A 70949-nucleotide genomic window follows, 5' to 3' on the forward strand; every position below is an offset into this window, starting at 1 on the left:
TACAGAGAAACCCTGTCTCGAAAACCAAAAAAAAAAAAAAAAAAAAAAAAAAATAAAAAAAAAAAACCAAAAAAAAAAAACAAAAACAAAAACCTGTATTTATTTATGTGTATGCGTGGATACACTTGCAGAGGTCAGAGGACAACTTGCTGGAGCCTCTATTCTTCCACCACGTGAGTCCAAAGGATGGAACTTGGGTTATCAGGGTTATAGGCTAGCATCTTTACTCGCCAAGCCATCTCTTTGGCATTTAAATTTAATTTTTAACCTTTGTTTAACCTTTGAGCCCGGTTGTAAGTTACAGCCTTTGGAAAATATAATTTCAAAATCTGCAAAATTGACTGTGGATGTAGCTCAGTTGAACTCTGGGTTCAATCCCACACACTGCATAAACCAGGTATGGTGGTGATATCTGCAATTCTTCTAGCACTTCGGAGATGAAGTCAGGAGGACAAGGAGTTTAAGATCATCTGTGGTTACATAGCAATTTTGAGGCCGGCCTAAGACACATAAGACACTGCCTCATATAAAGGAAAACCCCACAAAACATATATATAGCTATTATTGAGATGTTTTAGCGCCTGAACTTCAGATATAAGTACACACTTTCTTAATTTTTTTCTTTTTAATAAATCCAAGTTTGCTTCATACTGACTCATTCTGAAAATCTCTAGTTAAAACAAAAACAAAAACAAGCAAACAATCCAACAAAATACAATACCACCAAAAAAATCCAACCCAGTTTCACCTGAGTGAGGGCTGCAAGAGAACTCAATAGGCTACAAGGTGACTTGCCTGGGCTGTGTGTCTCCCATTGCTTCTGACAGTGAGCTTGCCAGACAGTCCCCCCCACCCCAAACTTACCATTGCAATGGTAGACAGAACCAGAGTGCTGTTCTGTGGGCAGGGCAGTGTGAGAATGAGGGTAGAGCCTCTTCCTCGAGGAGCTAAAGGAGAGTGAGGAATCCTAGGTGTGTGAGTTTAGAACTAATTTTGTGCCCCAGAATCCCTTGAGGCTGTTGGATGATAATTTGGGGAAGAGGGTCAAAGGTGCCATTTAAAAGACAACCCGTGGGATTCCCTGTAGTGAAAGTACAGGAAGCCGCTGGGGATCCTGGTAACCTGGCTCAGATCCCAGATCTGAGTGCAGAGGGAAGCTCTGGGAACCACAAGTGCCAGCAAGTCATGGTGGGGTAACTAGCCTCACATTCCAGGCCCAGCCTGGGTGGAACTTTTCTGTGGAAATAAAGGAGGTGCTGGCTATCCTACATGTGGCTGAATCAGCCAGCGGGACGAATAGTGATTCTGGGGGCCAAGACTAAGTAGAGGACCACACGAGGACCAGCCAGCCATCACCTGCTGACACAGGAACAGGATGCAAGCTGTTTGCAAGAGCGACATCTTTTATTAAAGAGGAGTGTGCTCTCACTCCAGAGCCAACCAGTTCTAGACTTTTTTTTTTTAATAACTTACTCTACTCATTTTCTCTTTATGTTAAGAAATATAGCCGGTCAGTGGTGGTGCACGCTTTTAATCCCAGCACTCAGGAGGCAGAGGCAGACAGATCTCTGAGTTCGAGGCCAGCCTGGTCTTCAGGAGAGTTCTAGGACAGCCAGGGCTATACAGAGAAACCCTGTCTTGAAAAGCAAAAAAATAAAAGAAAGGAAGGAAGGGAGGGAGGGAGGGAGGGAGGGAGGGAAGGACGAAGAAAGAAAGGAAAGAAGGAAGGAAGACAACAGAAAGGATTTAACTTCTTCAAAAAAAGTCATTATATTTTTAAATTATGTATAGGTGTGTGTGGTAGTTTGAATGAAAATGGCCCCCATAGGCTCATAGGGAGTGGCATTATTTGAAAGAATTAGGATGTGTGGTCTTGTTGGGGAAGTGTATCCCTGGGGGTAGCCTTCTCTGTCTCTGCCAATCCAGATGTAGCCAGCTACTTCTCCAGCATTAATTCTGCCTGCATGCCAGCATGCTTCTTAACATGATGATAATGGACTAAGCCTCCAAAAGTCAAACCTAATAATTAAATATTTTCTTTAATAAGTGTTGCCATGCTTATGGTGTCTCTTCACAGCAACAAAATGTGTGTGTGTGTGTGTGTGTGTGTGTGTGTGTGTGTGTATGTGAGTGTGGGTATGTGTATATGAATGTAGGTGCCCTCAGAGGTTAGAGGTGTCAGATACCCTGGCGCCTTGAAGGGACCAGATCCTCACCCAGCTCCCTGCTTTAGCAGTCATGACAGGCTACAGAAAAGACCTTGCAAGACAAAGGCCCTGATTCAGCACATGTGCTTAGTTTCTGGCCTTCTGACCTTGCCTTCTGACTAGTCACTAGGAGGTCAGATACCCTCCACGTGGCAAGGAACCAATCAGAAGTCAGCTGGCAAGATCTGGACATGCTTTACAGTGCTTTACTGTAAAAGTGGTGTTGGCGTGCAGAGCATAGCAACTGCTCTGGGAGGGCCTATAGACCATAGAACCAGTTGACCAATCGACACAGGACAGGTTGCCCAAGCCTGGAAGTGCACCAATCCTGAGACTGTTGCATACCCCTAGACACTCCCTTGCACACCCCAATAAATTCCATGCCTCGTGGTTTCTCTGGGCCCTTCTCACTCCATCTGCTGTGATGAACGGATTAGGGGCCTGAGTTAAAACAGTTAAGCAATAAAAGACTTTTTGCTTTTGCATTGAAATGGGTCTCTTGCTGATTTAGGGGTGCTGGGAATCAAACCTGGGTCCTCTGAAAGAGCAGCAAGTCTCTTAACTGCTGAGCCATCTCTACAACCCCAGAGGTGTGACTTCTTACTATATGAAGATAGCACATTCCTCTTTGGTGTTTACTATGTGCCAGATGGATTTGACATGTTTTATTTGTAACAATTCTTTTGATCCTCGGATTTGTTTGTTTGTTTGTTTTTTCAAGATAGGGTTTCTCTTTATACCCTGGCTGTCCTTGAACTAGCTCTGTGGACCAGGCTGGCCTGGAACTCACAGAGGTACACCCAAGTTCTGGTGGATTAAAGGTGTGCCTCCTTTCAGAGGAGCCCTTAGAGGCCCAGAAGTGAGGCTCTTGAGACTGCAGTGTGTGCTCCAGCATTCTTGGCAGCAAGGAGGAACCCAGGCTCCCCTCCCACGTGTCTCTGTCAACATACAATATCACGTATCTTCTCTCCTTCTGTGCACTCACAGGCTTTATCCCCCTCAACTGTATCTTTTCTTTCAGCTAAAGCTGCCTTAGGCCTCAGGACCTGTTCCCAAGTTCCTTGGTGTCCCTGCCCCCTCCTACTGCTCAGCTTTCAAAGCCTGAAAAACAGAAGAGCTCAATTTACGATTGTGAACCGGTGCAGAAAGTGAGACGCTGGCCAGTTTAGGGTCCATCTGCTCTTGGGTCTGGTGTCCATGTCACTTGTCCAGCAGGTCGGGCCAACTTAAAGTTTGAAATCACAAGGTATAAAGCATGGTTGTCAGGGATGAGAAGACATAACCACACCTTCTAATACACTCAGCCATGGCACCACCTGGTAGGCACACATAGTTCCTGTCCAACCATTGTGTCTTCCGCTTCCCTGCCAATCCCATTCCTTGTCTTCTGAGAAGGGCTGTTATCCTGTTTTCCTCCCAAGGGTCTAACTACTAAGACAGTGAAAACAGAATCTCCAGCCACTGCTTTGGAGAGAGTGGGCTGGGACTGTAGATCGACAGTAGAACCCTGCCAAGCTTGTACAAGGCCCTGCATTCAGCATCTTTAGCAGTGAGATATCCAAGATGCCCAACTCCAGTGTGCCTCTGTCAACACATTCACATATGTCGCATGCCCACCACCAAAGAGCAACAACAAAAAGTCCCATCTAGGTCTTACAGCTGAACTGGTTTTCTGTAAGCTCACTGTGAGACTTGGATGGCTTTTTGATTCTTCTTCTCTCTTTCCTAGTCCATAAGGTAGGGCTCTGAATACTCCCTACCAACTTACAGACCAGGAAGACATTCCACAGGCTCTGTCTCTCTCTTCCTTGCCAGATGAGCTCCAGCTGTGTACAGATACTTAGTGGTCTTTCACTGCCCCAGGGGGCGTAGCCATGTGTCCTAGTCAACCACAGTCATTCCATTCCTGTTACCAGTGATGGCCTTGGCTCAACAAAGAGCATGTGAAGTTGCCTTGGGTTGTGGATCAGCAGAAATGAGGGTGTGAGCGCGCGCGTGTGTGCGTGTGTGCGTGTGTGCGTGTGTGCGTGTGTGCGTGTGTGCGTGTGTGCGTGTGTGCGTGTGTGCGTGTGTGCGTGTGTGTGTGTGTGTGTGTATTTTCTGGAAAGAATTTTGCCTTGCTAAAGACATCTGGGAGGAGAAACTCCCTCCTTTTACTCTGGGATGAGGGACACAGTGCAACCTCTGAAGGGAACAGGCTTGTCCTTTGAGAGTTACAGGAAAGCATATTTTGTTCCAAGTTAAAACAGATGGCTTTTATCCATGGCCATTTCAAAAAAGATGAGGGTCCTTTGTCAGGGATTCCAGCCCTGGGCTGGGAAAAGAACATTAAAAGGAGGAGAAAGTTGTGTTCTGCCACGAGTCGGTAGAATTGTGTGATGGCTTTCTTCTAGATTTGGCCCCATGTTAGGAGAAGCTGGTCTAGATCACAGTAAGAGCAGCCAACTTTGTGTTCTTTCCTTACTGTTGAGGCATCTGGAGGCTTTAGTGTGGCTGCCCTGCCCTCTGCTGGCTTGAGAAGAATGTTAGTTAAGTGGAGTTCTGGAAGGGATGCCATCTCATTTGTGTTGTTAGTAGCCCAAGTTAGCCTCAAATTCGGAGTCGTCCTGCCTCAGCTTTTCAAGTGCTATACCTCTGTGCCATCTCCAGCCTGCTTGTTTATTAGCTTTCTCTCTCTCTCTCTCTCTCTCTCTCTCTCTCTCTCTCTCTCTCGCTCGCTCTCTCTCGCTCTCTCTCTCGCTCTCTCTCGCTCTCTCTCGCTCTCTCTCTCGCTCTCGCGCTCTCTCTCGCTCCTCGCTCTCTCGCTCTCTCGCTCTCTCGCTCTCTCGCTCTCTCGCTCTCTCGCTCTCTCGCTCTCTCGCTCTCTCGCTCTCTCGCTCATTTGTTTTTTGAGACAGGGTTTCTCTGTGTAACAGCCCTGGCTGTCTTGAGAACTAGCTCTGTAGACCAGTCTGACCTAGAACTCATAAAGATCCACCTGCCTCTGCCTCCCAAGGCATGAACCATCACTGCCCAGCTTGTTTGAGTTTCTATATCCCTGTATGGGTTGTGTGGTTGTTTGAATGTAATTGGCCCCATGAGCTCATAGGGAGTGGCACTTGTTGGAAAATGTGTGGCCTTGATGGAGGAAGTGTGTCACTGTGGAGGTGGGCTTTGAGGTCTCATATGTGCTCAAGCCTCACCCAGTGTCTCAGTTCATTTCCTGTTGTCTGTGCCAGATGTAGAATTCCCAGCACCATATCAGCCTGTACGCTGCCATGGTCCACCAATCTGATAATGGACTGAGCCTCTGAACTGTGAGCCACCCAATTAAATGTTATCCTTTATAGCTGGTGATGGTACATGACTTTAATCCCAGCACTCAGGAGGCAAAGGCAGGCAGATCTCTGAGTCCCAGGACAGCCAGTGCTACACAGAGAAACCCTATCTAGAGAAAAAAAAAAAAAGTTGCTGTGGTCATGGCGACTCTTCGAAGCAATAGAAACCTTAACCTGGACAGATGGAGAGATATTAAAGGCATACATCATTGTGTAACTTTTAATCAAAATTTCCAGACAATCTGATCTGTAATAATTGATAAAGTTTATCATGTTATTAGCACAAGCTTAGAAAGCAGAAAAGAACTTACTCGTTGGGGAGTAGAAAGGACATAAAGTTGATGAATTACATGTATTTGGGATACTTATATAAACAATTAGTTTCGGAGAAGAGAAAAATCCCCTTAACTAGGTAGACTGAAGTTTCAGGGCTGAAGCCCTGTGGTGTACATGTTTAGTGAAAGGCCCAGAGCATGTCTGAACATACCCACCTATCCAGCTTCTTCTATTGCTTGACCCTTGCCCTATATTCTCAATCACAGGGAGGGTAGTTGGTTAAGAATTAAGACAAGCACGGCTTTGGTGGGCTTTGGTGGCAAATGCCTTTAATCCCAGCACTCGGGAGGCAGAAGCAGGCAGATCTCTGTGAGTTCGAGACCAGCCTGGTCTACAAAAGTTAGTTCCAGGACAGCCTCCAAAGCCACAGAGAAACCCTGTCTCAAAAAAAAAAAATAGAATTAAGATGTACTCACAGCTATGTCAAGACACCCACAGACTTTCCTAAATATCTTGAACTAACACCCTGTAATCAAAAGTTGTAAATCTCAAAATGCACTCCTTTCAAGACCTAATTTTTACAATCTCAAGATTGTAAAAAAAAACTCCTTTGACTCCCCACCCTGTATTTGTTTTTTTGTTTGTTTGCTACAAAAGAAAGCTTCTGGCCTCTTCTTGGGGTCACAGTGAAGATCCCAACCTGCTTGTGGCCCTAACTAGTTAGAAGTTCTGGTAACCCATGGTGATGGGATAAAATTGCTTCTGTTCATCTAACTTTGGTGGCCTCATCTTCAATATTTGCTTGATTCCCAGACCCAATATTTAGTATGCATGAGGCCATGGATTCAGCCTCCAGAACCACAGGTTGGAATGGGTGCGTGAAGACTACAGTCATTACACATGCTAGCAAACATCACAGTTTATTCTGCTATTAGAGGGGAAACATGGATGGGGAAGGTAAGGGTATTGGCTGTCAATCAAAAAGCCTCTGTGGCTTTAGAGGCTGTCCTGGAACTAGCTCTTGTAGACCGGGCTGGTCTCAACTCACGGAGCTCCGCCTGCCTCTGCCTCCCCGAGTGCTGGGATTAAAGGCATGAGCCACCACCACCAGGCTCCTCTAGTTTTTCAAGACAGGGTTGGCAAACCTTGAATTTAGAGACCTGCCTGCTGCTGCCTCCCCAGTTCTAGGATCAAAGGTGCAGGCCACTGTTCCTGATGTACTCTCCTTTCTCAACGGTGGTGTCTGACCTGACGGTGTGAATGTATAGACTTTAGCCACAGCTGAAGATAACAAGCTCTGACTCGCAACAATTTGGTCCTACCAGAGACTTTCCCAAGCAGCAAACACTGCAGGTAGAATATAATTCCTGCTCTCTCCCACTCCCCCTTCCCCCTTCCTTGCTGCCTTCCTTTTCTCTCTCTCTCTCTCTCTCTCTCTCTCTCTCTCTCTCTCTCTCTCTCTCTCTCTCTCTCTCTCTCTGGAGACTGTCCTGGAACTAGCTCTGGAGACCAGGCTGGTCTCAAACTCATAGAGGTCCACCTGCCTCGGGATTAAAGGTGTGTGCCACCACTGCCTGACCACAGCAACTCTTACAAATAAAAACATTTAATTGGAGTGGCTTGCGGTTTCAGAGATTTAGTTCATTATCATCATTGTGGGAGGCATGCAGGCAGACATGGTGCTGGAGAAGGAGCTGATGGTTCTACATCTTGATCTGCAGGCAACAGGAAGTGAATTGTCTCACTGAGCTTGACTTGAGCAAAAGAAACCTCAAAGCCTTCCCCCACAGTGACAAACTTCCTCCTCCAAGGCCACACCTCCTAATTGTGCCATTCCCTTTGGGGGCCATCTCTTCCTTCCTTCCATCCTTCATTCTTTCCTTCCTTCCTTCCTTCCTTCCTTCCTTCCTTCCTTCCTTCCTTCCTTCCTTTTCTTTTTTGTTTGTTTATGTGAGACAGGGTTTCTCTGTGAAACATTTCTACCTGTCCTGGAAATCATTTTGTAGACAAGACTGGCCTCAAACTTACAGAGATCTACCTAGCTCTCTGATTCTTCCCAAGTGCTAGGATTAAAGGCATACACCACTACCACCACCACCACCACCACCACCAGGCAAACATTGTTTGTGTGTGTGTGTGTGTGTGTGTGTGTGATGTGTGTTGTTGTGTTGTGTTGTGTTTTCTAGACAGGGTTTCTCTGTGTAGCCTTGGCTGTCCTCGAACTCACAGATAACCACCTGTCTCTGCCTCCCAAGTGCTGGGATTAGGGGTGTGTGCCACTACTGCTAGGCTGCCATTTTCTTTGAAACCATTGCCACATTCCACTCCCTGGCATCCAAAGGCTTGTAGCCATATCATAATGCAAAAATGCATCCAGTTCAACTTCAAAAGTCCCCCTAGTCTACAACAGTCTCAAACTTATTTAAAAGTCTAAATTTCAAAGTCTTTTCTGAGAGTCATGCAATCTCTTAACTGTAATCGCCTGTAAAATAAAAAAAAAACACAGATCATATACTTCCAACATATAACAGCACAAGATATATATTACCATTCCAGCATAGAGAAGGGAGTATAGTTAGGAAATAGTGGACCAAAGCAAGACTAAAAACCACCTTGGGAAACTCTAAACTCTATATCATATGTCTGATATCAAAACTCTCTTCAGATCTCCAACTCTGTTCAGCTCTGTTGACTGCAACACACTTGGGCTGTTTCCACTCCCTGTTTGCAGTTTTCCTTGGCAGGTATTCCAGGGCTCTGTCATCTTCAGCATCTTGAGGTTTCCAAGGAAATCCAGGCTTCACATTCACAGCTTCATGCAATGGACTTTCTAGGCCTCCATTCAGGGTCACCCCTGACACATGCCTGACCTTAGTCATGGAAGAAGATTCCATAATGTCTTTTTTTTTTAATCCTTGACTCTAAAGCCAGAACCATGTGGCCAAAGATGCCAAGTTCTGCTGCTTGCTGGGGCTAGAAAATGGTCCCCTGGTTCAATTGCATCCTCACCAGCTTTGTTTTTGATGGTTTCCTTCACTGACTAAATTTGGCTGTTCTGGAATTAGCTCTGTAGAGCAGGCTGGCCTCAATCTCAGATATCTGCCAGCCTCTGCGGATGGAGTGCTAGGATTAAAGGCTTGCTCCACCACACCAGACTCTAAGCTTTTATTTAATTTCTTTTCACACATTGGTAATTTAGCTGAGTGGGATCCTTTATCCCATTTCTTTATCTGCTTATCTCCTTGAACACAGCACTTAGCTCCATTCCACTTCCTGGTGCTCCTTTGCTCCTCAAATTCTTCTAATCTTGTATTTTTCGTTGCTCAGCTTGCTCCTTTTCATTACAAATCTTCATTAGAATTACCACTAATAACAGAGTCTATACTAGGCTGTTTTGAGATTTTTCTCTGCCAATGGAATTAATCCAAAACTCTTCAATCTAACTTCAGCAGACTTTTCAGACAAGGGCAAAAAGCAGCCACATTCTTCACCAAATTATGCCCCAAACATTGCTAGGTTACATATTGAAATTCTTTATCCCTGAAACCTTTTGAGCCAGGCTCCCACATTTCAAATCACACTCAGCACCACTGTTTCTCATGTTCCTACTGGGATGGCCTATTAAACAGCAATGAAAGCATCCCACTGCTTTCCTAACCCAAAGTAACAAAATCCAAATTCCTACAAACAAAAACTTGGTTTGGCCTATCACAGCAATTCCCCAGTCTCTGGTGCCAACTTCTGTCTTAGGGTTTCTATTGCTGTGAAGAAACACCATAACTATGGCAACTGTTATATGGGAAAACATTTAATTGGGGCTAGCTTAGAGTTTCAGAAGTTTAGTCCCTTATCATCATGGTGGGCTGGGTGCTGGCAGAAATGGTGCTGAAGGAAGGGCTGAGAGTTTTACATCTTGATCTGTAGGCAACAAAAAAGAACTGTCTCACTGGATGTGGCTTGAGCATATATGAGACCTCAAAGCCCACCTCCACAATGACACACTACCTCCAACAAGGCCACATCTCCTATTAGTGCCACTCCTTTTGGGGGCATTTTCTGTCAGACCACCACACCCCCATACCTACTCCTGAACTATAATAGTTTTTATCTTCCCCATGTCCAATGTAGACCTCTTAACCCCCCCCCCCCCTTAGGAAGAGGCAGCCCAGGTACACGAATAATAAATGCTTGCTCCAATTAATTTGACCATGATGATTTGGGTTGGTGGTCTTTCTCCTCCCATCTTTGGGATTAACAGTTCTGATGAGGTTGTTTCTCCTGGACCAGCACTTACCTTCCATAACAGAAGGTGACCAAACATAGGGTGGTTTTCCAGAGGATGAAATTTTGCCCATGATGCTCTTGGATCTCTGCCGGCTCAAACTGTCAGTGCCACATAGCATCCAGGTAGTTGCAAGATCCTATTCTTCCAAAGGTGTCTGCCCTGATACTCAATGCTCATAAACCTCCTCTTGCCAGTCAGCTTTGCCAGACTCTGGTGTGTTATGTGATATTTTGATCACGTTCTGACAATAAAGTTTGCTTCAAGTCAGAGGGCAGAGCTAGCCACTAGCTGAACAAAATTAACCATGGAGGTCTTAAAGGACTAAGGGCAGATAAGAGACAGGAAGTAGTAAGGCAGGGCTGAGAGGATCTCAGCCTTTTGGATTGAGGAACAGAAGAGAGGAGGTCACTGGTTGGCTTCTCCATTGCTCCTCTGATCATTCAGATTCTTACCCTGATATCTGACTCCTGATTTTTTTTATTGATAAAGAATAATTAGATAAATACTTCACTGGTTAGCTTCATTTCAGAGAGGAGCCCATCCCAGTGTGTCCATTAAAGGAAATGTCAGGCCTCCCCTCATCCATGAAGATCAGCTATGTTATCTGATCATATATTAGCCTGAAGAGAGACAGCCCTTCCATGATTTCAGAGAAATTGTGAAGGATTGTCTCCTCAAGGTCAGAATTAAAGGTTGAGCTTCTCCCTAGTATGTATAACACAATAAATAAATGACCCAGAGACAGATATTGGTGTTCAAACTTCAAGCTGAATATCAGAAATGCAAAGTATCAGGCCACTAGCTCTTACCACTACCTCAGGCAGAATGGGCTGATCCTGCTACCTCTCTTCAGCGTGGCTGGAGAATCTGAGACTGAATATCTTCCTATCCATAACGTGGCTGGAGAATGAATCCCTGATACTACTGAAGATCCTGCTCTCTCTTTTATACCCCTCTAGTGCTGGGATTAAAGGCGTGTGATCCCAGGTGCTGAGATCATCTTTGTGTGAGCTGTTTCTCTTTAGGACTGGATCAATCTTGTGTAGATCTGGGTGGCCTTGGACTCACAGAGATCTGTCTACCTCTCAATCCTGTGTCCTAGGATTAAAGGTGTGTACCACCACCTCTTTGCTTCTGGTTGCTGGGATTAAAGGTGTGTGCCTGGCTTCTATGACTTGTGGCTGACTTTGCTTTTTGAATCCTCAGGCAAGCTTTAATAAATCATAAATAATGTGTCACCACAGATATGGAACTTTCTACTCATGGTAAGTGAGCCTATAATGGGGTAAACGGTCCCATACATCTAGAGATGCAATGTAGCAATACACAGAAAAAGGAACTGCCCTGGTGGTGCACACCTTTAATTCCAGCACTTGAGATGCAGAGGCTGGGAGATCTTGGAGTTTGAGGCCAGCCTGGTCTACAGAGGGAGTTTCAGGACAGTCTGGGATACACAGAGAAACCAACAAACTCAGCAGTGGCTCCTAATGGTGCATACTTGGCCTGTTTACCTCTGCCCAGGAAACAGTTGCACACTGGTATTCTTGGCCCCTCACTTAGATGTTCTCCCAGGAAGTGATGCCCAGCAACATTTATATCACTTAGATTCAAGAAATAAGAGAACTCCTATACTTTTACCAGTCCTTCTAGGAGAGGCCCCTGCCAGGATCCATGCCCACCTGTGCCTCTGCCATAGGCATCCAACAAATTCAAGACAGCCAGCTCTCTGCCATACTAATCAGTCAAAAGTAGCACAAGAGAATGCCAAAGTTATTTAAAACGATTAAGGCTAGAGGTACAAAGGAGTGCCAATGGAGCACAGTATAGACAGCATGGGGACCCTGGCTGGCTCCATTTATGGGATCTCATGATAATATTAAGACTTCTATCAGGGCCATGCATCTTGAACACCCTGTTGGCATTCATCAAACTAGGCTGAAAACAATAAACCTACAGATGATATTACAGGAGTACCAACCCATTTTTTCAAGAGAGATTCGTAAGAGGAGGGAATGAAGTAGAATAGGGTAGAAAACACCAGTTATTAGATACTGATTTGTTGAAAAATTAAAGCATGGCTTGTACACCTCTTGCCAAGCATGACTTCACTTTCTCCCTGGAGTAGAATGACCTGGAGCAATAGCTAATAAGTCGTTGCCCTTAGCAACCAGAACACAAAGCTTACACCAGTTAACTTTGGCAGGCCTTTTAAAACCAAAAGCCCTCATTGGTGGTGGTGCAGGCCTTTAATCCAAGCACTCAGGAGGCAGAGGAAGAGGCAGGTGGATATCTGTGAGTTCGAGGCCAGCCTGGTCTACAGAGTCAGTTCCAGGACAGCCGAAGCTACACAGAGAAACCATGTCTTGAAAAACCAAAAACCAAAACCAAACAAACAAACAAACAAAAAAACAAAAAACAAACCCCCACACCAACCAAACAAAAACCCAAAGCCTCCAAGCTAACTGCTGTTTGCTTGTTTGCTTGCCTGCTCACTTGCCCCACCTTGTGGCTTTAGAGTATAAAATAAAAATGAAACGGTTCGGTCCACTGGTGAATGCATTCATTTCTTATCTCCCACTCTCATTGGTGTCAGAGCATGGATTCCAGAGAGACTCCTGCAACGTTATCACAGAGATTTTCTTTTCTTTCTTTTGTAAAACATAATTTCTTTATTGATTCTTTGGGAATTTTACATAAGACACCCTAAATCTGCTCACCTCACCATCCTCCCCATATCCTCCTCTCACTCCTGCAGTGCCCCCAAAATAAAATTTGAAAAACCCAAAACAAAACAAAGCAAACAAACAAAAATAAGAACAAACCAAACCAAACCAAAGAACAAAAACCCTCAGGAAACTCTTCCCTTCTCTATCCTTCTCACCTTTCCAACACCTCTTCATTCCTCCTGGTGGAATTGGGAGCAGTGTGCCACATACTATACACTTTTGTTCAATCAGCGTTACTAGCAGATGTTTATTGCAGTGAGACACTGGTCTGGTTCAATGGCTCTGGTTTCTAGAACACCATCATCATTGGATCCTCACTGGAACTCCTCTGGGATATTCATGGACAGCCCCAGTAATGGAGATCTTGCAGGTAAGTTCCAAGGACCAGTCCATTCACAAGCTCCAGCAGGTCCCCTATAGGTGGGGTAGATGCTAGGGTGGGCCAACCCATTCCTGGCTGTGGGGTGGTACCTGAGCTGGTCAGTCCAGGCCACTGGGGCTGCCTGCTTCAGGCGAGGGGGCAGAGACAGGTCCCCTATGCCCATGCCATCAGGGTCAGTTCTCCCATGCCTCTGGTGAGGTGTGTGGTCATCTCTTCCAAGTCCAGGGGCCATCTCTCGCTGCAGTGTGAAGAAGTAGGGCCAGCTTTCCCAGTGACAGTGAAGGGCGGGGCTGGCTCAGCATGGCCCTCTGATTTCATCACGCATGGTTGCTATACCCCCAACCCCTGCGAGGTGACACAGGCCACAGACATCAACACAGAAACCAGCTGCACCTGGACCATGGACCCAGACACGGCCCTCGGCAGCAGCTCAACCCAGGACAACATCCTGTATCCAGGTGGAAGCCCTGGCCGCTCAGACTGGGATGAGTCTCGCAGCAGCATGGCACCCCGGACACCAACAAAGCCACAACTTGTGGCCTCAACCCCGGGCTTCTGTGTGTCCTTTGGTGGCAACATGGGTCTTGGACGTCAACATAGACCCCCAGCCTAGGTACGACCACAGACCCAAACATGGTCCTCAGCAGCAGCCAGGGTGGATGCCACCTCGCAGATCGATACGGCCCTAGCAGCAGTATGACCCTCCCACACCAACACGGCCTTGGGCTTCCACCGGCCTTTGATGGTAACGGGATCCTCGGGCACCAACACGGCTGAGACCCCTGGAATCAGTATAGCCCTTGGTGCAATGGAAATCAACACAGATCCTGGCTGCTATAGGGTCACCGATCCAGAGATGGCCCCAACCGCAGCCCTGGTCCCACGTGGCAAGCAGGCCTCCCACATCAGCCCACTCCTCATCGCCTTCATTTCTTCGTCTGCTTCTTTCCCCAGCACACGAACCATTCCACTTCCCTTTCTTTCCCATTTCTCCACCACATATTTGCTCAACATAATGGGATTCACCTGCCCGGTGTCACAAGGCCGGTGGAAGTCTTCCCTCCAGCCTGGGCCTACCAGGCTGGCCTGCGGATGGCCAGCACCCCTGTGTGTGCGTGTGTGCGCGCGCGCGCGCGTGTGTGCGTGCGTGTGTATGTGTGTGTGTGTGTGTGTGTGTGTGTGTGTGTGTGCGTGTGTGTTATTTTCTATAAGATCTTTCTAAGATTAAATGAATGAAAAATTAAGAAAGTATGCATCAGGTGGTGGTGGCGCATGCCTTTAATCCCAGCACTCGGGAGGCAGAGGCAGGTGAATCTCTGTGAGTTCAAGACCAGCCTAGCCTGGTCCACAAGAGCTAGTTCCAGGACAGCCTCCAAAGCCATGGAGAAACCCTATCTCACAAAAAAAAAAAAGAAATAAAGAAAGTATGCTTATTTACTTGGATTTACTTCTTTTATGTAATTGTAATGTAAATGTAATTATGTAATTACTTCATGAAAATTGAACTCAGGTCTAGTGGGAAATTTAGAAGAGCCATTGTACCCGAATTTACTAAAGAGTGATGGCACACCTAGACTTTGAAGTCATCTTTTGGAAACAATCAGTGATTGTTATCTGAGATTTATGAAGCTGTTTTTTTTTTTTTTTTCCTGTAAGAATTTCAGAGCCCTTTGCATGACTTAATTGACAAGACATTTCCTGGAAAACCAGGAAGTCTTCTAGTGACTGAGAACTACTTAGGTAATGAGTTCCTTCAGACAACTCCTAGATCAGATCTAAAGTTCTGGTGTTCAAAACTGACCTGCTGAAAATGACTTTTGTGTAACAGCCAATAAAATCACTTCTACAAGGCTGCTTGGGGTTCAGTCCACAGAGGCTGTTCCTCAATGCTGCTACAAAGCTTGATTACATCACAGAGGGTCTCTCTTTGATCTTCCCACGAGAAACAGTTTACCAACACCTAGGACCTCTCACATGCAGGCAAGTCCTAGCTCTCAGCTACCTCCCCTGCCCTATTTGCACTTTTATTCTTTAGACAGGTTTTCACTGATTTGCCCTTAAATGCTGCAGCCTGAGAAGGCTTTGAGTTTGTGATCTTCCAACCTCATTTCCTGAGTAGCTGGGGTTACAGGCCTGCTCCACCACACCTGGCTATTGGAACGATTTCTCCTAGGGATTTCTGCAGTATGTTCTCAGTACTGTTTGATTCAAGAAGCTCCAAATATTTCGTAACATCCCTTTCAATATTCTAAAACTCATAGATAATACACAGATAGTGAGAAAATTATAATGCCTAATATTGTATCAAGAAAAATAAAAGGACCCAAAGACAGATATTGGGATTCAAGCTGAAGATCAGGGGAGCAAAGTAGTGGGTCATTAGGTATCACTTCAAGCTCAGGCTAAATGGGCTGATCCTGCTGCCTCTCTTCAGCATGGCTCGAGAATGAATGCCTGACACCGAGTCCTTGCTCCAGTCTTGTATACTTTGCATGAGTTCTGGGATTAAGGGTGTGAGCTATAATTCTCTTTTACGCTAATTCAATCTTGTGTAGATGTGGTGGCCTTGGACTCACAGAAATCTCTCTACCTCTTAATCCTGAGTCCTAGGATTAAAGGTGTGTGCCTGGCTTCTATGGCTTGTGGCTGACTTGACTTTTTGAATCCTCAGGCAAGCTTTAATAAATCATAAATAATATATCACTACATGATGTATAGGAAACATTTACAAATATTTTTATGAAATACAGTGATTTTTTTTTTAAAGATTGGGTCTCGTTATACAGCCCCAGTTAGCCTGAAAGTCAGACCTTGGACTCATTTAGATCCACCAACCTTAGCATGCTGGGATCAAAGGCCTGCGCTACCACACCCAGCCAAGATACAGTGATACTTACTTCCATCTTAAAATCCTTGGTAAACCAGGTAGTGGTACAAGCCTTGAATCCCAGCACTCCTGAGGTGGAGTGGATCTTTGAGTTCCAGGACAGCCTGGTTTACAGAATGAGTTCCAGGATAGCTTGGGTTACACAGAGAAACCTTAAAATAAAAGCTAAAAATAAGTAAATAAATAACCCAAATTAAGAAATAAAATACTTGATATCAGAAAACTAGAAAGTACTCTACCACTGAGCTAAATCCCCAACCCCTACTGCTTTTTAATTGTCCTGCGAAGTGGCAAGTTTCCTTAAGACATTTGTTCCTTTGCTGCAGAAAAAAAAAAGACAAAATAACAAAAAAGACCAAAACAAACAAACAAAAAACCAAAACAAAAGAAAACCACTCATTCATTACTATTAAAGACATAGTGAACGCAGGAGCTGCTTATATTTATATAAATAATAAATAAGCCTGAATATAAACATTATAATTGGAATTATAAAAATAAAATAAAATTATGGAAGACACTAAAGCCTTGTATTAAGTAATTATATAGAAAATTTATTTTTATAGGTAAAATAAAGAAGTAATTCTAGCTGAAGTAAAATAATATGACAGGGCCAGTGAGATGGCTCAGCAGGTAAAGGCACTTGCCACAAAATCTAACAAAGTTTGATCACTTGGATCCACATAGTGGAAGGAGAAAATGAACTCCTCTAAAATTATCTTCTGTCCTTTACATGTACATACACACACACACAAACACAAACACGCACAGTGCACACACTCATAAATAGATAAAATGTTTTTGTTTTGTTTTTGAGAGTAGATCAGATTGCCCTCGAACTCCCACGGTAATGGAATCAAGTGAGTACACGCCTTTAATCGCTGTACTAGGGAGGCGGAGGCACACTCCTTTAGCCCAACCCAGCGACAGGGTGGGACAGGAGGGCGGGGACAGCCAACCCCTATAAAAGAGACACCGTGCTTGCGTTAGCGTGCAGTCAGACCCCAGCCACAGCTCAGCGAGGGAAAAGGACTCCCAGCGCGAGCGAGCCGGTTCTCCGCCTCTGCCTGGTGGGTCCCGGGATCGAACTCAGTTCGCCAGGATCGGCGGCAGTCCCCTTGACTTTCTGAGCGGTCTCGCCAGCTCCAGACAGACTTTTGACAAGCACGCTAGGCCCCGTCCCTCACGCACTGCGCAACCTCTGCGCCTCCCTCATCGCCCTTAGAACTTCGTCGAGCGGCAGTGACGCGAGGCGGCCGCCGGAAGTGTCGCTAAGTGTTGTGCGACTCGGTCTGTACTGCGAGGGGCCTGGACCCGGAGCGATACCGCTATGTCGATCGAAATCGAGTCTTCCGAGTGAGTACTGCGGGGACTTGTCCCGGTGTGGTGTGGCGTAGGGTGGAGGGGGCTCGAGAGGACGTCCGAGGAGGCTGCGGCCTCGGTGGCCTGTCTCCTCTGTGTGCCCGCGGGAGAGCAGCCCTGGGGCGGGAAGCCCGGAGCCCCGCGGCCCGCTTGTGGGGCTGCAGAGGAACACGGGCAGACCTGACTGCTGTGCTTCCCTCTGCCCTCACTCAATGCTGTCCGTGTGCCACCAGCCCCCCAGGCCGCTTTTCTTTCGTCTTAGTCCATAAAGGCTCGGTTGCTTCTATTTGCTCAGTCCCAGTGTGGCGCCGAGTTTTGGTTTGCAGCTTGTAGATGGAGAACGTCGGCGTGGACAGACAGAATTTGAGTTTTGGGTCAGAAGAATGATGTTTAGGAAGACGGGGAAGGCTAGGAGCCGGGCAGGAGTGCAGTTACTGATTGCAGAGTCTTTCGTGGACTTCTCGAGGACTCCACCGCTGCCTCTTCTTGCTAACAAAAATGTGAATTAGCAGACGTTTGTGTTCGGAGTGCAAGGGAGATAGATCTGCCCTGAGATCTGCAGAAGAGGGAGGTTTATTAAATCCGCCGAGATTGAGACCCGCTGTGTATTTTTTAAGACTGGAAATCGGGTGTGGAGTGTGCACATCTATCATTGTAGCACTAAAGAGTCGAGTGGGAAGGTCTTGTCATTTTTTTTTTTTTAAAGGAACCAAGATTTCCTACAGCAATTTGGATGAATCTATCTATCTGTCTATCTGTCTGTCTATCTATCTATCTATTTTTATTTATTTGTCTTGTTTTTTTAAATGGACTAAGATTTTCTATAGCAATGTAGATGGCTTAATCTATTTACTTCTTTATTTAATAATTTAATTATTTAATGATTTAATCTAATTAATGACTATTTATTTGTTTTTTATTTGGCTGGTCATTGTTTTAAATGGACCAAGATCTACTGCATCAATGTAGATGACTACTTATTTAATAATTTAATCTATTTAACGATGTAAGCTACTTATTTAATGATTTTATTTATTTGGCTTGTCAATTTTTTAAAAAATGGATCAAGATTTGCTATAGCAATGTAGATGATTTTATCTATCTATCTGTCTGTCTATCTATGTATCTATGTCTGTCTGTCTATCTTATCTATCTGCCTCATAATTTTTTTAAATTTTGATTAAAGTTGAACATCCCTACCACCCGGTCAGATGCTTTAAAAAATACCATTGACTTGTAGGTTTAAAGTTTCTCACACAAATATCCAGTAAATTCAGTGATCAGAATTATAATGACTACCTAGTTGCTTTCTGAGTGTGAGACATTGGGCAAATGATTTCCCTTCTCTGATTTATAGTTTCCAAGTCCTTTGGAACCTTGATTCTGTGACTTTCGCAATTAAGTGGAAAGTGGGCAGTAAAAGGACTAAGTTGGTGAGTTAAAGGGTTAATTTGGCCTCTGGTGACTGGAGATCTCTGAAATGATGGTTTCCTTGCTTTCTTTTCAGTGTGATTCGTCTTATCATGCAGTACTTGAAGGAGAACAGTTTACATCGGGCATTGGCCACCTTGCAGGAGGAGACTACTGTCTCTCTTAATACTGTGGACAGCATTGAAAGTTTTGTGGCTGATATTAATAGTGGCCATTGGGACACTGTTTTACAGGCTATCCAGTCTCTGAAATTGCCAGACAAAACCCTTATTGATCTCTATGAACAGGTAAGAATGAAAAGTCTGTTATCCTGATGTTTGTGAGTTAGTCCCTTAATTGGGAAGTATCAGTGAGCCTTCCTTCAAATGCTCAAGGGATAATATATAAGTGACTGTAAAATATACATTGTCATGACTCAACAGTGTATTTTTTTTCCTTCCTTCTTGGAAGTATTAACCAAATTTAAATTATTTCTTGGTATGGTTTTGAGGCTGAAACCCAAGGAAACTGAATTAACTTTTTAGGTGGTCATAAAATAAGTATTCTCAAGTTGAGCATAATGGTTTGAGACCAGGTGGTCTACATAGTGAGTTCCAGGCCAGCCAAGGATATTTAGTGATATAATATAATGTGATTCAGCTAAGACACTGACCACCTGGAATTAGCACACATCGCTAAGTTTGACATAGATTTCCCTCACTTTATATACTAGCTGTACTGTGTTGGGGTGTGCTGTGACAGGGTGAGGGGGAGTGGGGAAGGGCTTAGTATGGCATTTTTAGACCATTTGAGCTTTTTTTCTTCTTTCTTTTTTTTTGTTTTCTTTTTTTGTTTTTTGTTTTTTGTTTTGTTTTTTGGCTGTCCTAGAACTAGTTTTATAGGTTGGCCTCAAACTACCTCCTCTGCTTCCAGAGCACTAGGATTGAAGGTGTGCCCCATCACTGCCTGACTTTAGGTCACTTAAGTTTTTGGTCAACTGACTAAATTTGGGGACTCATGTGACATGCTCAAATTTGATAATTTACTAGAATAATCCATAGAACTTAGAAAAGCTCTGTATTTATGTGATTACAGTCTTATTATTAAGGACACAGTTCAGAACTACCCAAAGGACAAGACAGAAAGAACTAAGTCTAAGAGACCCCTATGTAGAACTTTGGTTTTGTTTCAGTGGAATTGGGTTGTGCCTCCCACCTGGCAAATGACCAACCAGAGGGTTCTGTTGTACTGTTCAGCAGGGTTATGTAATAAAACACAATTTCCAGTCTTCATCTTCCACCTCCCCGTTGGTTCTTTGTCCCAGAGGTGGGGCTGGCTTAAAAACCTTAACCTATTAATATGGTTTTTATGGTAACCAATCTTTGTCCCAAGGCATCATTTTAGCACAAACTTGAGTGTTATTCAAAGGACTCTGGAGTAACAGATGACTTTGTCACTAGTAGAATTCTAAGAGTTTTGTAAGCTGTAAAACAAGACCCCAGGACAAACAGCAAATTATTATAAAACAACACATTAAAAAACAAGCCAGGTGTGATGTTTCAAACCTTTAATCTTGGGAGGTAAGAGTGGCCTGGTCTACATAATGAGTTTCAGGCTAGCCAGGGCTACACAGTAGTGAGACCCTGTCTCAAAACAAAATAAACTAAGCAAACAAAAAAGGAAGAGGAAAGAAAGGTGGAATTGAGGTTATTCATAGTTTTCTGAGACAGATGGACTATCTACTATGCTATTGTGATGCCTATTTATAACTACCTTAGTTATCCACTTGAAATTGCTAGAGAAGAAGAAAAATGGTGTTTCCTAGTATAGAAAATTACTTTTGACAGGCCACATCTATATCAAATTTTACTGAAAAAATACTAATAAGAAACTAGGCATGATAGTACATACCTTTAATCCCAATACTTAGGAGGTAAGAGGCAGGTGGGTCTCTGAGTTCTAGGACAGCCTGGTCTACATAGTGAGTTCCAGGATAGCCAGGGCTACACAGAGAAACCCTGTCTGGGGGGGGGAGGGTGGAAAAAAAGAAAGAAAAATACTGATAAAGAGGATATGCTGAAGAAATGTATTTTCTTTCCATTGTCCAGGTTGTTTTGGAATTGATAGAACTTCGTGAATTGGGTGCTGCTAGGTCACTTCTGAGACAGACAGACCCCATGATTATGTTGAAGCAAACACAACCAGAGCGCTATATTCATCTGGAAAACCTCTTGGCCAGGTCCTACTTTGATCCTCGTGAGGTAAGGATATGTTAGTGAAAAGACATCTTTGATAATTGTGAAAATTAAATAATGTGATTGTGCAAAATTTTAAAATTCTTGTTTGTGTATATGTGTTTGGGCAGGTGTACATGTGTGGAGGTTAGAGGACCACTTAACAGGAGTTGATTCTTGTCTTCTCCCATGGGATTCAAATTCATTTCATCATGCTTGGTACCAAACACCTTTTTCCCACACAGTGATCTCATCCACTGATGAGATTATACATATACTCACACTAACAGTTTCCCACATGAACTTTCACTGAAGGCTGTCAAAATAAAAGGAAGGAACTCAGTAATAGAAAGTTAGACTTCTGAAGAATATGAATCTTTGGCCCTCCAAATACTTCAGGAACTAGACTCCCTCCTTTGTCTTTGTGGATTACCTGGGCTCTTCAGATTGACTGATACCAGCTTTCTTCCACACTTCAGAAATGTGTGCAGAATTGGAAAGTTATTTTAAAATACTAAATTGTTTTAATTCATCACCTGTTTAACTGGATATTTTATTTTCATGTTTTCCTCTTTGAATGTTTATTTCCTTTGCTTTTGAAAAAAATTTTATTTAGGTGGTGTGTGTGTGTGTGTGTGTGTGTGTGTGTGTGTGTGTGTGTGTGTGTGTATACACATGTGTATTGTGTACATGTGTGCTTGTTTGCAGGAGCCTGAGCAAGCCAGAGACACTGAATACTGTGGGAGCCTACAGTATTCAATGTGACTCAGTTTCTGTCTAGAGTCTGTTCTGACTTACAAGACAGACATTGTCAAGCTTGCTTTTTTCAGTTTCCTTGAGAGCTGTGAGAAAGTTTTGATGAAGTCCATGGAGAGAGCAAATTATCTAACTAACAAGCTTCTGATGCCAGCCAAAAGGCACACAGAGACGGTATGAAGCTGCTTGCTGCTAGCAGGACTTATGTGATAGATAGTGAACCTGGCTGCTCCTCATTCAAGGACAGTGCAGGGAGCTGGTTAATTGACTATTACTGCTCTTTGTTCTTTGTCTCTAGTCTGAATATAAGCAGGGTCTAAATTAAATTTGGGGCTGTCTGGTGTGCTGAAAGGCATGGACTGGGCAGGATTGATCTATCCTGTGTTTCTGTCTCTGTTTCTTTTATCTGCCATTTCTCAGTCCTTACACCTCTACTCAGGTAACCCAACTGACTTTCTTTGGAGCAGGTTCTGACAGAATATCCCCCTGAAGCTGGAATTACAGGCAGTTGTGAGCTGTCCAGTGTGGGTACTGGGAATCAGCCTGGTTTTCTGGAAGTACATGCTCTTAGCTGCTGAAGCTTTAAATATATACCTTCATGCCTTGCTTCTCCTTGGAAATGATGCCACCTCTTTTTTGTTTGTTTTCCCTAGGCATATCCCGATGGAAGTAGCAAAGAGAAAAGGAGAGCAGCAATTGCCCAGGCATTAGCTGGGGAAGTCAGTGTGGTGCCTCCATCTCGTCTCATGGCATTGCTGGGACAGGTAAGTGAATTCCTATAGAACTGAAATTACCTGAACTCCTGGTACTGTTTCCTGTATATAAGGCATATTTCTGAACTAAGGAAATTACACAGCCTGGGAATAGAGCCTGCCTCCAAGGCTGATTGCTCAGCAGCTGTGCAGAGCTACCTTTCTGCTTTTTCTGGAGCAGCAATGTAGACTAGCCATTCAGGACATGTAAGCTGTAGCATCATTTAGAATTTATGTTGGAATGTGCTGCTAGGAAACTTGGATTGAATGTTCAGGCTTCATAGTCTTACCAGCTCTGTGGTCGTGTCTGTGAGTTCGAGGCCAGAGAGAGGTCCAGGACAGGCTCCAAAGCTACGCAGAGAAACTCTGTCTTGAAAAAAAAAAAGATAGCTTTGCAATTCCTCATACGAACATGCATGTATATGGTATGTCATAGTGTGATGTGATATGAGATGAAAACCAGAAATATAGTACAATTACTAATAGAGCAATTAAACACATCGCATGAGATGAAAATGACTAGAAGTGATTATTGTAAAATGTTGTTAATGGCTGGTTTTGAGTCTTAGAACTCTTGGAAATTCCTGCTTTCCAAATTTTTGTTTATAATAAAGGAAAATAGATGTGAAATAGTTTTTGCCTTTCGAAGTCTTCCATGAAAAGTCTATGCTCTTGGACACACTGAACCATAGTTTGTGTGACTGGAAAGTGTAGTTTCCTCTGGAACTCATTCTTTCAGGCATGGTTTTGCCTGAGCAGCAGTTACTGGCTCTTCAGTGCTATTTTGCAGATTGCTTTGCTTTCTTTTTTCACAGGCGTTGAAGTGGCAGCAGCACCAGGGATTGCTTCCTCCTGGTATGACCATAGATTTGTTTCGAGGCAAAGCAGCTGTCAAAGATGTGGAGGAAGAAAAGTTTCCCACGCAACTGAGCAGGCATATTAAGGTAAGGGCTTGCAATTTTACCAGCTGTGATTAGCTGAGTGTTCATCATGTGCAGAGTCAGGTCCTGTTGGCAGGAGCTGGGTGCCAGGGAAGAGAACTCTGGCAGTGCTCAGGATTCTCTTGTTGTCCACGGGGGTACGGCTGTAGCCTGGCAGTGGCACACATCAGTTGTGTACATGAGTAGATCCATATTTGAAAACCAGCCCATAATCTTAATATTTGGAAAAATGGTTTGCTCTTTGGTTAAATCTGGGACTATATGAACTTTATGTATACATGTCCTGTTAAACATCTGCTGCATGTCAGGCAAAGGGCCAGTCATGGATTGTAAAGTTGACTTGTAATGATTAGACCTAAAACCTCAGCAGACCACTGAGTTACATCCCCAGACCTTGGTTATATTTGCAGACTATTTTAGGAAAAGGCACAACCAAATAGTTCAGTTCCCAGAATTAAGAGGTATGTTTATAGTACATTAGCTTCTCTGTAACTTTGTGCTCTGATTGAATTAATGGATTTTAAAATGCTGCATATTTATGGGGTTAAGGAGATAGCTCAGTGGATAAAATGCTTGCTGTGCAAAGATGAGGACCCGAACTTGGGTTCCCAGAACCCACATAAAATTGAGCATGATAGCATGCATGTGTAAGCCCAGTGCTGGGGCAGAGAGGGGCAGATATTGGGGGCTTTCTAGCAAGCCATTGTAGCAGAGTATGGGGAGCTTCAGGTCTAGTCAGAGACTGTCTTGAAGACTAAGGTAGAGAGAGGTAGAATATGAAACCTTGATCTCTAACCTCCGCATGAGCATGCATGGGTGAGTGTGCTTGCATGAACACGTGCATACTTGCATATACTATACTGCAAATATGCACACACACAGATGTTGCATATTCCTTAACTCAGACTTTGGTTCAGTATTTTGCATTTGTCTTTTCTGCACTGTGTGTTTTAACTTACATGTGATAATATTTTTTGAGTCATACCTTTATTTATCTTGGTGGAAGACTTCATTCAGTTAGAAATCATTCTATTGGTGCCCCTGGGCTAGAATTTTTCTGGAATGAATATTTTGCATTTTTCTTTATTTGCATTGAAAAGAGAGCTAGAAAGCAGGGTGGTGGTGCACACCTTTAATCCCAGCAGGTGGGAGGCAGAAGCAGGTGGCTCTCTGAGTTTGAGGCCCTCTTGGTCTACACAGTGAGTTCTAGAACAGCCATGGCTACACAGAGAAACACTGTCTTGATAAACCAAAACCAAACCAAAACAATTTTTTCCCAGCTATATGTGGTGATGTATGCTTGTAATTCCAGCACTGGGTTACTGAAGTAGGAAGGTCTCAACTGTGAGGACAGTGTGGGCTACATTGAGTTCTTTGCTAGCTTAGGCCACCTAGTGAAATCATCTTTGAAAGGACAAAACTTTGTCCTTTTTTTTTTTTTTTTTGTGACTAAAACAACATTTATTTATTTATTTTAATTTATTTATTAGTTCTAGTTAGGGAACAAGCTTGTTTCACATGTAAGTCCCTTCTCCCTCTCCCTCCCCTCACCCCCATCCCTCCTCCCCTACCCCCACCCCATCCACCCACCACTCCCCAGGCAGGGTAGGGCCCTCAATGGGGGCTCTGCAAAGTCCACCAAATCTTCCTGTGCTGGTCCTGGGCCCTTCCCCATGTGTCCAGGGCCAGAGTGTAACCCTTCACGTGGGATGGGCTCTCAAAGTCCCTTCTTGCACCAGGGAAAAATACTAATCCACCACCAGAGGCTCCCTGGAGTGCAGAGGCCTCCTTATTGACATCCATGTTCAGGGGTCTGGATCAGTCATGAACTGGCCTCCCAGACAGCATCTGGGGTCGATGTGCTCTCTCTTGTTCAGGCCACCTGTTCCTTTGGGTTTCTCCAACCTTGTCCTTTTTTTTTTTTCCCCAAATAATTTCATTAAAAAGGGCAACATTTTGATATAAAATTGGTTAGAAAAAACAGCCATCAGGGTCCAGGTATAGAAATGCCTTCCAATACTCCACAGTATTGGCCATCTGTGATTATATGCAAGGGCAGGGTTTCTCAAAAGGCTAAAATGGGAATTGCATAAAGGCCATTAGGTAACAATTTATGTGTTCTTTGTTTCACTTGCAACAGTTTGGTCAGAAATCCCATGTGGAATGTGCTAGGTTTTCTCCAGATGGTCAGTATCTGGTCACCGGATCTGTTGATGGATTTATTGAAGTGTGGAACTTCACTACAGGAAAAATCAGGAAGGTAAAATATTTCAAATGCCTTAACTTATTAAGGAAGAATTGCTAATTTTTGGTTAATTATGTCTTATTTCCGAGTTAGATGATTGAGGAAGGATCTTTATGAAAGATACATTTTTATAGTTTAAAAGCTCATTTAAATTATTAAATTTTTATTAAATGAGGGAAAACCTTTATTATCTATGCTTTTCATGGATTTTTATAAAAAATAAACACTTTTTTACAATGTTATTTTGAGTGAGAAACATGTCTGTCTAATATATTCAGAAGGTGTCATGAGGTCTTAGTCTCCGTCCTTGAGCCATTCAGATCTCTTCCTTGGTTGAGCCAGGGTTACCCATTTCTTAGCTTTCCAGGAATGTTCTGAGTGTGCTAGCAATTACTTATGTGTTCTTACACAGGTGGCAGCATACATACCATGTACTTTATTATGCACCTTGATTTTTGTAGTGTTTTTGAGATAATTGCTGAATTACAGTACATTGCATTTAATGAATCATGATCTATGTAATGAATCCCTTTAGATTGTTGCCAGTCTCACCTAATTGTAATACTAATTGTATTTTTTATATGAGTGAAATTTATATGTAAATAACCATAAAAATTTTCTGTTCTGTGAAGTCTGTGACCACACTCCCCATGCACATATGCACATGTGAATCTGTGCAGATACACATGTACGTATGCATGTGTTTGTGTGGTGACCAGAGGAAACCTTGGGTGTTGTTAGTCAGGTGTTATCCACCTTGTTCTTTGATGTAGGATTTCTTCCTGGAGTGAAATTCCTCAATTAGGCTAACTTGGATGGTCAGAGAGGTCCAGACTTAGCTCTGGTTTCCTCCCTCTGGGATTACAAATGTATACCACACTTATATTATTATTATTATTATTATTATTATTATTATTATTATTATTATTATTATTTTTCAACATATGTGCTTTGGGGATTGAATTTAAGTCCTCATACTTATACTTGTAAGACAGTATCTTCCAGCTTTGTTCATTTTCCTTTTTTTTTTTTTAATCAGGGGCTAGGGAAATGGATCAGTGGTTAAAGTATTTGCTGTGCAAATAGGAGAACTAGAGTTCAGGGCCCTAGAATGTCTCCTTTTAGTCAATTTCTAGGGCTCTGGGTGGGGCCACTGGGACAGTGGTTTGGTTTTGTGTTATTTTAATAATTGTTAATCATTACTTACTTTAGGATCTAAAGTACCAGGCCCAGGATAACTTCATGATGATGGATGATGCTGTCCTCTGCATGTGTTTCAGCAGAGATACTGAAATGTTAGCCACTGGGGCCCAAGATGGAAAGATTAAGGTATGGATCAGTGTAAAGAATGCTTGCATTTAGACATTTTCAAATTTTTTAATGGTATACCCATGATATTTACTCTCAAAGTAACTCCTATATATTGAGCATCAATTTGATGCTAATTCCTTTTTCTTTTTCAATTTTACTAATGATTCTGTCTGGAATTATTAACATGTTTATAGTTTTTTTTATATGTTTAAGGTCACATAGCTGGTAAATTACAGATCTGGCAGATCAGTTCAAATCTGTTCATGTCTGTTTTGGTTGAAGCTTACTGTATGTATTATAGGTTATCTGTTCCTCCCCTTCCTCCCTCCCTCTTCCTTCCCATCTATCTATTCTCATATATACACTTTAAAAAATATATATTTAAAGGTGATGGTATACAGCCCATTGTTTATGTTTATGGTTATGGAAATAGTCACTGCTTAGACTTGGATACCCTTTTTTTTTTTTTTTTTTTTTGGTCTTGGGGATTGAACTCAGGGCCTAGACAAACACTCTTTTTTTTTTTTTTTTAACCACTGTGTTGTGTTTTGTTTTAAAGATTTATTTATCTTAGTTTCTTTTTAAGATTTGTTTATCTTACATGTTTGAGTGTTTTGCCTGTATGTGTGTGTGCCACTTGTGTGCCTGCTGGCTGAGAAGGTCAGAAGAGGGTATCAGGTTTCCCTGGGACTGAGCTAACAGGGAGTTTTGAGCTGCCATGTGGGTTTTGGGAATTGAGCCTGGGTCTTCTACAAAAAGGAACAAGTGCTCTTAACTACTAAGCCATCTCTTCAGTTCACCACTGAGTCTTGAATCTTTGTTTTAATAGCTTATGAGAAGAGTTTTAAGTTTCAAAGGATTCCATATCAGTACTACTGCAGTAGACATGCCAGACTGAACTGTTAGCATGTATCTTTGGTGTTGTCTTGGTATTAGTACTGTGTTGTGGACTGTGCCTGCCAACACCTTATTCCCATTTTTATTTTCTTAATACAGGTGTGGAAGATTCAGAGTGGACAGTGTTTAAGAAGATTTGAAAGGGCACATAGTAAAGGTGTCACCTGTCTAAGCTTTTCTAAGGATAGCAGTCAGATCCTTAGTGCATCTTTTGATCAAACAATAAGGTAATAGGAATTCCCAACTGTCCTCATGATGATTTGATGAAATAAGCCATCTCCAGCTGTTAAAGGCTAGGCTCACAACCAAAAATATAAAAATAAGGCCCCAGAGGAGAGGTTGCTAGTGACTCTTTATGATGTTTCCAGGATGGGGATGATAGGGAGGACAAGGGTATGTGAGGCCTCATTTTCCCAGCAGGTGGCACAGCACTGTTCTATGCATCGACTCTTTATCTAGAAGAGATTTGGAAGGGTGAAATAACAGTGTTTCATGTTTCTCAATGAAGCTGGGTGTGGAGGTGGAAATTTGGACTCACAGTCCTTGGAAGGCAGAGACAGATGCCGTGAATTCTAGACCAGCTTGCACTCCCTAATAAAACTCTTGTCTTACAAAACAAAAAATGTGGTCTATGGAGCTCCCTGTGTCATAATGACTTTAGAGGACCTTTTTTACAGAGTTCTGGGACCTAGCTGAGATCCCTTAGTTAATCTCTTATTTACTAGTCTGGGCGGAACCCTGTGGCTACTGTTATTTCTTGCAGTCTCTTGCTGTGTAGTTTGTATTTATTCTGTTTCATTATTTGACATAATGGAAATTATACTGTGTATATTTCATTTAATATTGTAATACTTTTGTAATTCATTTAAAATGCATTCAATGATTTGCTTCCAAAATAACATTGAATATTATTTTTTCATTTTATTTGATAGAATTCATGGTTTAAAATCTGGAAAAACACTGAAGGAATTTCGAGGTCATTCCTCCTTTGTTAACGAGGCAACATTTACACAAGATGGACATTACATTATCAGTGCATCTTCTGATGGCACTGTGAAGGTAAAGTGTCACCACTGACTCATTCTGGGATATCTGTTTCACTGCTGCTGTTTAAGAAGGCAGCATTGGATGGGGGTGAAGGGAGGGAGAGAGAGAGAAGGGACTTACATGTGAAACAAGCCTGTTCCCTAACTTGAATTAATAAAAAAAAAAAAAAAAAGGCGGCAGCATTGGTCAGGATGGTGATGGTACATACAGCTTGTAAGTCAGAGACAAAAGTATGCTGTGTGTGTTCCCTGTTTGTTGGTCTATATGACCCATTCATATAACCTCAAACTCATACAACCCAAGCTTTGTCTTGTGTAGAAAGAGTTCTTCTAAATGTAGTGACCCTGAGCCATGTCCTTGGTCCCTGGGTAATTTCCCTCCCTTCTTTCCCAGGCTATCTTAGATTATTATACTGTCTCTCAGACTAGGGTCCTTTTCTCTCAGCCTCCTGGTGGTTGAAATTATAGGTATGTACCATCGTGCCTGGTATTTTGTTTGGTTTGAGACAGGATCTTGCTCTAATATAGTAACCCAAGCTGACCTTGAACGCTCCACTCTATTTTGTCAGTTAATAATGAAGAGTGGCTACTATACACATGGCAGTATTGGTTATTTGATTTTCTTAAAGTCTAATGCTATGCTTTACATTTTTGTGTGGCAGATCTGGAATATGAAGACCACAGAATGTTCAAATACCTTTAAATCCTTAGGCAGTACTGCAGGGACAGATATTACTGTCAATAGCGTGATTCTGCTTCCTAAAAACCCAGAGCACTTTGTTGTGTGCAACCGATCAAACACAGTGGTCATCATGAACATGCAGGGGCAGGTGAGTACTGGGAAGGCGCTTCTGGCTTGTATGGACCAAACAAGGGTTGACAGGGTCTAAGCTGTATACACTGTGTGTGTTTATAGACACACACACATACATCCTTTCTCCAGTGTATGTATGATGCTTTCTCATCCTTCATCTAATCCTTGGTTTTTTTTGAGACAGGGTCTTGTTATGTAGCCTGGGTTACCCTCAAACTCAATGATCCTCCTGTCAGACTCCCAAGTGCTGGGATTGTAGGTGTACACCGCAATGCCCAGCTCTGCTTTTAGCCCCCTTTAGACTAACCTGAAGATTTTCAGATAGCAGCATTCCCTTTTAGGGAGGTCCAGAGTGGTGTGGATTACTCTCTTGTAACATCTACCACAAAAGCTAATATGGGATGGGATACTAATAGGAAGAAAGCAGCAATATCTCACTTTAAGCCTAGCCTGGCCTTGAATTCTGAATCTTCCTTCCCCAGTCTCCCAAGTGCTGGGACTGCAGGTGAGCACTCCTAAGATGAGTTTAATGTTGTATATCATAAAGCAAAATCTAGTTTTCAATCCTGGGTGGAGGATACACATTGCATCTGTTAAGAGTGGACTGATGCCGGGCGTTGGTGGCACACACACACCTTTAATCCCAGCACTCGGTAGGCAGAGGCAGGCGGATCTCTGTGAGTTCAAGGCCAGCCTGGTCTCCAGAGTGAGTGCCAGAACAGGCTCCAAAGCTACACAGAGAAACCCTGTCTTGAAAAACAAAACAAAACAAAAAAAAACAAAAAAGGACTGTCGAACTTAAGTCCAGGTAGCACTGAAAACTAGAGGTATATTGATTTAGGAAATGTGAGGTAATGAATTTGCCTCATTTGAACATGACTAATAAACTAACTGAAGGACGGGGTTGATGATTTGGGTGTAAAATTCAAAATTTCTCTCTGCTACTTTAGTTAGCTTATCCATTGAATATTTTCAGGAAGGAAGATTTAATATAGGATGAATGGAACTGACGATAGTCACCAAAGTACAAAATAACAGTGTAAAATGTGTTTAAAAAATTTTGTTTTCTGGGTGTGTGACATATGCCTTTAATCCTAGCACTTGGGAGGTTAGAGACAGAAGCATCAGGAATTCAAAGTCAGCCTTGGCTGCTTAGCAAGCTTGAAAGCAGCCTGGTTACAGGAGATCCTGTCTCAGACAGAGAGCCCTTATTGAATGTTAGGTCAGTGGCAGTGGTAGTTTAGCTGCCTGAAGTTGACGTGCTGCCAACCTGGTGTTTGCTTTTGTTTTTTTGTGGTGTCTAGATTGTCAGAAGCTTCAGTTCTGGTAAAAGAGAAGGTGGTGACTTTGTTTGCTGTGCGCTCTCCCCTCGTGGTGAGTGGATCTACTGTGTTGGGGAGGACTTTGTGCTCTACTGCTTCAGCACAGTCACTGGCAAGCTGGAGAGAACACTGACGGTGAGTAGTCAAGACCACATAGGCAATGGTGAAAATGCACATACTCTGAAGTAGAGCCTTCTTCAGGCAGGCTGCCATCAGTGTGAACCTCTTTAGGAAACATGCAGTGGAGGCATTTACAATAAATAAATGTGTTATCTATTAGAAATCAGCTGTATGTAGTACAGTTTGGCCTCAGGGAAGGGACAGCTAGCTAGCTAGGCCAGAATTTCTGGGGCAGAGGGGTTGGAGAGACAGGCTTTCTCCATTCCTTTTGAAGGTTAACTACTTGCATATTTGCATATTATCCTTCCAATTTTGATTGCTTTTGACACTTTCAGTTTTAGGCTATTAAGATTTTAACTAAAATGAAGATATTATGAGTAATTTTTCTTTTTTCCCCCAAGACTGGTCTCTCTGTGTAGTCCCGCTGTCCCAGAACTCAGAGATCCACCTGCCTCTGAGGTCCTCCTGAGTGCAGGGATTAAAGTCATGTGCCATCCCCCGGCTTATGAGAAGTAATTAATGCCCATTGCTGTAATAATGGTCTCCAAATTTTAGTGGTTTAATAAGATAAAAGCTATCTAATTATGTCTTACCAGTCAACTCTAGTAGAGACCTCTTGAGAGTGGTTTTAGAAATAAGACCTGTGTACCCTGTGTTTTCCATGTTCTAGGTCCATGAGAAGGATGTGATTGGAATTGCACACCACCCCCATCAGAACCTGATTGCCACCTACAGTGAAGATGGACTCTTGAAGCTCTGGAAACCATAAGTCATCATTTACAGTGCAGCCAGGGAGCATGTACTTAAAAAGGAGTGTTCATGTATTGCTTTTGCTTTTTCATGTCTGCCTTTGTTATCAAAGATACTGTCTGAATGAGTACATTGTTTAAACCATAGATAAAGCTTTTTTTTTTTTTTTTTTTTTTTTTTGAAGAGACAGGGTTTCTCTGTAATCCTGGCTGTCTCGGAACTCTCTGTAGAGCAGGGTAGCCTTGAACTCAGAGATCCATCTGCCTGCCTCTCAAATGTTGGGACTAAAGGTGTGCGCAATCACCACCACCCGGCTTCCTTTTAAAGACATTAGTTATCTTCTAACTGGGGCAGTCATTTAATGTTTTCACTAATCTTCTGCCAAAAGACTTGTTATTTCTAAAGGAAAAACTTATTTCAAATGCTAATTAAAACCCATGTCCTAGCATAAAATGTGTAAATATGTCTTTATGCCATATTCAGTAGCTGTGGGTTTTTTTTTAAATTTTTAATAAACTTAATACCTTTCTGAACCTTTCTGAAGACTTTACCATGTCCATGTGTGTTCATACAGGGAGAGGGAGAATCATCCTTGCCTGGTATTCAGTTCCTGGGATAGTGTAAGATAGACTAACACGGAAAAATTCCTAACCATGGTAAACTTCTAAAACCAGAACACCATCACCGGTATATGGCTTGATAGCACAGGCTGGCTTTGAACCCAATGCAAACCCCAGGCCTTATCCTACCCTTGGCCTCCTAAATGTTGGAACTGCAGGCATATGCCACCATGATACCTGGCTGTCTGTTCAGGCTACTACACAACCCAGCCACCAGCTGTACCCAAATCTCAATAGGTTGAGACCTAATCAGTATTGAGTTTCCTAGGCAGTTCTGTTCACAGCCAAGACTGAAAACTAAAGAAACACTGAAAGCTTGGGAGCCTTTTTCTATGCTGAGCTTTGAGGTTTTTGATTTCTCTGTGTAACACCTGGCTGTCCTGGAACTCAAGACTCTACTTCTGCTCTACCAAATTGAGTTGTGTTTTGCTTATGTGCCTGTATATCATGTTTGTGACCTAGTGCTTGAAGTGGGTGTCTGAACCCCTGAAACTTGAGTTACAGACAGATGAGTCGCTATGTGGATGCTGGGAACTGAACTGGGTCCTCAGTCAATGCTAACCATTGAGCCATTTTTTCTCACCCCTGGTATTTTGCTTTTTAATTCAAATGTTCTCCCCATGAAGAAAACTTCCTTCCATTTCCAGACTGAAAATATTTTAAAATTCTGATCACAAAACCCAGGTACAGACTGTACTGGCATGAAGTTCACATACTCTCACCCAGGTACTTATAGTTTCCTTTTCTGACTTGGGCTCAGACCTCTACTTTTATTCCCGTTTCTGTCTCTTTACTCATCATTTGCACAGTTCATGAACAAAGTAATATCAGGTTAAACCCTAAAAGCCAAAGCTTTGAACTGAGAAAAAAAGGTCTGCAGTGACACATTGGAAACTTTAGAATCAGTATATTAGAAGACAGTCATACATTTCAATAACTGCTTAAATTCTGATACCCAGATTTAAGCATGTGAACATGTGACTTTAAAACATACAACAAAGCTATTCATAATTTGCTATACTACCAACATTAAATTGCAGTTACGTTGGGACCTAAGTCAAATAGCAAGCCTGTAACAGACCTAAGAAACACCTTTCTTGGATTACACATGCAAATCACTTCTCCACATACAAGGTCTCTTCATTTTAATTTGTAAATTACTTGGGCTTTGGAAGTCACCACCCAAGGGCTTATCATGGTTTGAGGAGAAGGGGACCATGTTTTCTATGTGTATGTGTGTGTATATGTATATATGTATACATATATATACTTTTTAAAAGATGGCACAGCAGAAGGGAATGCAATCTAGAAGAGCAAGCCCTTAAGCAGTAGCTTGATAAACTTTAGGAATGTATCATTTCTATCACTAGTAACAGGCAAAATTATGTATTATGCCACCTTCTAGTAATGGCTGAGGCAATACATTGCAGAGGCATTACAATTAGTCCACTTCATACAACTAGACAGACCCAACATGTGATTACTAAATATTTTCTTTTTCTGATTACCATTAAATACAGAATTTTAATTCCATAGCTTAACAATTAAGGGTCACAACACATACCTAGCATGTCGGTCTAATAATGTACACAGCTATTATCAGTTACACAAGATATGGCCTGACAGATGCTAGGAAACTTTTTAAAGTAGCTTTTTTTTTTTTTTTACAAGTATTAAACTTCATCTTGCACATTGAAGTCATCATACATACAGGGCAAGTCAGAGCTTTTATATTTGTGTTTATTCTTCATTTAACTTTTAAAACACTACTATAGTTGAATATTAAAACAAAACAATAGCCAAGTAGTGAGTATATTATGATTACAGTCCTTCCCACATTCACTACTGCATTTAGAATGACAAAGAGGAACTGGCCCATTAAGAGGTCTGACACTGAACACCACCTCTGGGGTGATGTTCATCATCCTCATATGCTTCTCCATTATAATGACGCCGTCTTTCCTGATTTGGATCAAAGTCCACCAGTTCTACCTGATCCATTTCATCAGTCTCTTCCACTTCCTTCCTTTCAGGAAGGAGTTTTTCCAGCAAAGAGAGCTTATCAGGAGAGAGAAAGCCATTTTCAGGAAAGTTTACCTGCAAAAAATAAATTACAGGTTAAGGTTGATTCTAATCTTTAAAGTACACTCAACTATTTTCCCCAGAAAAACATGTAATTTCCCATTTCTTGAGGTACACCTTGCAACTCTGGTTTAGAACCATTTAGTATTCTTTTTAAGAATTTTTCCCAGATTTTTCTGTGTAGCCCTGGCTGTCCTGGAATTCGCTCTGTAGGACCAGGATGACCTTGAGTGCTGGAATTAAAGGTGTGCACCACCACTGTCTGGCCAGATGGTTTATTCTTTACCAACCCCCTGGTGTGCTAGATTATAGGGACACACTACCCAGGCCAGGTGCTAACAAAGTACGACTTTCTAAGCCAGCCAGCATCCCCTGCAGCCATCAAGTCACATGGTTTTCCAATTCTTTCTGGACAAAGAGTAAGCGCATGTACTTGGTTTATATTAGCTAACCATTCTCAAATGTCCTTGAACATTATAGCTTACCTTAAACTCAATGATAAGACGTCCCTTTTCATATGGCCGACGATATATTGGCATACCTTCATTTAGCACACATTTTATATCTCCATGCTTGACAATCTGACCTAAAGACATTGATGCCAAATTCATTCTTAAGTATGGTCAACATTTGCATAAGGCACCCCCCCACAGACGAGAAAACCAACAACCATGTTGTCTTGAGGTATCCAACATTCATCCAGGCCCTCGCTATAATTTTGTTTCAGCCCTAGGAAGGACATAAGCAAGGAAAGGACACTTTTTCCTCAGAAGTCCAAACATGAAAACAGGCTCATCTAGTTGTACCTGGATGAGAAGTGATGACTATGGTTCGGTTGTCAAGAGTGGATATTGGCTTTTGGAAGCCGCACAATGCTTCAACCAGCTGTATGTCCATACACATGAAAAGATCTTCTCCTCGTCTATAGCAATATAAATAAAAGGCATAGTCACATATTTCAAACCACCAAATGACTACACACCACAGTGGGCAAACTTATCATTTGGAAACCAAACAACTGAAAGCTGAGATTAGCAAATTATTTGGAATTGGCCAGCTGTTTGCTGAATAGCCTACAAAATTCAACCACAGAGCTGGGTACAATGGTGTATGTTTGCCTATATTGCCAGCACTTAAGAGGTAGAACACAAAGGGCAGGAAGACCAAAGCTGCTTAAACCTACACTCCCCACACCCTGGTTTTTTGAGACGGGGTGGGAATGGGAGGGGTTTCTGTGAAAAAACAAACAAAAAAAGGCTCTGGCTGTCCTGGAACTGATTTGTAGGATGGCCTTGCACTTACAGAGATCTAAGGTTAAAGGTATGCACCACCACTGCTAGCTAAATCTGGTACTTAAGAGGGGAAGAGAAAAAAAGACCCCCCCCCCAAAAAAAAATTGAGGCTAAAAGAAGCCAACACACATTTGGAACACAGGAATCAGTGCAAATTGCAAATTGAAAACAGACCTGGGTTAGATCTTTACTTAGGCCAATTATGACTATTTAAGTGATAGTAAAAAGTTCTTTGCTAAGAATATATTAAGTATTATGCCTTAAGTTAACTTCCCCAACTCTGAAATCTTTTCCAATACAGAATATACACCTGCCACACCTCCAAGTTGAGTTTGGAAATCTTGTGCTTCAAGATACAAATTCAGTACAGCAGACTTGAATGTGTACATATACTTAAAGAGTCTTAAATTGTAGTTTTTTATTCAAAGTGTTTGGGTATTTACACATAAAACAACTAAACTCAGCCAGGCATTGGTGGTGCACACCTTTAATCCCAGCACTCTGGAGGCAGAGGCAGGCGGATCTCTGAGTTGGAGGCCACCCAGGTCTCCAGAGGGAATGCCAGGATAGCCTCCAAAGCAATACAGAGAACAAACAAAAAACCCAAGAAAAAAATCAAAACTCAGCATGAACTAAGGTGAAAGTTATTACTTTGAATTGACTGTCCTGAGACTGAAGGGGTATTATCCAGCCACAGAAACAAACAGAAACAGGCAAGAAGTTAGTTTGAGATTAAGTCTTTACCGTGTAAAAACAGCATGGTCCTTCTGGTCTAACACAATGATAATATCTCCTGGTTCCAGTCCTGGTTCTTGGTCTCCTTCACCATGGAATGTTATCTTCTGACCATCTTTCATGCCTAAACACAGATTGATTTTGTACTTTTACTGATATTGGACATGAAGGTCAAGATCATAAAATCTACTAAAATACACATGTGGTCTGAGAATGTAATCCAGTGGTATAGCATATGCTGAGGCCCTGGGTTCAATCCTCAGTACAATTCCTGCAAGACATCCTTCTGGCCTCTACATGCACAATTTTTTTTTTTTTTTTTTTTTTTAAGCATCCTCTTTGTGGATGAAAGATACCACAGAAATGGCTTAAAAGGACTACTTTTAAGGCTATCAAACAGTAGAGGACACAATTCTCTACAAAGAATCAGGCCCTTTATACTTAGCTGCATATCCATCCTAAGTCTCAACTTTCCCAAAGAGACATTTCATTCAAGCTACTGAGGATTAAAAATGCCCACGCTGGAACCAAATTGGCAACTGGCAAACACTATAGCCACTAACTGTTAATTATTTCTATTGTGTAACAATCTGTAATTACTACCATTAATCTAAGCAGCAGTGTCAATTGCCTTTTTTGTTGTACCAGCAGTATTTCTCATAAGAAAACTGTTTACTTAAGTAAATTCATAATTAAGTATTCTTTCCTTGAAGCTTCTTCCCTTCCACTCTTTATTATCTTTCCTGTATCATGTTCATTCTGCTCAAAAACTAAAGTAAAAATTCATCTTTTTCGATACATAGCTCTGTAGTAAGTCATTACCCAGTACCTAGACTTACTAAAAACAAAAAGGTGTTAGCCAGGTGGTGGTGGCTTTAATCCCAGTATGCAGAGGCAGACAGATTTGAGTTCAAGGCCAGCCTGATCTACAGAGTAAGTTCCAGGACAGCCAGTCTTGAAAACCCAAAAAAAGATTGTTTACTATTGGATACTATCTTAGTGGTCCATATACAAAATACTGAGTATTTTTCAATATAGCACTTTTTTTTTTTTTTTTTAAAAATGGTATGTTTATTGAAACTTCTACCTGCTTCTAATTCTGCCCCACATAGTTTAATGAAGTTTTCCCCATCTCTTTTCTTTTGGTGTGCTGTATACATGTTCATGGAGGCCAGGAGAGGTGGTCAGATATCCTTTGTCCACCTAGGCCACAAGCCCCAGTGATGTGGTCTTCACCCCCTAGACCTCCATGGCAGGAGTATACAGACTAGTATATGGCCACACCTAGCTGGAAACCCCTTTGGTGCTGGGAATTTGAACTCAGGCCCTCATGCTTATTATACCATCAGTGAGCCCAGGGACCATGTTTGGGGGGCAGGCTTAAGATCCCAGCACTAGGGAGGCAGAAGTAGGCTACATACTGAAACTTTGTTGAAAAATGTTAAAAACCGGGGCTGGAGAGATGGCTCAGTGGTTAAGAGTAGTTCAATTCCCAGCATCCAAGTGGCAGCTCACAACTGCCTGTAACTCCAGTTCCAGGGGATCCAACATTCTCATATAGGCAATACTCCAATGCACATGAAATAAAAATAAATTAATCATTAAAAAAATGTTAAAAAACGTAAAAACTGCCCCATGTTGCCACTGAAGGCTGGGCGGATGTCATGGTCTATGCTACAACCTGAAGCTATGGCCATGTACATGATCCCAGCTGCATCAGAGGGCCTTGTCTGGGCCCACAGCCCTACTGTAACCAGGAGCCCTGTTAATATTCTGTGCTAACGCCACAAACCACGTGAAAGCCCATGATCCATGCCCCCAAAGACCACAAAGAGCAAATAAGCTACACTGGCAGTGAGAGGCACAGTTTAGAAAGGAACATGGAAAACTTCTGTGACAACCTCTACCCCTTTCCCCAGTAAGAGCCTAACCAAGAAGCCACTGAAAAGAAAAAAACCGTGGTAAGATGCTGAAGTGTCACTCTATATAACAGGTGGCCTTCAGCAGGATTGCAAGGACTAGATTCTATTTATGGGGAAGGTCATGGACAGGAAAGACTGGGAAGCAAATGGGATAGGGGTATAGGGTATATGAGGGGAAATTCCCAAAGAATTGATAAAACATCGGTGAAAACTATTTTTTTTTGTCTTTGAAGACAGGGTTTCTCTGTGTAGCCGTGGAACCCTCTCTGTAGATCAGGCTGGCCTTGAACTCAGATCTGAGTGCTGAAATTAAAGGTGTGTGCCTTGACCTCCCAGCCCCAAACCCCATTTTTACTGTATTCTTTTAACTTGAATGTGAATTTAACTGTACTACCCAGCTGTAGTCCCAACACTTGGGAGATGGAGGCAGGAGGACCAAGAGTTCATGGTCACCCCTAAGTACAGAAGTCCCACTCTATCTCAAAATAACAAACAAGTTATTTAGCCAAAGGACAGAGTGAGGCCAGCCTCGGCAAAATCCCCATCTCAATAGAAGAAAAAGAAATTTTTATTAAGCTGAACCAGAAAAAAAGGACTGATATGCACACATATTCCTTTTGTTTTTCGAGACAGGGTTTTTCTGTGTAGCCTTGGAGCCTATCCTGGCACCCGCTCTATACATCAGGCTGGCCTTGAACTCACCCAGATCTACCTGCCCCTGCCTCCCAAGTGCTGGGATTAAAGACGTTCCCCACCAATGCCTGGTGGGCACACACATTCTTTAAAGATGTGTTATACTAGGTGTGGTTACATGGGAATGTAACCCCTGCACATGTAAAAAGCCAGAAATCTATATTTTAATGAGCCTATTCCTCACCTCACATACACCCATTTATGTTATTCCTTAATTCCTAAGAATGTGCACAGTATAAATTTTTAAAGACAGGATAATTACATATCAGAAGACTGGATAAAATGTTCTGTAACTATTGCCACTGAGCCAGAAAGACAAATCTTACACACTAAGAGTATGTAATATAAATGTGGGAAGGGCCAAGGCCACACAACGTCTAGAAGAACTGTTGGCAGTTGATGTTTACTGGAGGGGAGTCCCTTTCTTTGTTAGTGTAGCCACCGATAAATGCCCATGTTCCAGTAAATAACCCCCCCCCATGCTCACACAAGCACTACTAATTAAACTAAATGTATCACAAACAACCCTACCACAAAATGATGAGAATGGCAAGTGCTACAGAAAACAATGAGGGATGGAGTGAAAATTACCAAACTACGTTATACACTATGAATAAAAAACACGATTCAGACTATAGAGTGGATCAGAACTCACCTTTATCAATATGAACTTCTAAAATCTTCTTCTCTCGAACTATCTTTCTTCCATTGCAACTTTTACATCTGTCTTTAGGACTGATGCGTTCTCCATGACCCTGGCATTCCATGCACACTGACTGAATTTGCTGAACCATTCCTGGTCCGATCTGATGAATCCTGATTTGCATGCCGGTCCCCCGACAGTTGGGACAGCACTCAACTGCTCCTTTCTTACCACCTCGGCCTAAAGAGTTTAAAAAAACAAAAACAAAAAAACAAAACTTTGTGTATTAACTTTGTAATAGAATCTAAACTCCTTAGGATTTTCAAGGGCTTATGTACTGCTGTCCTAAATAGATTCAGGAGCCATTTCAAAATCATGAGTTTTTAAACAGAAACAAACAAGGTAGGCACGCATGCTATAAATCTCAGCAGTTTCAAAGAGGATGGTGGAAAATCTTCCCTTTTGAGTTAGTTTAGAAATGGTTCAACAATGGAGGTCAGCAAGCAACTGTGTGTTAGTAAGGGGTGTATGTGTGAAGAAATGACATTTTTTAGACATGAGAATGCCTAAGAGTGTCAATAGTCTGTTTTTTGTTGTTGTTTTTTCGAGACAGGGTTTCTCTGTGGCTTTCTTTGGAAGCTGTCCTGGAACTAGCTCTTGTAGACCAGGCCGGTCTCAAACTTAGAGATCCTCCTGCCTCTGCCTCCCGAGTGTAAAGGCATGCGAAGCCACCACCACACAGCTAAGTGTCAATAGTATGTATTCTTAGGATTTTGGTAGAAACAAAGGGGTGGGAAGAAGGGAAGGCAGGGCCTAGTGAGATGACTCACTTAAGAGCACTGGCTGTTCTTCCAGATGACCTGGATTTGATCCCAAGCACCCACGTAGTGGCTCACAACCCTCTTTAACTCTAGTTCCAGGGGATATGATGCCTTCTTTTGGCTTCCATAGGTACTGCATAAAGCAGTACAAGAGATAAACACTCAGACAGGCAAAACTCCCGTGGGGTGGTAGAGAGGTGGGGAGTGGGGTGTCCTGCCTTTGCAGTTAGAGTTCAAAGTAGGCAGGCCTAACAGTGAAGACCTCTGCAAGCACCTGCGGTATTTTACTTTCTGAGTGAGTAGTGAGCCAGGCAGTAAACTCCAAGACTGCCTGCACCACCATCTTAATGTTCCGATAGCACATTTCCACCTTGAGAGAAGGTTTTGCTGGTCTCACTAAGCTTGACCAACCCCAGAGTTTGATCTTTTAATGCCTGGTTGAAGAAAACTGGTTACTACAAGTTGTCTTCTGACCTCCCAGACACCGAAACATGCATATGCAAATACAAAGTATTAAAAAAAAATTGCTACTTAGGGCCTATACAGATTAGGCCCATCAGCACCTTGTAATAAAGGGAGAAGCTATTGTCAAGGCCTCACCCCTGCATACACATTTTCTTCTGTAATATAGCTACTGAATAAGGTGCCCATCCTTTTGTAAGCAATCCCTCACCCATATTCCTGTAAACAACTCTAATGGGACTCAAAACATAGGCACACAGGAGTATCAAGGAACAGAAGGGTTTTAGTGGAAGTTGAGCAGGAGAGCAATGATGAAAATACATTATATACATGCATGAAAACGTCACAACAAAGCCATTACGAGTTTTCTTGGAAGGTTCACTCAGCTCCTTTTAGTGTAGCATCAGTTTTGTCTATCCAGAAAATTAGGCATAAGGGCTTGTAGTAATCCCCAGGTTGAGGCAGGACACAAATCCAAGGCCAGCCTAATCTATAAAGACCTTATCTCAAAAACTATAACAACCCAACAGTAAGTAAGAACCCTTACCTTCACATTTGTCACAAATCACATTCTTTTGCAGAGCTAATTTTCTTGTTGCGCCATTATACAAGTCTTCTAAGGTCACTGAGAGCTGATGCACAACATTTTTACCTGGAACAAAACACTGCTCATTAAAAACCCATGTGTAATGTTTGCTGAAGGCACCATAGAAATGGAAAAGGATAATCAAAGACCAGTCTTATACTATACACCTGTTGAGCTATACCCATATACAACATTCATCCAATAACTTGATTCTCAAACTGATTTAATCACAGTTAAAGTGAATTACATCAGGGGTTCATTTGCCTAACGACACAAAAGAGGCCCCCTCTTAGAAATGCAGCGACTAAAAGTCACTCAATGTTCAGGCACATTTCACAACAATTCAAAGCATGTATCCCTTTAGAGGTTTCACTTACTAAGCATTAAGCAACATGGCCAGTTACTTCATCCAAACAGTACATTCTTTCTAATCAAGATTGGCTAGAGAAGCCAATATTGAGACACTACTGAAACAATTCCTACTTCTGTTTCAATAGTTTACTGCCAGGCTAGAACTGGTTGTTTCAAATGACAAATTTCTTATGCTTTTTGTAATAGAACAGAAAACTTTAATGATGGGCGTATCATGTGTTCAATATAGCAACTACTAGTCACAATTTAAGTGTGGTGACTACCACAGCTGGAGAGAATATCCACCCTCCCTCCCTTAAGTTAATCTTAATTTAAAGACTCACATCTGGCTAGTGACTACAAAGGAATGCCACATGTAATTAATTTACCTATGGCAATAGGAGGAGGAGGTTGAGATCACACAAGGATAATCAGGCTATGGAAATAAAATTACCCTCTATGGTTAATAAGTTCCTAGCCAGTGATCCTTCCACTAGGACTTTATCCATCACCAAATGGCACTGCCTGGTGGCTAACAACAGTTTCAATCCTTTCTGACCATCATACCTAAAGGAACATTTACTCTTTTAAGTGAGATGTTAAGTATCATATCCTTTTGTTTCTAGCTTTACTTTAGATTTCTACTATCACAAAAAGAACATGTAAGCAGGTTCTTCCAAGTTGAAAGTTGCCCATTTCTTAACTTTGTATACAGAGTACAGAAAAGGAAAAACAAAGCTTCTGGAAACTGACCAAGTATACTTTCCAAAGCAGCAGCAACAAAAACCCTCATATTAAAATAAGCCAAAAGTTAGTAGCTCATACTATCCTTATGGTTCACAACAGATTTTTTTTAATTTTAATTTTTGTGCATACATGTTTGTATGAAAGCCCAGAGGTCAGAAGAGGTTATCAGATCCTCTTGAGCGGGAGTTACAGGCAGTAGTGAGCCATGCACTGAAATCTGGATCTTCTGCAAAGAGTACAGTATTCTTAACCACTGAGCCACTTTTCAGGGCCACAACATTCATTTCCAGTAAATTCTTGTAAAAACACAGTAAACAAAAATGAAGTACTATTGACCTCCAATGCTATCTTCCCAAGAAGTCTGTCTAGCTCAGAGACAACTTTTTTGTTAAAACATTAAATGCATATAAACTGAGTTAGCAAGCTAAAGTAAGATTAAACAGGCAGCAGGTTATCTGGAGGCAATGAGCTGTTTTCAGTCTTGGCTTGCTATGTTTCAGTTTTCTCAACTCTTCTTTAACTGATAAAGGCCATTACACTTAACCATTTGTGTTTGTTCTAGGGGCATGATGTGTAAGGGCTTAGAAGCCCAGGTTGCCATGCTGTTATCTTACTGTTTGGGTATCTGTGGATGGGAGATACCCACTAGATTGGCTTAGCTATTTTGATTACATAAAAATCTCAACTATCTAAATTTCTTTTTTAAAAATCTCAATTTTAAATGACACCAGAAATCAGAGGCATCATACCAATATGTAAACAAGCACTGAAGGTAGTAAATTCAGTTTTTCAGTAGCAGCCATTTCATTCTGCTGCAGGTAAGCTGTACTTTTTCTTACCTCTCCGTTCTCTTTGCATCCTCCCTCCTCCTCCAAAGAACATGTCAAAGATATCCATGGGTGAGCCAAAACCACCACCTGCTCCGCCCTCTTTAATGGCCTGTTCTCCTCCTTTATCATATAATTCCCTTTTTTTGGAATCAGCAAGAACTTCATAAGCTTGAGAAATCTGTTTAAACTGTTTCAGAAAAAGAAATCCCATTAGAAATAACTGTCACACGGCACAGCCACTGTATTACAACCTTGACTTTCGGGCACCAGCAGTACACACATGGCAACACTGCTGAACTGTTCGAGAATGTACTTGCCTTTTCTCCTTCATTTGGATTCTTATCAGGGTGGTACTTCAAGGCTAATTTTCTATATGCCTTCTTCAGTTCTTCCTGGGTGGCATTGGGTTTGACCCCCAAAACATCATAGTAAGTGGTTTCTTTCACCATCTTTCACAGCCTGAAATCAGAAAAACGGGGAGCTTTAAACCAGCTTTTAGTGCTGTGCAGAAGCGCCACCTGCCTCTGCCTCCTGAGAGCCGGGTTCAAGGTGTGAGCCACCATGACCGGCTTTTAATTGGTAGTTTTTAGCAAACTACCAGAACTAGAGCAATCTGTTCTTTGCCGTATAAAGAACACTGCCTTCGCTAACTTTAAAGCTATCAATTCCTGATATGATCTGGCTGAAAATTCTAACAGACTAAATATAAACGTAAATTGCGGGGAACTCGAAAGCCTTTCTAGCAGCTGGTTCCTACTCTGCCGCACTAACACATGTGTGATGGGGCTCCTTCCGGTTTCCTTTCCCCACAGGTTGTGCTAGTAACCCAAAGCAGCACTGGTAGGTTCTGTCCATTGGTTAGTACATTAGCACTGCCTTTGTACATCTGATAAAGGCCCTCACTCGCCGGAAAAGGACAGTGGACTCCCGGGGGTGGAGGAGTGGCTTATGAGACCAGCTCCGGGGAGCAGGTGCCCCCGGCCCCGTCGCCATCCTGATCCTGCTCGCCGCTTACCCACTCTCGTCCCTCAGGCCCGCCAAGCTGACTCGCCCTCTGGATTTCCCCCCAGCACCTGGCGCCTACAGTTAAGGTTTCCTTCCTTTCTCCCTCCCACCCGGATCGAAAAGGCGGAGGGGGAAGGCCGGACCTCAACAAAGAGAGGGAGGAGAGCCAGGAGAAGAAGCACAAGCCGCAGCCTCCGCCCGGCTCCTCCCGCAGCCCCTCACCCCTGCCTCGGTCCGCGCGTGCGCAGCGCTGCCCACCCGGCGCGGGCGGCGGGGAGAAAGGGGTGCGCACCGACAGGAGTCTGAGGCGGGCGCCGAGTTGGCTCGGGCCTTGGGCCTCCTCGCGGCGTACAGACGGTCGGGGAGGGCGCCGGGCATCCCGGCGGCCTTCCGAAGCCGGATTCCGGCTCAGGGAGCCCGCAGCCCCTGCCCACGCGGGGCCAACCGCCTCCGGCTGCGGCTCCCCTCGGCTATCTGGCGCCCAGGCCGCACGTCGCGGCCGAGGAAGGCCCGAGGGCCGAGACTCACCGGTGAGCGGGCCGGTGCCGGAGAGCGGAAAGAGGAGCGTAGCACAACGCAGTTGGGGCAGACGCTGCTCCTCCACCTCCCACGGAGCGTTCTGGAAAGTTCCGCCCGGCCCGCCGCAGCCGACCTCTTTTGTAGCCGAGCCCGGGCGCGTCACTCGCCGGAAGTCCCGCCCCACGCCGCTGCCGCCGCCCCTCGGTTACCTGGGCAACGGCGCGGGGGCGCTGGGGTTGGGAGTGGCCGTGCCCAAGGGCCTTGTGGGGGTGGACTCAGGCCCGGGTTCCGAGACTCGTGGAATCTTCTAGAGGCCTTTCTTTACTGTGAGGGCCCAGAGTGCGGAAGTCTTGAAGTGCAGAGGTTATGTATGCCGCAGGCGCTTCGCCGAAGGGGACCTGCCGGAACCCAACCCCAACCCTAACCCCACCCGGAGCCTAATTTTTTGCAGCCCCTTATTTCTGAGCCCTGCAGGCAAGAAATGCTGAGCCAGACCGGCCTAGTCGCCAGACCAACCTTGCAGGCTTTGAATCTGGTGGTTTCACCCAAGTGCACTTCCGTGTGAGAGCTTTCTGGGCGAGCCCAGGCTTCAAATCCTTAAGTCTCCAATGCCTCAGGCCGAGGGAACCTGGGGCTGCAGCAAACAGGGAATGCTTTATGTAAATTGAGGGCAGTGGATTCTTTTCTAGTCAATCTCCCACTACGTTTGACTGCAGAGTAGCAACAAAAAAGAAAATTTCTTTAGCTAATTGTTTTAATTTTCTGACCATCTTTAGGTCTAGTCAGCGAATCAAAATCTGCAGTTGGCAAAGTGAACCTTAGGCCTTCAAAGGACAGAATGAAAAAATGGAGTGTTTTTTTCTTATTCAGTAACCCAGTAGACGTATCAAACAAAGCAGCTGGAGGTGCAAGCTTGGGAAAGTAGAGTTGACATATTTTATAAAGATTTACTTTCAATCTTGTGTGTCTGTGTAGGTGCCCAAGGAAGTCAGAGGCATGGAGTCTGTTCAGGTTACTTTTATACAGAGACTCGTATATTTTGTTTGGATTTTTTATTTTTATATTTACTGTATGTGTATGAGTGTTTGGTTTATATGTGTGTATGTGCACCACATGCATGCCTAGTGCCCCTGGAGGTCAGGATAGGGAGTGGGATCCCAGGTAATTGGAATTACAGGCTGTTGTGAGCCACCTGGTGCTTTTAACTGATAAGCCATCTCTCTCTACCCTCCTTGGCTTTGTTTTTTCAGAAAGGGTCTTGCCACATTATAGACCAGGGTAGCCTAGTACTCTCTGTAGCCAAAGCTGGCCTCAAACTCTGAACTTCTCAGCCTCCAGGCAGTTGTGAAGACTAATACATGCTCTTAACCACACCACTGAGCCTCCTGCTTAGAATTTTGTTGGATGTTGAACAAAGCAAATTACAAGAGAAGTCACAAAATGTAGCTCAGCACTTGTACAAAACGCAGTTGAGCACATTTCCTAACGGACAAAGAAAGCACTGGAAGCCTAGGTGTGTGGAATGTGATGCTTTAAATGTTCGCCTTATTGTGTGTGTGCACGTGGAGCATTGCAGCTTTCTCCTACTTTTCCATAGGTAACTCAGGTCTTCCGTGCTTTACCAGCAGAGCTGTCATCTCAGTGTCTTAAGGAAATCATAGGTAATTGGATGTAGCCAGAGCTAAGGGAGCTGTAAAGGCTGTTTTCAAACCTATCTGGAGACTTCTTTACCTCTTGGTATGTCTTAATAAGCTAAGGTTTTGGAGTGCCAGCCTTGTGCGGTTTGCCTCTTCAGCCTTAATGCTTTCATTAAACTATTTCAGGCACTAAAGCTACACTACTTCCCTTGCAGACTTTTACTATGTGTTTTGTTTTGGCTGAAAAACATTATTTTTCTCATGTGTTACACTCTCAGGTATCATATCAAGTAATAGGTTATACTTTAGAGCAGTACTCCTCCTGCCAGCCTGAAAAAGAGCTGGAATTATAGGCCTGTGCATGCCACCACACTTGGCTTGCAAATATTTCTTTAGGACAGACACCCAGAGCTGAAATTGCTGAGTCAATGTAAGAGCAAATTGAAAATTAAAATAACTTTATGTTGGTTTGTACTGCTTCCACCATTGTGCCAGTGGGTCTTGCAAATATAGGGGATTCTGTTTTGCTCTCTTGCTATTAAATCTTTGCCAGCTTTACAAGTGAAAATTTACAATCAAATGGCTTGGTTTCTACCTATAAGCCCAGAATTTTGGAGGCTCAAGGAGGAAGATCAGGAGTTCAAGACCAACTAAGGCTATATAGAAAGTTTGAGGCTACTTGGGATATTTGAGACTGTATCTGGGGGTATATGTGAGAAATTAATGTTATTGCTTTAATTTGAAGTTTCTTCTTTTGCACAGACATACAAAGCACACATACACATAAAATAACAAAATAAAAAATAAATCCTGCACTTCTGCCTTACTCTGGGGGTCCTGCTGGCCTTGAATTTAAGGAACTCCTGCTTCAGCCTACCAAATGCTAGAATTACAGGTGTGAGCCACCACACCTGACCCTTGTGTTCAGTCTCCTGTACTTTTTTTTCAAGACAGGGTTTCTCTGTAGCTTTTGGAAGCTGCCCTGGAACTTGCTCTGTAGACCAGGCTGGCCTTGAACTCACAGAGATGTACCTGCCTCTGCCTCCTGAGTACTGGGATTAAAGTTGTGCGCCACCACCACCTGGTACAGCTGTATTCTTAATCCATTCTGCCTTACAGAATACCCTCAGCCTTCAAGTCTGGCTTGGTAGGTAGTGTAACTGCCTGTGTGCAGATGGGGTGAGAGAGTATTTGCTGAGACATTTGTCTGTAGTGTTTTCAAGCAGCGTGGACTTTGAATTTGGCACCCCTACCCTGTCTTCTTGTTTCTCTCTCCACCCACCCACCCACCCTCCCTCTGTCTCTGTCTGTCTGTCTGTCTGTCTGTCTGTCTGTCTCTCTCTCTCTCTCTCTCCCTCTCTCTCCCGGGGGACAGGGCCTTGTGTATTCCAGGTTCACCTCAATCTTGAATTTGGTGTGATGACTTTGAACTCCCAATCTTCCTCCTTCCACCTAGTTTGGAATCATGTCTAGCTTCTTGTCTTTTTTTCTGGGGAGGGCTCAGGAACAGGAGAGAGAGCCTTCTCCAGGCAGTGTTCACAGGTTCCTCAGCCACCCCAAACTGGGGTTCAGCGATCCTGAGGGCAGATAAGTATATTATGTATGTTCCCATCATCTCAGATGAGCACTGGGTAAGTTGTAGGGTGTGATTTGGGTAGAAATGTAGTAAGGCCTTGGACATGCCCAGTTCCGACTCTTTGGCATAGGCATTAGTTTAGGAAGGTGGTCTGTCTTGTGGCCTTCTTGGTCTTCCTCCTTAAGAATCTTAGTAAGTAAAAATGTCTCCTTAACAATTTCACACAGAGGACTTCAAGAACAAGGTTAAGGACTCATAGAAAACTACTTTACAATTTAGAAAAAGTGTGTGCTCACTTTCCATCCTTTCACTCCCTCACATCTTCAGGTGTTGTCTTTGATTTTTTTTAAATGCTGCCAGGTGTGGTGGCAAGAGTGTGTACCTATAGTCCTAACTACTCTGAAAGTTATGGCAGGGTTATTACTGAAGCCCAGGAATTTGAAGACAGCCTGGGCAACATGGCATCAAAAATACAGTTGGTTTTTTTTTTGGGGGGGGGCAGGGTTTCTCTGTATAGCCCTGGCTGTTCTGGAGCTCACTCTGTAGACCAGGCTGGCCTTGAACTCACAGAGATCCACCTGGCTCTGCCTCCTGAGTGCTGGGACTAAAGGCATGTGCCACCAACACCCAGCATACACTATGTCTTTAAAGGAAAGAAAAAGCAAGCCAGGTTACTTCTGTGTACCTATGACCTCCTTTAGTCCTGAGCCATAGAGAATCCTCCCTCCTCTGGCATTGCTTCCACGACCTTTATCGTCCTTCCTTCTCATCCTCCTACCCTCCCTGCTCCATCCCCTTTCTTGTCCTTATTCTGCTAGATATTCTGCACTGTGCTTGCTTGGCACATTCTGTTCTGCTGCCACTGAGCTGTACCTTCAACACTACCCCTTTTTTTTATGTAACAGTTTATACATGGGATAAGTTATCAGTTCAGGGTGTGGTTCAGGAGTAGAGTGCTCACCTAGCAGACCTGAAATCCCAAATTTGAACCCTAACACTAGCACCATCACATAAAAAGATAAACTGTTAGAATCCTAAAACCATCCAGAACTTCTGAAATAAAATTCACATTTCTTAGCATAGAGCATGAATCATTACTACTTGGTTTCTGCCCACAACCACCTCCAGCTACTTATGATCTGGTCCACATGGTTACTGAGAATTACAGTGTACTCCATTGAAATATGGCCCTTATTTTTAACCTTTTTTTTTTTTTTGGTTTTTCGAGACAGGGTTTCTCTGTGTAGCTTTGGAGCCTATCTGGCACTCTCTCTAGAGACCAGGCTGGCCTTGAACTCACAGAGATCCGCCTGCTTCTGCCTTCCGAGTGCTGGGATCAAAGGTGTGCACCACCAACGCCCGGCTTAACCAAAATCTTTATATGGTCAAAAAGCATAAATAGATGTAGACACTATGTAAACAGCTAACAATAAGCAAAATTGCAATACAACATAATCATCTACCATCCCTAATATAAATGTCTATCATTTATGAGGAAATGGTCAAATAATACAAATGGGCAATTGATAGAGAAGGCAGTAAACATTTATGATATGATTGAGCATGTTACAAAAGAAACTCAATGACTGGCAAGATGGCCCAGTGGTAAAGGCACTTGCTCCCAAGCCTGGCAAGTTGATTTCCAGAACCCATTTGGAGGAAGGAGAGAACTCCCACAAGTTGTCCTCTAACCTCTATATGAAAGCCATGGTCCACGTATATCACAGACACAAACATGAATGTAAAAGAGAGAAAAAATACTCAAGTCCTGAATGAATGTGGTGGTGGTGTTAGGCCAAGTAGCCCAAGACAGAAGAATCATGAGTTCATGGCTAGCCTGGGTTACATAACAATAGCATATCTCAGACATAAAACAACAGGGTGGGGAGAAGGTTCACTGGGGGAGAGAACTTGCTCTGTATACTAGAGGACCTGAGTTCAAATCCAGAACCCACATAAAATCTAGGTGTGAGGTAGGTTTTGTAGCCCATGCCTTTAATCCCAGAACTGGGTGGGGATGGGGCAAGGGTTGTTGGACAGAGGCAGGCAGATCTGAGTTCCAGGTTATCTAGTGCTACATAATGAGACCCTGTCCCAAAAACAAAAAGGAAAAATTGGGTTAGGTAGTTTAATATCTGAAATGCCAGCATTGCAGAGGGGGGGGGCAGAGACAGGGATCCAGGAGCTCACTGGCCACCCAGTCTAGGCAAATCAGGATGCTCCATGAAAGGTCATATTTAAAAACTGAAGTGCAGAGTAACAGAGGAGGACATCCACAGCTGCCTCTGCCTTCCTCAGAGCACTAACAGATGAGCACACTCATTTGCACATTCCTGGTGAGTTTGTTATCAGCTTGACAAACCTGAGAAAATGGAACCTTAAGTGAAGAATTGCCTAACTCACATTGGCCTGTGGGCATGTCCGTGGGACATTTTCTTAATTGCTAATTGATTCAGGAGGGCCCAGATAACTGGGCAATGCCATCTCAGGCCCCATGGGCCTGGGCTGTATAAGAAAGGTAGGTATGCTGGTTGTTTTTGTCAACGTGACACAAATCCAGATGTATCTAGGAACAAAGAGGGAATCTTCAAAGTACTTCCATAAGAAGCCTGAATGCAAGTTTGAGAAAGTCTAGATTAATGATTAATGATTAATGTGGGAAGGTCTTCTCACTTCTCACTTCTCACTTCTCACAGGATATACCATGGGTATATCCTGGTGGTCCTGGATGGTAGAAAAAAAGCAGGCTGAGTAAGCTATAAAGAGCAAATCAGTAAGCAACACCTCCCCAAGGCTTCTGTTCCAGTTCCTGCCCTGACTTCCTTTCATGATGGGCTAACCTGTTAACCCTTTCCTCCCCAAGTTGCTTTGTTCAGTGTTTTATTATAGAAACTGAGAAGCAAAGTAGGACATGTTCACCAGAAGAGGGTGGAGGATCATCTGGAACTAGAGTTACAAATGGTTGTGAGCCACCACATGGATGATAGGAATTGAGCCTACTCCACTGGAAAACAGCCAGTGTTTAGTAACCACTGAGCAATCTCACCAGCTCCATGGTATGGGGAATTGAGTTCAGTGGTAGAGCATTTGTCTGGCAAGCACAAAGCTCTGAGTTTAGTTTTTTGCATCCCATCCTGCAAAGAAGAAAAGGAACAAAACGTCTTTTAATACCCTCTGATCTGGATAATTTAAACTCATAAATTCCATTTGTCATTTTTTTGCCAGTGCTAGGGGTTGAACACAGGGCTTTGTATGTTCCAGACAAGCATTCTACCACTGAGCTACATTCCTAGCACATCATAGTTTTGATTTTACTTTTATATTTAGATTTTTAAGGTTTATTTATTTAATGTGTACAGATGGTTAGCCTGCATGCATGTCTATGTACCGCATGCTTGCTTGCTTTCCAAGGAGGCCAGAAGAGCTGTCTATTCCAGCCACACTATAGTTTTTTGAGGAATGTCTTTCTATTGGCCATATTGGCTTCAAGATCAAAGTCATCATCTTTTCCCAAGCACTGGGATTACAGGCATATGCTATTATGCCTGCCAGTATCATCTCTTTATTCATGTGATAGTATTTTATTTACATGCACATTTATGTAGTTATTTTAATTTTCTACCTCACTTTGTTACCAGATGTCTTTTAATTTTTCCATCTAGATATTTTTTGGGCACACAAACTCTTGATACAGGTATCAATCCCCCCCCACACACACACCTTTTTGAGGCAGTATTGGAACAGGATTTTTCTATATATCATAGCTTTAGCTGTCAACTTGACACAAACCTACAGTCACCTGGGAAGAGGGAAACTGTGTCTGTATCTTTTAGGAATTTTCTTGATTGCTGATTGCTGTAGGAAGGTCCCATCCCACTGTGGGTGGTGCCATCCTTAGGCAGGTAGGCCGGGCCTATATAGGAAAGACAGCTGAGCAAGCCAGGTGGAAAAACCAGTACACAACATTCCTCTGTGGTCTCTGGTTGAGTTCTAGCTTCCTGCAATGATGGTCTGTAACTTGGAAGCCAAATAAGCTCTTTCCTTCTCCAAGTTACTTTTGGCCACTGTTCTGTTTATTGAAACATGGTCTCACTGTATAGCTCTGGCTGGCCTGGAAGTCACAGAGATCTGCTTGCCTCTGTTTCCTGAGTGCTGGGGTTAAGGATGTGCACAATGGAGCCCAGCATTTTTTTTTTAAATCATAGCAACAGAGAAACTAGAATACTCTGTATCCTTAGTTGGCCAACCTGGAACTTGCTATGTAGCCCAGGCTGGCCTCACATTTGTAGCAATCCTCCTGTATCTGCCTCTCTAGTGCTGAGATCATAGGTGTGTGCTACAAAGTTCAGCCCATTCTAATATTTAATACTAAATTTCTCTTCTTTAAATGGGGGACTGAAAATTAAGAGAGTTTATGTATATACTTGCTGGTGGTGAGAGTGGTGGAAAATATTGTACTTATCCAACGGAGAGATCAGTTTATGGGGGATCCTGTGTGACTGGCCCCTGCATCTAAGCAGTCTCCCAACATGGAGGCAGGAAGGGTAGCAGTACCAAAGTTGGCCTTTATTATAAGTTTCTGTGCTGTGAGCATCAGGAAGTCCTGCCATCGGCCATAGCATAGAAAGACCTCAGACACGGCCAGCTGTTACAGATTCAGAGTATTTTATGGGCCTTCCTGGAGATTGGGAATGGCTAACCCCCAGGCTGGAGTTACACCATTAATTCAGCCACTAGAATTAGAGGTTGAGGGTAGGGCCCATGTAACTTTTTTCCTGGTGATTATCACCAATTCTAGTCCTGACTCTCCTCTTCCTTTAGTCATTGAGTTTTCAACTTCTTTTGTCACGATGATGCCATTATCATGATGCAAAAGATGTTGTCCCCTCCTACTTCCTATTACCTCTTTCTTCTTCAGCAATAAGGGCACTGCCAGATCCAGCACAAAAGAATGGGAAAGGCAGGAGAGTGGTTAAGGAGATACAGATTCTTAAGAAAAATATGTATGTATTCCAGAGGCCTGGTATAGTGGCACACACCTCTAATCCCAGCATCTGGGAGTCTGAGGAAGAAGAACTCCAAGTTTGAAGCCAGCCTGTATATAGATTCTCGAAACTGATTCCCTGTGTTGCATCTTGGATCTGCCATAAGTAAGTTCTTTATATTTTCTGTGCCCGCGTTTCTCATCTGCAGCAGGAAATAATAATAGCTCCAAGCTAACTGGATTATTATGAGGACTACAAGAATTAAGACAGCCATTTATTATATAATGATGTTTTGGTTAAGGGCAGTGCTTCTGTAAGATTACATTGTTGTGGTCATTTTAGTTTATCTAAGTATACCTTATAATTTTTCACAATGACAAAATCACCTATTGCTGTATCTGTTAGGGCATATGCCTGTTGTTAAGAGACACATGACTACAAGTATAAGTCCTTAGAAAAATGTCTCTATATTGTATACATTACGTCTGCTAATAATGGTAACAGTTGCAAAAATGATCATCTTGGAGGCTGGAGAGATGGCTCAGGAATTAAGAGCACTGGAACCTCTTCCTGAGGACCTGGGTTAGGTTCTCACACCCACATAATGGCTCTCAAGTCTGTAACTAGTCCCAGAGGATCACACTCCCTCTTTTGGCCTTTTTGTTTACATAGTGCACAGATATATATGCAGGCAAAACATCCACACTCCTAAAACAGATAATTATCTCATTCAGGCAGAGGAAATGATGGAACTAGTAAATCAGTATTTACTAACAGTCTTCCCACTAAGGATTAATCCCAGGGCCCTCCACAGGCATGTGCTCTTTCTATTCATCCCCCCATTCAGTCAATGTATTACAATGTTGTCTACTATATGCCAGGGTCTTTTCTAGGTCAGCAAACAATGATGACCACCACAGACATAATCCTTTCCCTCACTCGGTTACAGATGAGTGCAGGCACAGACATAAATTGACATTTACTTAATTATAGAAAGGCTTTCGCTGTAGCCTTGTCTGGCCTGGTACTAATTATGTAAGCCACTTTGCCCTTGAATTTACCTAAATTCTCTTATTTCTGCCTCCTACTTGCTGGGATTACAGGTGTGAGCCACCATGGCTGGTTAAGACGACATTTATACATGTATTTAAGGCAGTTTTCATTTTTAGCAAGTTGAGTCTTGATTCAAACTTCAGACATTTTAGCCTTAAACCCAGAAAACAGTGGAAATACACACCTTTTCTCTGATTAATTCGGTTTTACACTCTGATTATTTAATGCTGTTTAACACATGGCCTCCAAAAATTATGATATTAAAAAATGTTTAGTTGCTTGAAATTCTTCACTATGGGTGGAACTCAGCAGGGGCAGCCTACCTTAGTTTCTTGTGACTGTTGGGATGGCTCTGCTGGGGATAGGGCTTGTGTACAGGCTGTTAGTTGTAAGTTCAGCTGAGCCTTGGCTTTCTACAAGGCTGATTTGAGATCCTCATCTAGGTCAGCATAGCATAGCAAGAGGGTCATGAGCAGAAGTGCCATCAGAGATTAGTCACACTGGCCATAAAATTTAAGTTCTTATCAAAGCATAGCTCCACCATGCTTGCTAATACTCCACTGGCCAAAGCCAGTGTGGGGAGGGGAAATACACAAGGGTGAGAATCAATAGATCTCAAAAAGAGAGAGACTGCCAGAGGGAGAAAGGCTAATCATTTTTATAAGAAATGTATATTTCTCTCCCCAAACACATGTTGTAGCCCCCTTATCTCTAAAATATCCAAATTCAGTGGTAAAGTGGTTGACTATTATACACATGGCCCTGGGTTTGATCCTTAGCAAGAAAAATAAATAAAAATTAAAAAATATGGGGTGAATCAAAGAGAATTCCAATGTCCTTTGCTTTCCTTCTTTATTTGTGTCTTTCTTAATGTTTATGAGAAATTCTAATATAGAGCTAGGTGTTGGTGGTGCACAACTTTAATCCCAGCACTTGGGAGGCAGAGGCAGTCGGATCTCTGTGAGTTTGAGGCAAGCCTGGTCTACAGAGTGAGTTCCAAGATAGGCTCCAAAGCTAGACATAAAAACCCTGTCTCAAACCCCCCCCCCAAAAGAGAGAAATTCTAATATAGACCGCAGCATCTATAATTTACACAAATAAACATTACCGAATTGAAATAAGTTCTAAAGGGGTGGCAAGGTGGCTAAGCAGGTGAGTACCCTACAGTGTGCTGTGTAAGTGTTACACGTTTTCTTTGTGCCTGACCACCTGAACTAGATTCCCAGGACCCACATGGCGAGGAATAAGAACTGACTTCCAAAGGTTATTCTCTGACCTCCACACTCTTGATGGGGCATGAGTACATCCTCTGGCCCCACAAATATAAAAAGTTCTAAAGATGTCTACCAGTGGAATGAATATGAGTTCATTGGGGTTACAATGGCTATGCTCTCCACTCTTAGAAATTAGATCCTTCAGAGCATTAAGCCATGATATGCGCACACATCAGAAGTTCACCAGTTCTAAAAGCAGGAGTTGAAGACAAGAAAGTGTAAATGGTTGGTGGGCTATTTTAAGGGAAATTGTAGGGTACAATTTATGGGCACAGCATCATGTTTATAAGACAGAAATTCTCAACTGGTGTGCCAAGTACAGGTATGAAAGCCAGAGATTTGAAAATATTATCACTAAAATACACTCATAAATCCTGTCACTACTTCAGCAGGGAAACCAAAGTCATAAAAAGCATCTGCTCCAAAACAAGGTTTCTCACAAAACAAATATTTTTGCTATTTGGCATAATTAATAGTAGTTTGCTAAGTATCTATTTATTGGGGCAAGGGATCAAACATGGGGCCTTGTGAGTGCTAGGGAAGTTCTGTGCCACTGAAATATATACAGCCCCTAAACTATCTTTTAAAAAACATTTATTACAATTATAATGACATTTCACTGAAGTTTCTCAAAAGGATTCCCCAAATCCTCTAAAACTTACTCCAGTTTTTCATTTTTTTTTTTGTTTTTGTTTTTGTTTTTCAAGACAGGGTTTCTCTGTGTAGCCCTGGCTGTCCTGGAGCTTGCTCTGTAGACCAGGCTGGCTTTGAAATCACAGAGGTCCTCCTGCCTCTGCTGCCTCCCAAGTGCTGGGACTAATCGTGTTCACCACCCCCTCTTTTTTTTAATCTTTAAGGCAGGATCTCATGTAGCTTAGGCTGTCCTTGAGCTCCCAATCCTTCTGCCTCCAGTTTCCAAGTGTGGGGGTTACAAGTGTGCACCATTACACCCCACACAATATGTTCTACAAATGTTGTATTTTTATCTTTGTGTCATGGCATAAGATAGATGGGAAGCAGTAGGAGTCATTATCTAAAAAGATAAAGGACAGACACCAGTAGAGACTGGTCAGGAGGAGTGTCTCAGGTGGGATTTTCCATAAGCAGATTTCATGTTAGAATTTGAGCATCAGTAGTTTAGAGATGATGCCAAGACATGCCAAAAAGGGAGAACAGTGAGATTGAAATGGGAAGGAGGGTGTACAGGTGGGTAAATGTGCAGGTACCATCTCTGGATAGCAGGGTAGCCTCTGGGAGACAGTATGCTACAGGCTTCAACATTGTTCCATCTGAGGCAAGGAGATGTTCGCGGCATTTTCATTACTGAAGTCAGAGGAAGCTTGCAGGTGACATCACATCTCTTACAGAGCTGTTTTGGATGCATAAAACATCCACCTACATTTGTTTCAGTAGGGTTTGGACCATCACTACTGAGTAATTTTGATGATTTGATGTCCTATTGTATAAGAACGGTAGCTGAGCAAGCCAGTAAATGGCATTCCTCCATAGTCTTGCTTCAACTCTAGATTCCAACCTTAAGTTCCTGGCCTGCCTGCCCTTTGTGATGAACCAATAGCTATAAGCTGAAATAAACCATTTCCTCCTAAAATTGCTTTTGGTCACATTGTCTATTACAGTAATAGAAAGCAAGCTGGGATATTCCCTGTTGATTCTCCAGAGGTATAGTGTGTGTGTGTGTGTGTGTGTGTGTGTGTGTGTGTGTGTGTGTGTGTGAATGTGTGTGGTCTGTGCATGTGTGTATTACTGTTCACATGTCTACATTGACCTCAGTGTCTTCATTGCGTTATAAATAGAATGAGCCCAGAGCTTACTGATATAGCTTGTCTCGATAGTTAGTTTGCTTTGGGGATCCTGTTTCTGTTCCTGCCTACTGGAATTACAGGTGGGCTGCCACAATCACCAGGCTTTCTTTTCATGTGCTCTGGAGATCCAGGCTCTGTCTGCATGCTTGCAGGGCAAGTACTTCATTTGCTTAGTCATCCCCTCAGTTCCTTTCTAGCTTTATTGTGTTTACTGAATGATGAGCCCACATACAATTCCTAAGTCAGCTGATATCTGATCCTTGCACATATCTGACCATTTGTTTTCCATTAACAACTCCACTGCACTTTCAGCACCCTTGGATTTCTGACATAGGATCTTTGTAGGTATTGTGCTCTTGTTCTCTCCTCCTTATCCCCTGCCCCCAGGCCTAGAGCCTAGCAATATACTTGGCAGAACTCTATCACTGAGTTACATCCCAAGCCCTGCCCCCTTCTTGCTTGAGCCATTGTTTCACTCTGTAGCTCAGGCTGGGCTTTACCTGTGTAGCCTATATGTGGCCTTGAACTCATGATGCTCTTGTTTCTGCCTTTGCATCTTGTGTAACAGGCATATACTGTTACACCCAGTAAGAGACTGGTCTTTCTTGACTGTTCTAAACCTTTTTCTCTTTATTGTTTCTCTGGGGAATCTAAGCATAGCCTCCCCAGTACCAAAACAAAATACAGTTTTCCAAACACTCTCTCATAACTCTCTTCTTTCCTTTGGAACAAGTCTGCGGACCAGTGGACCACAGCCTCTGGCTGCAGTTACTTTTTTCTTAGACCAGGAGTCTTGGAAGTCTTCCAGAATCTCAATGATTTTTATCTCTCATGGAAACAGCCAGTGTGTCAACTGGCTGAATGCAGACAGTGCTAGCCCAGAGAGCATCTTAATTATTCTGGTTGTTCATCACCAGAATTTGCTAGATTTATTGATTTGTTTTCAAGAGACCACAAAACTGATTTTCATTTCAGACTGTTTGACTAAAACAGCAAATTTCAGAGCAGAATAGACAAAACAGTTTGAACAAGAACAAAGTTGGTGATTCTCACCCACACTTCCTGATTTTAAACATCATCACAAAAGTGTAGTAATTAAAACTGTGATTTAAGCACACAGACACACATAAAGGAGACAGACCAGAAACCCCAGAAATAAGTCCTTACACACTTGATCAAGTGAATTTTCAACAAGGATGACACACCAAAGGAAAGAACAGTCTTTTCAGCAAATGGTGTTGGGAAAACAGATAACCAGAGGAAAAGATGCAGCTAGACTTCTGCTTTATACAGTCTAGAAACAAACTCAAAGTGAACCAAAGACCTAACCTACGATCTAAAGCTCTGAAGTCCTTAGAAGGTAACACAGAGCTTCATGGCACATTTGGCAATGGTTTCTTAGACTTGACACAAAAAACTGAGGTGGCAACATTACAGGCAGGTAAATTAGACACAAAATATAAAGTTCTTGTGCATCTAATGCTACAGTTAACATACGGAAAAGGCAATCTGAAAAATGGGAAGAAACACTGGCTAATTTAATCAGAGGGTAACATCTAGAGTATGTAAAAAGTCCTACGTGTGTGTGTGTGTGTGTGTGTGTGTGTGTGTGTGTGTGTGTGTGTGTGTGTGTGTGGTGCTGTGGCTTAAACTGGGGTCTCACATATTCTTGGCAAACGTTCTACCCTGAGCTCTATCATCAAGCCCCCAAGTTCCTACAATATGACACAGATACTATTAGCTTGATTTTAAGATGGCCAAAAGCTTTGGACATTTCTTCAAAGATACACAAATGGAAAATAATCATATAAAAGAGCAACATCACTAATCATCAGGGAACTGCAATCAAAACCACACTGAGACATTACCCAGCTGTGGATGAGGATGAAAACAATGAAAATAGCCACAAATAACAAGCTTTGGCAAACATTAGAGAAATAGTGTCTGGGCACCGTTATGGGAATGCAAAAACCATGCAGCTGCTATGGAAAGCATCATGGAGGTTTTCAAAGTATTAAAAATAAAATGACCAGGGCTGGGGAGATGGCTCAGTTGGTAAAATGCTTGCCCCAGAGGCAACAGGTCACATGTAAAAGAGGCCAGTGTAGTAGTCTATAATCCCAGTGCTGGAGAGGCAGACAAGAGGATCCTACAGCTTATGGGCTAGTTTAACCTAACTGGTGAGCTCTGGGTTCAGCCAGAGACTCCCCCCCCCCCAGACAGGGTTTCTCTGTGTAGCTTTGGAGCCTATCCTGGCACTCGCTCTGAAGACCAGGCTGGCCTTGAACTCACAGTGATCTGCCTGCCTCTGCCTCTGGAGTGCTGGGATTAAAAGTGTGTGCCACCAACGCCCGACATCAGCCAGAGACTCTTATCTTAAAAATTAAGGTGGATGCTGGCAGTTGTCATGCACTTTATATCCCAGCACTTGGGAGGCAGAGGCAGGCGTATCTCTGTAAATTCAAGGTCAGCCTGGTCCACATGAGAGTTCCAAGACAGCCAGGGATACAGAGAGAAACCCTGTCTTAAAAAACAAAATAAAAACAAAAACAAAAGGCAGGAGGAGAGTGACTGAAGAAGACACTTGATACTGATTGCTGGCGGACACATCCACTTGGACACACTAACACACACATGTGCCATGTGCCCAAACAAGCCCACTTGTAACTGAAGGCAGATCTTGATGTTTTGAACATCCATGTTCATAAAACATAGCATTATTCACAATAGCCAAAAGGCAAGAACAACCCAATAGTCAAACATGTCTGTAATCCCAGCACTTGGAAAACTGAAAGCAAAACTGGATGTGGTGTGTATACTTTTAATTCCAACACTTGGGAGACAGAATTTACTTTGTGAGTTCAAGGCCATCCTGGCCTAGATAAAGAATTTCAGCACAGCCAGAGCTACATACTGAGACCCTGTCTCAAAGGCAAGACAAAATCAAAAGAAAACTGAAGCAGAAGGATCAGGAATTCAAGGTCATCTTTTAAGGCCAGCCTGACCCAGTCTTTAAAAATATTGGGGGTGGGAGGAGGGCAAGCAAGCAAGAATAATATGGGGCTGGAGAGATGGCTTAGAAGTTAGGAACACTAGTTAGTCCCCCAGAAGATCCTGGTTTTATTCCTAACACACATGGTAGCTCACAACCTCCTGTAACTCCAGTCCCAGGGGTCTACATTCTGCTAGCCTCCTCAGGCACCAGGCACACACATGGTACATAGACATACATGCATGCGAAACACTCATACACATAAAAATAAATTATAAAGGAAAGAATACTCAAAATAGATAAAAATTCAAAAAAACTTTAGCTTTAAAAAGGAAGTTTTAACATGTGCTATATTGTAGATGAAACTTGACACCAAGCTAAATGAAATCAGTTACAAAAGACAAATGCTATATGATTTCACTTACATGATATTTCCAGAATTGTCAACCCCAATGGAAGCTAAGAGCAGAATAGTAGGGCTTTAGGGAGGTAAAAATTAGTAGTTGTTTGGTTCATAGAGAAGTTGAAAAATTTATGACACTTGATTCCCTTGAAAGGTTCAGGCATTATGCTGGCCTGCCCCTGTTACCTGGTGGAATCCACTCAGGCAATACCCTGGTCAGCCCAAGGTTCCATGGGAAAGAAGTCTGCACGCAGGGTCCTTTAAAAGATAGGCCCCTGCCCCTTTACGCGCCCCCCCCTCTCTCTGTGTGTGCTCTCCCGTCTCTCTCTCTCTCTGTGTGCTCTCCCGTCTCTGTTTCCCCCGCTCTGTCTCTCTATGGCGACCGGCCATGGCGGTCAGCCATTTACCCCTGTTCCTCTTCTTAGTCTCCCCATTCTGCCGCGCCTTATAATAAACTTATAGTCTTATGTCTGTCTCAGCAATTTCTCTTTTCTTCTTTTTAAACAAAACAATAACACCCCTAACAATGTGAAACCGGTGAATGTCTAAGTGCCTGCCATGCCCTTAGCCATGCATTCATTGTTCCAAACAACCTTGTTTTTCTGGTCAGTGCACTGTGGACAATGGGTTAGATCTAATATGCTGGCTATGAAAACCCTGTCCAATTTTGTACAAATGACCCAGTTCATCTTTTAGCTGTAAGAGACACAAAGGCAGGCTGGGTAGAAGGCTAAGAGGCTTAATCCTGAGGGAAAACTCAAACTGTCAGGCTACTGAGGTGCCTAAATATCTTAAGTAGTTATGGACCACATTCTCAGCCTTGAGGCTTATACATCTTCCTCCCTTCCTGCTCTGATCCGAATATACACCCATATCTCATCGGCTGACAAAAGCATCTCCCTTGTTCCCTGGAACATCCTCTCATCCTGTCTTGTCAGTTCCATCAGATAATGGAGTTTGCCTTTCCACAGATGGAAACAATAGTAACCCATTTTGATTAAGAAACAATAGAGCTCCTAGCTGAGCGTGGTGGTAAAGGCCCGAACTCTAGCATTTCAGAGGTAGAGGCAAGATCTTGAGTTTGAGTCCAGCCTAGGGTACAGTGTGACATTGTTTAAACAACCAAACAAAAGAGGAAAAAAGGGACTCCTTAAGATTCCGTTTCTATTGCGTTTAAGATTCTACACTCTGGTTTTACTCACGAGATTGGAATTCTTTCATCTGCCAAGAAGTCTTTGATGATTTACAATACAAGACTTTTAGGGAACGTCCTGAAATTACTATAAAAATCTGTACAAATATGTCATCACAACCTCCTGCTTTTCTGATTGCCCTCAGATCATTTAGCGAAGACAGCATTAAAAAAAAAAATGTCTGAGTAGGCTTCCCTGTCTCTTAAGTCTTCTCCTTAAAGGGAGAAAGAAAAGTGTAATTTGAACGTGGTTCAAGGCAGTCCAGCCTGCAGCTTAAACGATGGCCTCAAGTCTGAGTTTGGTGGCTCACACCTGCAATCCCAGCCCTGGGGAGGCTAAGGCAGGAGGATTTTCGTGAGTTCCAGGCCAGCTTGGGCTACAGAATGAGTTTTGTCTCACTACCTCCAACTTCGTTCGTTCCTTCCCTTTCAAAGATGGCCTTAAAATGTAGCAAGCTTCTGAGGAAGTGTCAAGAGACGACATGGCTGCGTATATAAGCCGCAAGAGATTGCTGCCTGAAATCTCTCATGATTCAAAGACTGGGAGGCAGTGACAGCCAGGTGCCTCAGAGAAGGCTAAGCTCTCCTCATGGGTGAACAAGTGGCTGGTAGGAACCATTTTTCCACCTGGGTATCATCGGGCGAAAGACCGTTTCAGCCGATTCTCGAAGACACAGTGGAATCATCACTGGTTGCTAGGCAGCCGTTTATGACATCATCTTCCAGCACCGGAAGCGGCGAGGCGCAGTGGAGTCGCGAGCGGGTTTGTGGGTGTCTGCAGTCGAGGTAAGCTCGTGGTCGGTCTGCTTCCTCTGCTGGTTGGGTTAGAAGCCGGCAGGGGCGTTCGGTCCGGGCTGCTAACCCGGAGCGGTGGCCTTGCGTGTCGAGTTCGAGGCTTCCTTCTGGACGGACCAGGCTCCACCCTTTCGTCCTTCTCCGGTGGGCGTGTTTCAGGAAAAGAGTGCTAGTCTCCGCCCCGTTGTTCCACTGCCCCTCCCCCCACTTGACTCCTGTACCTAGTTGGCCGCAAAATCAGCTTGAAAAAATTTATAGATAACAGTGGACACTGTCCATGCCAACGGGGCTGTTCAGCTTGTCGGGAAAATGTTTCTGCCCAGAGCGCCCTCCTAGAGTAATTTGAGGTGCTTTAGCAGTGTCCTTGGCTGGCCTTAGGAATGCCGGAAGCAGCGAGGCCTTTCTCAAATAGTGTGGAGACTGAGGTTCCACAAAGCACGAGTATTTGAAGTTCCATCCGTTTGGAACTTATGGGAAATTACGTTTGAGAATTTGACATATATTGGGGATTTCTTAGAGCCGCTCTTTCACTCTTAATTTGAGATCAGGACTCAGGTAGCCCAGTTGGCCTCAAATCCCTGATCCTCCTGTCTCCACTTCCCAGTGATGGGATACAAGCGTATGCCACTGGGCCTGGGCAAATTTTCTTTTTCAAGATGGGTCACAGTATGTAGATTAGTCTGGCCTCAAACTTCCGGCTCTCCTGCTTGTGTCTCCTGAGTACTGAGATTACAGCCCTTTGTCATAGAAATCTTTATAGAATTTTTCATATGGGGAAAGCAATGCATATTTGTTTTTTATACTTCTTCCCATGGTGATCTTGGTAAGGGAATCTTTGTTCAATTCCTTCTTGCTTGGTCGTTATTGACTTGTCTGCTCATGTATTTGTTCTTTCCCCCATTCTTTCAAACAACATTATTGTCTACTGAATTACAAAATCTATTGAAAATCTACTTGAAAATTTTCAGCTTGTCAGCAAGTTCCTTGGGGCTCTGCATTATCTGGACCTTGTTGTGGTCCCCAGTCCCTTCTCTGCCTTCAGCTTTAGCTTCTCCATGCAGTGTGTTATGTCTTTGTGTGTTTGTCCTTGTTGTTCCCTTTGCCTAGAAATGTCCTCCTAATTTTATTTTCTGGTTCTTATTGCTCAATTAGACTGCCTGTTTCTGCCAAATTAACCAAATTTACAAGACTGCTTACACCATCTCCAGGAAACCTGCCGTCACATGGTACTAAAGGTTTGTGTTTCCACAATACTTTTCTACAAGTCATACCACACTGATTATAATTATTTCTGAGTCTTCTCTCAGATCAGAGGTTTATGAAGGTAGAACATATGTATTCACTATTGTATCCCAGTGCTAGAATAGCATGAAATAGATAGTAGGCATGAAATAATCTTGATTGATTGATTGAATGAGTGAGGCCCCAAACAATATCATGTAGTGGTTAAGAACCTATTCTTTGGAAAGATTTCTTTCAAATCCTAACTCTGGCACACAGTGTCCTTGTTGCTTGACATGGTACTTGCTTATCCAAGCCTTACTTTTCCATAGAGTGAAAGTGAGACAAAGTAAATGAAACATTCAGCACAGGGCCTACTATGTGGTGTGCTCTTAATAAGTTATGCTGAACACCTGGGATCCTGGGCTAGAAGACCAGGTGCCCACAGTAGGGGTCTCCAGGGACCTTTCTTCAATGTTTCTTGAAGGGGAAGTCAGTGGGGAGTCTGTTTCCAAGGCTATCAGAACTGTGAAAGTTATTGTACTATATTCAGTAAGATGTACAAGAAAGATGACAACTCCATTGGCTTCAGGGAGGAGACAGGACCTGAAATCTGACTACGATTTGGGTTTTTTATGAAAGAGAGGAGGATAAGTCAATGATCTGGGTTTTTTAAGAAGGAGAGGAGGATAAGTCAATACCTGAATATCATGTTTAGAATAACTTACTCAGGGGCCATGCTGTAACACTTTATTCCTGAAGGATGTGTATTCGGGGAAGGATGCCTGCCTGTGTGTCTGGGGGTGGGCCAGGGAGGGAAGAGTGAGAATGGTCAGTGGGGTCAGTTCTGTGAAATAAGTAACCTTTGAGGAATTAGAAGTCGTGAGTCTTAAATTCAATTAGTGGTCCATAACCATTTGTGGTTATGTAACTTGGGAACAAAGCCTAAAGTAAAAAATCCACCTAGGTGCTGGTGGCACTCCCCTTTAATCCCAGCACTTGGGAGGCAGAAGCAGAGGCAGTCGGATCTCTGTGAGTTCAAGGCCAGCCTGGTCTACAGAGCTAGTTTCAGTACAGCTAGGGCTGTTACACAGAGAAACCCTGTCCCGAAAAACAAAAACAAAAACAACAACAAAATCTAGTTTCTTAGTTGTGCTAGTGCAGAAGCTCAGTTATCAGCTGGCTAGTTTACTTATGGTGAAGGTATGTTCCAGAAAATTCTTGTGCTAGCAGTGCTTCCAGATAGATTTCTGGCCTCATGTCATTGTCAGGTCATTTGTGTTCCCTAAAGATCAGAATTAATCAGAGGGTGGTATACTATAGTGGTATACTTAGCAAATAGACCGTTGCAGAAGTGGGGAGGGTGGATAGTAGAATGAGCTGGTCCTCTTTTGGGGCATTCTACTTTAAGAGGAGGAACCCATTGGGTGTGGTGGCACACACCTTTAATCTCAGCACTTGGGAGGCAGAGGCAGGTGGATCTCTGAGTTTAAAACCATTCTAGCCTACATAGCAAGTTCTAGGCCAGCTAGAGCTACACAGTAAGACCCTGTCTCAAGGAACCCAAGAGGAGCTCTGGGGAGTAAAGAAAAGGTAGAAAACCTTAAAACTTAGGGAGGGTTGTTATTTGATCAGTTATCTGCAAACATTTATTGTAAGCTTGCTGATTTATTGTAGGCTTGTTGTATGCCAAGTAACAAATGCTGGGAATACAGTGCTAAAGTAGGCCTGACACTTTCAGTTTGTGGAATTTTGCTCGAGAGTCCAGCTGAGATTCAGGAACACCCATCATTGTGTGTTCCCTGTATTCTAAAGTCATTAATTCCTATGAGTTGGTTCTAGAGGCCCAAATGGGCCAACCTACTGTTTGTTTGTTGTGTGAGCATTTTGCAGTCAGTGCATCAGCTTCCCAGGAAGTGGTGCATTGGAACATCACCACTTAAGAACTTCAGGGAATAAAATGTGTGTATATTTGTGGTAGAAGGGAGGGCTATTTCCACTGTCTTGTCATGTTCCTAGCTGTCTATTGGATCTCTCTGTTCCTACTCAGAAGCTGCACTATTTGATGGCTTCTTTGTCAGTCATATGCCTTGTTTCTCAGTGCCCAATGAGGACATGCTTCACTTCTCTGTCCATTACCTGCCCATCCATCAATTTGTAGCAGGTACAAACAGATGCCCCATGGAACATAGCATTGTAAGTGGGACCTGCCTGTAGTACTATCACAGCTGAGCCCAGGTTTAGGATCTTAGATGAAGAGCTGGCTTTATACTCATATCCACTCCTCTCAGAGACCTTTTGGACTTTCTGGCCCACACATGGCTGCTGGCTAGGTGTGTTCTTGTGCTGCTTTTGTTTCTTCTTACTCTGAAGTGTGAAGCGTGGCCATTGTCTGCTGCAGATTATGTTGAAGCCCAGCTGGTGTTCTTTCATTAATTTTTGCCCCCTTTTCGGGTGACTCTTGAGGCAGCATTACTGGTGCGGCCCAGGCTGCCTTCTCCCTTGTGGAAATCTGTGCTGTCACTTGTGCTTCTTAAAGTGAGAGGCCTCTCCTAGTCCTTCCAGACCATTCAGTGGCCTGGCTCCTGGCCGTCTCTGACTGGGTGGTTTTGGAAACCTTTCCTGACTGACTGAGGACTTTGAACCTCTTTGGCCTGCATGGGCTCACATTAATCAATTCCTGGGATGGTGTACCTAGCTCATTCTGCCTTGCACTGTCTTGTCTTTGCAGATGGTAATATTCTCATTTTTGAGAATATGGTTTTTGTTCTTTGTTTCTGGATATAGTACTTGGGCAAAGGGAATTGTTGCTGCTTGGGGAAGAGGCAAGATTTTCCCCAGGTGTTAGGAGCTTGAGCACTGATGGTTCTAGAGCAGCAGTTCTCAACCTTTGGTGTTTGAAGGACCCTTGCACAGGGGTCACATATCAGATGTCCTACATATCAGATATTTATATTACAATTCAAACAGCAAACTTCCATTTACGAAGTAGCAACAAAAATAATTGTGTGATTGGGGGTCACCCAGCATGAGGAATTGTATTAAAGGGTCTCAGCATTAGGTTGAGAACCACTGCTCTAGAGGCTAGAGAGACATCTTGAAGACCTAGTCTTAATCTTGCCCTGATTCTCTCTTCTGCCTTCCTGGCTCACCTCATCCTTTTTCTTTGCTTCAATTTCTGTGACATGCATCATGCTGATGCCTGTCAAGTACATTCAGTCAGTCCATTTTCCCGACTCTCCTGTTGGTGTATCTCAGCTTAACTCATGGAGCTTCCACAAGCCATGCCAGATAATTGTGTTCCAATGTAAAATTCAGGGAGCTCAGTGGTAGATTGCCTATTTAGGAAGGTCAGGGCCTTGGGTTTGGTCCCCAGTATACACACCCCACCTCTCTCTCACAAAAGATAGCAACCCCCCAAACAAGCAAACATTCAAAAAACAAAAACAAAACTCACTACCCCTCAACGAAATAATAGCCAAGGGAATCAATATGAAGTTGGTCTTTCTTCATCTTTTTCTTTTCAAAAGAAAAAAATTATTTTTGTTTTTAATTATGTGTGTGTCGGGGAAGGGGGTGAGTAGGTGGTGAATCCAGGTGTCCACAGAGGCCACACGTGTCAGATCCCCTGGAGCCAGGATTATAGGCAGTTGCAAGCTGCCAGACTTGGGAGCAAAGAATCAAACTTGGTGTCTGTCCAAGAGCAGCATGTGCTGTTAACCTTTGAGCCATCTCTCCAGTTTTTTCACCTCCATTTCTAAATAGCGTCTTCCTATAAATTCATTTTATCTAGTGGCATCTTCCAAATTAGGGCCCTTCCCCCTCTTTTGAGACAGAGTCTCATGTAGCTGTTCTGGAACTTGTTATATACACAAGGTTGGCCTAGACCTCACAGAGATCTGCCTGCCTTTGTCTCCTTAGTGCTGGGGTTAAAGTCATGTGCCATGTCTGGGTAGATTAGAAATCTTTTGTTTGATACCTTTCTTCACTCCTTTGGTATTTTCCAAATGGTACCAGAAGATAAGTGTATCTTCTGGGTTTGTCTTCCTTCTCCTCCTCCTGTTTTTGAGCAGGATCTCACTATGCAGTCTTGGCTAGCTTGAAAATTGATATGGAGGAGACAGAGGCCAGCAGATCATCCACACAGTAAGTTCCTGGCTATCCAGTGCTGAAGCGAGACACTGACTGGAATGAAAAAGGAAAAAAGCGGTGCTAGAGAGATGGCTTAGCAGTTAGTGTATTTATACCTATACAGCGGCTCACAATGGCTTGTAGTTCTAGTTCAGGGGATTTTCCATGTCATTTCCTGGCTTCTGCAGGTATTGCATGCATGTGGTTCAAACACTGACAAGCACAAATATACACAGACACACACTCTGTCTCTTAAATAAAATAAAATAAGGACTAGGAGTGAAGTTCAGTGGGATAATACTTGTCTAGTATGTGCAAAGCCCTGACTTCAACGTCCCTCTCCTCCAAAGTGGAGAGAGAGCGAGAATACATATAAAGATACCAGAGATCTGAAGAACATGTTTTTCTTTGAGATTTGTGTGTGTGAGTGTTTTTCTTGTATATATGTAAGTGCACCATGTGTCTGTAGTTCCATGGAGGACGAAGAGGGCATTAGATCCCCTAGATTTGGAGTTAACAGATGGTTGTGAAGCAAATATGAGTCCCCTGGAAGAGCTGTGAGTGCTCCTAATGCTCAACCTTCTCTCTCTGTCTGCATCTTCATTGTTTAATTCTTGGTTCTCCGACAGGTACACTCCTTCCTAACCCAAATCCTGTATACATACCCCTTCTTCATGAAGCCTTTTTAATACTCTCAAGGGTCAGTCCTATCATGGGGCTAATGTCACATGTTACTCCCTTACAGTGCTTGGATCATATTCTAGTGACTAGTGTATGGATTGTCTGCTTATATACCCTACTTCAAGCTCCTCAAATTATAGGAATAGTCTTTTACTCACTTCTGAGGGACCCTCTGCATGTAGCCTAATGCCCAGCACAGGAGATCAACAAATGTGTAACAAATATTTGAATGCTTAGCATGTTTGGCAGAGGTAAATGTTTGCCTGCATTATCTCATTAATCCTCAGCAGCCTCCTGAGTCCTGTCATTATCACAGCTTTATAGGTGAGGAAGTTGAGACTAGGAAGGTGAAGTCAACCTGCCTCTGTGAACACCCTCACAGTCATGTGTGTGGTGAGGCTGGGCGTGGCCTGGATGATTTGTTCTCCAGTGATCCTATTTTGTTTTTAGAGCGATGAAGCGAGTGTGTTGGTTGGTGAGACAGGACTGCCGGCACCAGCGAATCAAACTTCCCCATTTGGAAGCAGTTATGATTGGTCGAAGTCCAGAGACCAAGATCACAGATAAGAAATGTTCCCGACAACAAGGTAACTAACTGGTCATAAAATATGGGGATGACTATATTATAGTTATGGGGGTAATGATAACCAGTGATACACATTTCCTGGTGTTCTTGCTGGAAAACCTAATATATTCCCAAAATAAGGCTCATAAATTGTGTTCTTCTAGCTAACACCAGTGCTGGTTCATCCTGGATTCTGCCTTCACCATTTAGTAACACTTAATGCAGGTTCAGGTAAGGGATGGGAACAGGCAGCTGTCCTCTTGTTACCTTAGAGTGGCAGGATTGAGTCTTGGACCCTGCTTTGCCCAGGGGTTATGCATTGAGCAGCAAGACAAATTCTGGAATCTCCAAGCTGAAATGCAATGGGGACAGTGCCAACCTTTACATACTGCCTAACACAAAGGATAGATCTTTGTAAGACTGTGGCATCCAGCTTGTCTTTCACGTTCTAAGGGAAAAGCTGAGGACACACACACACACACACACACACACACACACTTACTTTCCTGCAAACCGTGGGCATGCTTACCCCTGCCTGCCTGCAGTGTGACCCCATCACCCTAAGGTTCTAGATTCAGAGTTGGGGCCTGTAGCAGTTGAGTATGGACTTTCCTGTGGGAGTTAGTTCAAGTGTGCTGGAGTGTTGAGCTGAGTAGGTCCAGGATACAAATGGCTACTGCTTCTGTCTGTCCCCTCCTCACAGTAGCAAGTGCAGGGGTATGGGGGTTTGCCAGCTTTCTGCCTGCCCTCCCTGCTGAGCAGATGTGGTGCCTCTTCTTGTTCCCCATCTCAACCCCACATGCTTTTTTGACTTATCTGAATATGAGTGTTTGAAATTGCCCTTCCTTCTCGCACATACTCATACTGCCCAGTCCTGCAGTGTTTTTCTAGAACCTTCTTTCCATTCCTTCAGACTAGCTTGGACTTTTTTCTAAGGACATATCTTTTTCCTCTTTCTCTGTTGAAGTCATTTGATAGTAATGTTCCCTACCCCTGAGGCTCATGTTAGGCAAGCCCAGTGACACTTAGCTGCAGCTCCAACTCTTGATAGATTTTGTTTTCTTCTATTAGTAGAAATCTTATCTAACCAGGTGTTAGGAGTTTTCCTCCTGTTAGCAGAGTCTGTGCTCCTGAGCTGGCTAGTAGTTTTGTCACAGGAGGCTGTGGGGATTCATGAAAGCTGCCTCAGAGTTTCTTATTTTTACTTGTTTGAGACAGGGTCTCACTATGTACCCTTGGCTGTCCTGGAACTCATTATGTGGACCAGGCTAGC

General features: G+C 43.1%; 3 protein-coding genes across 8 annotated transcripts in view; 2 read left to right on the forward strand and 1 right to left on the reverse strand.

Annotated features, from left to right (window-relative positions):
• The first annotated feature begins 17410 nt into the window (after window positions 1-17410).
• Window positions 17411-32059, forward strand: Smu1 (SMU1 DNA replication regulator and spliceosomal factor). The gene is made up of 12 exons (NM_001244852.1): window positions 17411-17436; window positions 18950-19160; window positions 20961-21113; window positions 22496-22606; window positions 23410-23538; window positions 25676-25795; window positions 26993-27109; window positions 28088-28215; window positions 28921-29047; window positions 29697-29864; window positions 31153-31305; window positions 31961-32059. Exons 1-12 carry the CDS (start codon window positions 17411-17413, stop codon window positions 32057-32059), a joined length of 1542 nt encoding a protein of 513 aa, NP_001231781.1.
• A 1493-nt stretch (window positions 32060-33552) lies between these two features.
• Dnaja1 (DnaJ heat shock protein family (Hsp40) member A1) lies at window positions 33553-45495 on the reverse strand. 2 transcript variants are annotated; one of them, XM_027403366.2, is made up of 9 exons: window positions 45358-45495; window positions 44142-44283; window positions 43834-44011; window positions 41858-41962; window positions 40040-40267; window positions 36779-36893; window positions 35549-35664; window positions 35228-35328; window positions 33553-34757 (listed from the first exon to the last, which is right to left on the reverse strand). In XM_027403366.2, exons 2-9 carry the CDS (start codon window positions 44271-44273, stop codon window positions 34539-34541), a joined length of 1194 nt encoding a protein of 397 aa, XP_027259167.1. In that variant the 5' UTR covers window positions 44274-44283; window positions 45358-45495; the 3' UTR covers window positions 33553-34538. The 2 variants fall into 2 exon arrangements, with proteins under 2 accessions (XP_027259167.1, XP_035295816.1); XM_035439925.1 differs by lacking the exon at window positions 45358-45495 and adding an exon at window positions 44973-44988.
• Window positions 45496-62949: 17454 nt separating this feature from the next.
• Aptx (aprataxin) overlaps window positions 62950-70949 on the forward strand; it is a 21786-nt gene continuing 13786 nt past the window's right edge. The window contains exons 1-3 of one of the 5 annotated variants that reach the window (XM_027403367.2): window positions 62950-63069; window positions 64231-64313; window positions 69562-69698. In XM_027403367.2, coding sequence (XP_027259168.1) covers window positions 69566-69698 — 133 coding nt within the window. In that variant the 5' untranslated portion in view covers window positions 62950-63069; window positions 64231-64313; window positions 69562-69565. The other 4 variants (XM_027403369.2, XM_027403371.2, XM_027403370.2 and 1 more) reach the window with 4 other exon arrangements.

This window comes from Cricetulus griseus, chromosome 2 (assembly GCF_003668045.3).
Source record: "Cricetulus griseus strain 17A/GY chromosome 2, alternate assembly CriGri-PICRH-1.0, whole genome shotgun sequence".
Lineage (NCBI taxonomy): Eukaryota > Metazoa > Chordata > Mammalia > Rodentia > Cricetidae > Cricetulus > Cricetulus griseus.

Bases quoted from the DNA above. Each gene is read 5' to 3' on its own strand.
- Smu1 (NM_001244852.1), top strand. From the start codon at position 17,411: ATGTCGATCGAAATCGAGTCTTCCGA. The intron at 17,437-18,949 runs GTGAGTACTGCG...CTTTCTTTTCAG, and splicing joins ATCGAAATCGAGTCTTCCGA to TGTGATTCGTCTTATCATGC. The intron at 29,865-31,152 runs GTGAGTACTGGG...TGTGGTGTCTAG, and splicing joins TCATGAACATGCAGGGGCAG to ATTGTCAGAAGCTTCAGTTC.
- Dnaja1 (XM_027403366.2), bottom strand. From the start codon at position 44,273: ATGGTGAAAGAAACCACTTACTATGATGTTTTGGGGGTCAAACCCAAT. The intron at 44,012-44,141 runs GCAAGTACATTC...TTTCTGAAACAG, and splicing joins ATCCAAATGAAGGAGAAAAG to TTTAAACAGATTTCTCAAGC. The intron at 36,894-40,039 runs GTGAGTTCTGAT...ATCTGTGTTTAG, and splicing joins AGAAGTTCATATTGATAAAG to GCATGAAAGATGGTCAGAAG.